The 60,687-nt window shown below is 31.8% G+C and overlaps 1 protein-coding gene and 3 long non-coding RNA genes across 4 annotated transcripts; 3 read left to right on the forward strand and 1 right to left on the reverse strand.

Moving 5' to 3' along the window:
- The first annotated feature begins 20,558 nt into the window (after positions 1-20,558).
- Positions 20,559-21,381, forward strand: LOC139906873 (uncharacterized). The gene is made up of 3 exons (XR_011782979.1): positions 20,559-21,015; positions 21,068-21,207; positions 21,271-21,381. It is a non-coding gene; the product is annotated as an uncharacterized lncRNA (long non-coding RNA).
- A 1,076-nt stretch (positions 21,382-22,457) lies between these two features.
- spen (split ends) lies at positions 22,458-35,433 on the forward strand. The gene is made up of 7 exons (XM_040721969.2): positions 22,458-23,626; positions 23,968-24,878; positions 24,942-25,164; positions 25,221-25,656; positions 25,722-25,879; positions 28,238-28,306; positions 28,362-35,433. Exons 1-7 carry the CDS (start codon positions 23,544-23,546, stop codon positions 35,269-35,271), a joined length of 8,790 nt encoding a protein of 2,929 aa, XP_040577903.1. The 5' UTR covers positions 22,458-23,543; the 3' UTR covers positions 35,272-35,433.
- Positions 35,434-46,143: 10,710 nt separating this feature from the next.
- On the reverse strand, positions 46,144-54,203 carry LOC121126595 (uncharacterized). The gene is made up of 3 exons (XR_005866994.2): positions 53,306-54,203; positions 46,521-47,948; positions 46,144-46,457 (listed from the first exon to the last, which is right to left on the reverse strand). It is a non-coding gene; the product is annotated as an uncharacterized lncRNA (long non-coding RNA).
- Positions 54,204-54,644: 441 nt separating this feature from the next.
- Positions 54,645-55,886, forward strand: LOC139906817 (uncharacterized). Its single transcript, XR_011782797.1, has 3 exons — positions 54,645-55,317; positions 55,371-55,510; positions 55,573-55,886. It is a non-coding gene; the product is annotated as an uncharacterized lncRNA (long non-coding RNA).
- Positions 55,887-60,687: the final 4,801 nt, after the last annotated feature.

The following is a 60,687-nucleotide window of genomic DNA, read 5'->3' on the forward strand; positions in this document are numbered from 1 at the left end:
TTTTGACAATCTTTGCAAGATAAGGTTCGATGAATATATTAATTTATATAACCGATTGCCGTATAAAGTTACCGAGTATAATAAACCAAGTATATATTTAAGTTCTTCTCTATCAATTTTTTTTTTTAATTTTCTATTAAATCTCTTTCTTCTCCAGAAAAATCAACAACGAAAATTATTGGTTTTTCCTAGATTAAATAATTGTTACAATCACAGTTATTTATTTTAAGTACTTTTATAATTGATGAGGCTATATGACCAGAAACAAAATATAATAAATTAGCCTGATGCTGATCTAATAAGAAATTTGAAGTTGAAAAACGAAATAAATCGAGTTGATATTCTATATTATTAATTTCATCTTCGAAACATTCTTCTTCTTTTTTTAAAATGACGAAAGCATCGGAAAGTCCATCTTGCATGACTTTACTAATACAATTAACCTTATTTTTTTCCTGCTTTAGAAATTGACGGCAGCTCAGAAAGTAATATGACGACGTTTTATTCGCAAGAGAAATGTACAATAGATTTTTTACGTCCAGAAGATATTCGCAAATTTCAAATTGGGGCAGATATTGTTTGAATGTCAAATACAACGGTATATTTTCTATCTTATGTAGCAATAGATTTCAACCTTGCTTTGAGATACGAAATTGTAGAAGACGGTATTCAAATATCGATACTCACTTCTCCATACAATCTTCGAAGATGTGAAATATTTGGGAGACATAAGCGATCTTTAGATACAATTTCTTTGTAAAGGGAAGGTCTGCAATTTTGCCATAGCATACACATTGCTAGTGTTGTGTCGGTCCTTATCTATTTTGTCCAGTCCAGTCAAGTCTTAGGACTGGTCTTATTGGTCCTTAGGACTGTCTATCATTGGGGTCGGTCCTTGGAATTTTTCATAAAAATATTCATGGATTATTAATCCAAGCAAGATATATCAAATATATACTAACATTATTGCAAATATCTTGCAAAAAAAAATAATTTTTTCATTATAATACGAACATATTATACTGTTACTTGGTTATATAATTTATTCTATTAAATAACAGAATAATTTAAAAAAAGGAAAAATAACCTCATTAACGTCACGAGGGATCAATTTTACCTTCTTTAAGAACCGACAAGTGATCCTGGACTTGATAAGACTAGACTGGACCGCAGTCCTCAGTCCTAAATAAGGACAGTCACAACACTGCACATCGATAATAGTTCCATAGAGTATCGTCTTCAATTTTTGGGTTTTGACAATAGTTCAAGCTGTTCCGAAATAAAAATAAGTTTTCTCTCAAGTTCCTCATCATCACTGTCAACGCTCCTTAAATTAGAGATGCAAAGTTCAATTCTAGATTTTACAATGCCCTGAGATATAAGAGATCTAGTAAAAGCAAGAAAGTTTCAAATTTGGGAAACAGTTTGAATTCAAATTGTTGATCATTTATTCTTAAAATTATCTTGACTGATGTTTTTTCTATCATGATGCATATTAAACGATTAATCTGAAATAATATTGAATTTGGGGAACTTCACTGGCAATAGAACAAAATAGTAAATTATATTTTTGCTGAGTTACCAACCTACGAATGTTTATACTATTAGATTATTCTATTAATATTGATATAAATACATCCTATAGAAAAGTACATTCTAATACTATATACATACAGGTCTTAATCTTTCAATACGATACCTCACATCTTCCCCAATACGACAAATCATAATATATTAACATTATTAATACATAATATTAAAACACTTAACAAAATTTTAATATACAACACCTACGAATAATTATATAATACTAATGTTACGTTAGTCGTTTTTAAGGACATTCAGATTGATATGCTTTTAGGAAGCGTCTATTTCGTATAATCTATTTTCCTTTTACATCAACAAAGTAGGATCTTCTATCTTTCTAAGTGTTGATAATTATTCCACGTGTGTCCAACATCTTTGTCTTTGTATTTTGGATCCTAACAGGATCTCCAGGAATCAAAGGGTTTCGATTTGTAGAAGAGCTATCATAATATGTTTTGGATGACAAGTCTTTCTCTGTCTTCTTTTACTCTGCCCCCTCTCAAAGTCAGAAGCGGCATGCTAGTGTAAACAATGGGCAATGGTAGGACTTCGTGAGTAGCCAAATACCCGTTTGGCTGGACTGAGTCTGACAGATCTTGGTATATCTCTCAATTCCAGGAGTGATGAGCGAAATTAAGCCCTCCTAATACAATTTTGAGGATCACCCTCATGGATTTGACTGCAGCCTCTCCATGCTTGTTGGATTGGGGTGAGTATGGGGATGCAAACTCATACTTAATTTCTAAATCTATGCAGAAGTCCTTGAATTCTGTTTCGAATTGTGGTCCACAGATGGTTCCAATATGCATTGGAAGCCCCCAATCTTCCAACCACGTCAACATTATATCAGTGATGGACTTAGTAAAAGTTAAGGATTTATATTTTTCATAAGAGCTGATTTAACCACTGGATATGATAGAGGCTTATCTTTGCAAGCATAAATTAAATTTTAAGTATTAAAACTTTTGGTCATGAAACACTTTATGTACTTAACATATATATGTGGCGATAACATAAAAGTAAGCTGGGATTTTTTTTTGATAAAACACAAAAAAAAACGTATTATAAGTTTTTTACTTCAATGAAAAACCGAAGAAAATTTTTAAAGAGTCAAATACAATATGGAATCACTGAAAAACTGTCTAACAAATTATTAATATGATTGATATTTGTTTAAATTTTTACATCAATATATTATATACAAGTTCAGTCAATTCGATTGTGCGGTATCTGAAGTTTAAATCGAATTTTGAAATTTTCAATATATTCAATTTCAGTTGGTCTTAATCTCTTTCTTATCATCATGTCACAGTAGCTTTTATGATCACTGTTACCAAATATCCTATTCCGTTAACCTTGAAAACCGCGGCTCCTAAGGACTTTATCACTTTTTTGAATTAATATAAATTATAGTACTCATATCAACTGATACATTTATCATACTGTTTGCAATATTGAGTATCCCAGCAATCATCATTTTTAGGATTAATTATTGTCACACGTGATAAGGAATCAGCTATTTGGTGCTCCTTTCCTGGTACCCATTCAATTTCAAAACAATACCCTGCCAGCTTCTGCAAATACGTTGGATCCTTGAAACTTTCTATTAAGTATATATTAGAGTCAGAAAGCATTCCTATGAGGGGTTTATGTTCTGTTTTTGTTGTTATCTTTGTCGATCTTTCTAAGTAAAAAGAACTACAATATTTGCTGGTTTTTCATCTTTAATTTTTTCCTCCATAGATGATTATTTTTTTAAATACATAAAACTTTTTTATATACATTTTGCTCCATTTTGCTGGTTTGTCCCATCTTATTATTTATTAAAATATCTGATCTCTTTTAAAAATTATATTTGTGTTGCTATTAGTATGAATCCAGTTACTTAAGATTAACGATGAGCTGCGAGCTAAATTTTGATGCATAAGTATTTTCGAGTTTCTAAAAAAAACCACTAGAGGAATTAAGAGCTTTACTCGTTACTCCCTTGAATACTCAATACTCAATTGGATACTCGATACTCGCCTGAATACTCGTTACTTACTGTAACACTTTTTGCTTGCTAAAAGCTTGTCACTCAAAAAATCCTATTTTTTAAATAATTATTGAAAAATCGATAACTTTTTTAGATCTTTGATCGGAATCATAGCTGCCTTTCAATTAAGCATTTCATTTTGAAAGCCCGTCAACTATTTTTTTCCGGACATAATCATAGACTGATAGTTGTGAAGTATTATTATTCATAATATAATTTAAAGCAACTTAATGGATTTTTGCAAGTGGCGTTTGATTGAGGTCATGCAGTTGACACAAATTTATTTTTTGGTTTTTTGTTGCATAGAATGTAAATCCCACTTATTTTTATCTTTCTTAGATCCAGTAAATAATTTTTAATCAATTTTATTTTCATCCTTTCTCTTTTTCTTACTGGATAGAGTATGGGAAGATGAGAGGAAGGATTTCCAGAATTTGAATTTAAACCTGGTATAACTGGTATAAGATATGAAAAGTTGACTATTTTCCAATCCTTTTAGGAAACCTTTCCGATGAGTATCATTCAAGTTCAAGTAGAGATTCGAAAAGATAAACAGGGCTGTTAGAGTCATATAGATCATCAACTTCAAAATTACTTCCCTCATCATTAAAATTCTTAATGGCCTATTTATTATTATTATTTATCAAATACGTATACATAATAAAATTTAAACCAATAAATTCATTTCAAGATATAACTGTTATTTAAAAAAAAAAGATAATAATGGTTACAAAATTAACACCGTAATAGGCTAATACTGAAGAGGAATGGAGATTATTTTTAAACATAAATTTCAAGGGATACGAACTTGAAGCTAGTAGAGTGAAAATCAGATTTAAACATTCGAATTTATGTTTAATAGCGGACCCTTCCTCATGCATTTAGAAATATAAATTAATCTATATTAATACAGACAATTTTGTCATATGTCTATTGGTATGAGAAGGACTTTTGAGTGTGTGCTTAATAAACTGCGTAATTCGAAGCAATGTCGATTACTCTTGTTAGACTTAAAACATTGAAACAAAGATTACTTTTAAAACAAACTGGGATTAGTAGCACACATTTCAAAAAAGTCAACTTAGAGTTGCCTCTGGTAAGATATAAATTATAAATTAAATAGAGAAGGGAAGTCCGTGTAGGAAAATTTACATGTTAGAATGGGCACGAAAAAGAAAAACAGAGAATCTCAAGTTTTGACGAGTTCCGAGTAATACTCTGGTTTTTATGCCCACGTGCCGAGTTTTTGTGTCTTTCTTTTATTTTCTTCATAAAACTCGAGTACCAATTTACGAGTTTACTTCTATTAACTGATGATAAAATACATGTTGATTTGGTCAATCTCAAGTCATACCCCTCCTCTAGACATTACTGTTCTAATTCAATAAAATCAAAACTAGGTATGGCGTACGTAAATATAATAATGTTAGAAATTAAGCAATATTTGAACATTAATGTAGCAACCCGTATCTTCAAACGAGTTCATGCTAATGAACAAGTTTTATTATTCTCATATTATGTCAATTTAGATTGGAAATATATTCAGTCTTTAGTTAGAAATCATATTGTGTATTTCCGTTATTTGTGACCATTGACAACAAATATAATGCCTTCTACCACCCGTTCACAGGATCCCAAAAATCCTGATCTTGAGATGACCGTACTTCAGCAGTCAAATAATTCCTCTGGAGTAAATTCAACAAGGCACAAACCTTCCTGTGACTGAACCGGGTGTTCAGAATTTCGCCTTCCAAAGTTTAACGAAGAAGACCCTCAAAGATGGTCTTGAAAACAGATTTCATGTTCAAAGGACAAGACATCACAAATGATTTTAACAAGCTGAAATACCTCCTAACATCATGAGAAATGTTCCAAAGGAGGAGTTAACGTTGTTGTTTTTTTAACCCTGAAGAAAAAAGTTTTAGTAGATTTAGTCTCTATGTTATGTCACCTCAAAAACGCAAGAAAAGGGGCCTTGATCTTTTGAAACAGGAATAATTTTCGGCTACGGAAATTATAGCTACAGTGTCCTCGACCTTGACTTTGTACCGGACCTCAAAGCCATTCTACCGAAATAGTAAATAATCAAATGTGTCTCAAGTTCACTCAGAGCCATTCTCCGATTGCAAACAGGAATAAGTAAGGAAATGCTTGCGAAGCATTGTGATGGCCTTAAACAATCATCGGCACTCGCCTAATCCTTAAAGCTAAATAATGGTCAAGTACTTTCCTATCCTCATCCCCCTCCTTCAGAGAAGCTCATTTAATCTTTGTCGTTCTCTCGTCGTCCTGCTTCCCAATACCCTAATGAGCCCCTACTGTTCTTATTAAAGAAAAAACAAAATACCATCGTAACCAGGCTCAAGGTAACACAGGACTTATTTGTAGGCAACACTTGACCTACAGTATGTCTGCAAGGACCAGTTCAGGTTCTGCCTGCCCTTTCAATGGACTCCTGTCAAAAAACTAATTAGTCCTCAGCTCTTCAGCTGAGGTAACTAACAGAGATATTGATCTAATTTACGGGAAAGACAGTCTCAGGAATATATTATTTCTTGTTAACTCAGGAGCTAAAGTCTCCATTTTACCAACAGCTTTAGCCAAATATATCAAAAGAGAATCCAATCATACCCCTCTTATTACTTTTTGGGGGCAGTGAGTATTCCCGATCCGTTCTGTGTCGGTTGATTTTCCATTGGAGGGAATAAGATATTCTGGGAAATTATATATTTTTGACAACACCATCCCTGTCCTGGATATGGATTTTTTGAAAAAAATATTTTTTGCATCGATCTGACAAATAAATCACTTTTCATACGATCACAAACGAACATCATACCCCTAGTTAATTGTAACTTGAGTCACCCAACCTCATCATCTGTTTAGTCAGCAGATTATAACGTGACTTTCCTCATCTCTTCTCAAAGATTGACTCTCGTATTCCACTTAAACACCTAGTGACACACTCCAACGTCACAACTGGTGCCCCCACGTTTTGCCCTATGTGGGCCAAAGCTAGCCTTCTTCAAATCCGAAGTCAAAATCTTGCTTGACACCGGAGTAAAGTGGTATCTCTCTTCTCCTTATTCTTCTGCAGTGCACATAGAAGAGAAGTCAAACAGATGGTTTTGTTTGTGTGGGGATTTTCGTTGACCAGAGCTTGATTGTTACCCACTCCTGAATATGAGATACTTTTCCCAAAACCTTGGGGGCTCCACAGTACTTTCAAAGCTCCACATTTTCAAGTCTTATCATCAGATCCCAGTCGAGGACGAATACATCTAAAAGACGACCATCATCTCACCAATCGGCCTTTTCCAATATGTGCGGATACCTTTTGGGTTCAAAAACGCTGCCCAAACGTTCTAGCTTTTTATGAACGCATTATTTCTCAATATGGAGGGAGTATTTATATATTTGGAAGGCCTGCTATTGGTGTCTAAAGGTCTTGATGAACATCACTATACCTTATTTCACGTTTTCTCTAGATCACAAGAGGCTTTGCTAGATTTGTGCCCAAATTAGCTCAACATACAGGCAAACTACACCCTTTGCTACGCAAACATGCGAAGGTTAATTGGGGATGTCAGCAACAGAGAACATTTCAGCAAATCAAATTGACTTTACCAAAGCGAACCTTCCTAGCCTTCCGCCTCGAACATACACCCATAGCCCTCACAACCAATGATTCGTTGCACAGAATGGGTGCTTCTCTGGAGCAATGTACTGGGAGTTAATACACGCCATTGGCGTTCTGATCTACAGCTCTCAACTCAGCCCAACAAAAATATTCCGTGTTCGACCGTGAGCTCCTTGTAGTTAAAGAAGCAATATCACACTTTAGATGGTTACTAGAAGGTGTCCATTTCGCGGGGTTTTATGACCATAACTCGTTAACTACTGTACTGGAATCGAGTAACCCCTCTTGGACTACAAGACAAAACAGGGCCTTTTCCTTTCTTGCTGAGTTTCATTAAAGTACTGGGCACAAATCCGGAAAGTGGCTGAAACAATACCTATACTCCTAGATCTGCTAGAATGGAAAACTAACCCCTTTTTAAAGACGTGGTTCAAGATCAAGAGGCAATTGATCCTCGAAACAGTCAAGACATTTCACAATCAAAACTTTTGTAGCACATACACCGGTGGGTTTTGGAAGTGAACATAATTTTGCAGCGATCGTTTTTTCTGTAAAACTACGTAACAAGATATTGTAATTAGTCATGGCTTTTCTCGCCCTGTATTTAAAGCGACACTGAGAGAGATAGAACAGCCTTTTGCTTGGCCGAACATTACGGCAGATGTAAAAGAATGAGCACGAGCTTGCTTAGCTTGTCCAAAAAAAAAACGAAAAAAAAAACAGCCATAATCTTAGAGCTGCCGGGCCAACTCCTTTCCTACAAGAACCCAACAGATTATGCTGCATACATGTTGACTTAGTTGGGCCACTTCCACCCTCCAATAGGCTTAGGTACCTGCGGACGATCGGAATAGATCAAATCGATGGACTGAAGTCCTTCTCGTTCAAGACATAAAGGCAGATACTGTGGTCAAGGCTTTTTTCACCAGATGAATTCCTAGATTTGGAGTGCCTACCTCAATCCATTCAGATGGAGGAACCTAATTTACTGGATCTCTATGGACAAGATTGGGACAGCTCCTAGGATATAAAAAACAATTCATGACATACTGAGTCAAACGGTATCTTTGAAAGATTCTGCCGCCGTACTCTGAGTGCTCCGTCTTCTACAATGTATGAAGAAAGAGAATCTTAGATCAAGGCCCTTCCCTTTATCCTACTTGGCCTCCATTCTTCTATACCAAGTGTTCCAGGGAGTGCATTTTCTCCCCTTCATCACTTAATGCTTCCACTCTCGCTGACAGAGGAGTCTGAGACTCCTATGTAGAAAAACTTGTTGAAGAGGCTCCAAGATATTAAACACGTCCCACCGAGAGTAATTCCAGAACTTACTGTTAGAATTCAGTCTGCAATCTTTGTATTTTTTTATGTTAAATTTTATGTAAATTTATTTTCTAATTAGACGCAGAGTCTGGTGAGAGCATTGTAGTAGCCCGTATCTTCAGACGAACTCATGCTAATGAACAAGCTTTATTATTCTAATATTATGTATTTTCAAATAGGAAATATATTTATTCTTTATTTAGAAATAATATTGTGTAGTTCCTTTATGAATTTTATTCATAAGAACTATTCATAAAGTTTAAAATAATATAAACAAAAATATTTGAGTGAATGGAGAGACTAATTTTAAATCTAATTATGCTTGTCATTTGCAAAAATTGATCTTCATTCATTAAAGACGGAAAGACTTCTATCTTTTTTAAGAATTAAGACAAAAGAAGAGATACGAAATACTTTATCCTCAACAAGAAATGCTCGATTTCTAAAATATATGGAGATGATGATGAGATGGAAATTTACCCTAAGAATAGGACTAACAAAGTGAGGCTTCATACAAGAGAAGTGTTCCTTGGGTAAGAATCTATCCATCTATATCGAGCTTGGACACTGAACGAAGAAACGACGAACGAAATGTCAATGTAATACAAAATATAAAGTTGAACTATGTACAAAATGAAAACTGTAGAAAAGTGTTAAACAATAAATTTCAAACATTAGATATATTGTTCATATGCTCTCATTATTGTCATTGAAGAAATGCAGTTCTTAACTGGTGGGAGTAGTACATTCAGGTTGGGTTAAAAAAAAATATAAGCAAGTGACTCAGGACTAAATTTGTCATCTCATACGGTAAGCAACCCCCACCCCCAAAGGCTTGAGCTAATGTATCTAACAAAAATAAACGGAACCACCTGTCTGGAGAAATTAATACTATAGACATACTCAGACCACTTTGGGTATATGGGAGATGAGCTCACAGGAGGAATTTACAGCATTTTGAAGAAATCAGCAAAGCCATTAAAAGCCAATCCAAAAATAATCAGGCAAAACAATAGAAAAATAAAACCCGACTGGGCCTAACTATTAAAAATTAAAGCCCGACAGGGACCAAGTGTTATGAGTCAAACTAGCATATTGAAAAAATTAAGCCCGACCCCGAAGTTGGGAGGGCTCGCCTATTTCTTTGCGCCAATTATACTAGCTACTGAATGAACGGCACCCGTAGCATTTGCCTTCCTTTGTAGTAAATACGGTTACTCTGAAAAATTTGTATGTTCGGCTGGCTTTTTAAAAGGAGGAAGGATGTTGAAAATAAATTGGAAGTTGTCTTTAATAAAAGTACTGCCTCTATACACTTTTTGAGGCTGCTCTAAAAGCTATTTTGAGTCTGTAAAAAAAAAGCTTTTTAATAAATTGGATACCATTTTATAAAAATAGAGAGTATCTTTTTTACCAGAATATTTAGTATACCTGTACAATTCAGAACCACCGGGATTGTCTGTTTTCCTTATATTAAGCTACGCCATAAAGCTCATTTTTATGTATTGAGAAACAAAAAGGGCTTTATATATTAATTAATATTTTATAGGTAGGACTTTTTTTAGTAGATCACTATTGAATGAAGAAATAAATAATTCAAAAATGATCGATTGAACGGAGAGAAAAAATGAAGAAATAAACGGAGAACAGAACGTTTTTGATAAATGAACGATTGAACGGGAAAAGGGTGATCGATAACAAGCTTGATCTATATATAACAATGAATATATTCAAGGCTTGAAACTATGATGGGACCCATTCGCTTTCAGACTCAGATATAAGGCTATGGATGTGAAATATAAAATAAGATATGTTAATTACAAAAATGGGGTACAACAGTTAGAAATTATTATCATAAAACTAAAATATACAGTTGAGCCAAAAAATATTCGTACCCTTTCAATATTTGCCATATCTATATCGGAAATCTTAAATAATTTTTTTTACTAATATTTTTGATAATAATTACCAGTTATTGACTAAAGATATCAACTTCTTAAATCAAATATTTTTTATGCCTCTAAAAGAATTTTTGCTTGTTTCTAAAGTTTTCATACACCTCCAAAAAGCTTAAATTAACAAACACATTTTCTTGTGTTTTTATAATGGTGAAGTCTGGAGAGATTAAGAGACTTCTATAAAGTAGTTGAGAGATCAAGAATGTTCTTTAATTATTCTCTGAGTCATAAATGTCTATTAGCTAATGTTTTGCTTCATTGTTATTCAACAATCGTCATGACCAATACCAAAGAGTACAGTGAGGGCATTTGCCAGCTTGTAGTCAATTGCCATAATCAAGGTGACAGTTACAATCACATTTCCATCAATTATTCCCTCCCAAAATACACTGTCCAAAGCATCATCACCTAATTCAAAAGAACTGCCCATGGCCAGACTCTTCCTCGACATTGTAGGAAGTCCAAGCAGAGCTCAACACAAGTGAGATATGCAGTCGGAGAGGTTACCAAGAATCCAACCACAGCTCTCAAATCCATCCATCAATGGTTAAAAGCCACTGGAACTTGGACGATCAACTATGCAAAGGGTTCTGGAAAGAATGGGTTCCGGAGTTGTGTGCAAAGAAAGTATCAAATCCTCGAAAGTAGGCACATAAAGGCCAGGCTGAAGTATGCCAATGACCACAAAGATGATGAACTCAACTTCTGGCGCACTGTGCTTTGGTCAGATGAGACAAAGGCGAAGTTGTTTGTCCACAACCAGCATCGGCACATTTGGAACCAGAAAGGCCAAGCCTTCAACCGAAAAACACTATTACAATAGTTAAACACGGTGATGATTTGAGCTAGCCAATAGAACTGGAGAAATTCACAAAATTGATGGGCCATGAAAAATGGAAGACTACATTGTGATCTTTGAAATGCATCTGCAACAATCAGCAAAGTTTCTTAGGCTTGGAGAGCATTTGTAGTTCCTGCCGGACAATAGCCTAATGAACACATCCAAAATACTTCATGAATGGCTCAATAAGTATAAGGTTAGGGTCATAGACTGGTCAGTTAAAAATCCTGACCTTAATCCTATTGAGAATCTCTGGACTACATTAAAAAAAGCAATGTGGAAATGGCATATAATAAATCTTGATGACCTTTCAAGAATCTGTCAAGAAGAGTGGGCCAAAATCGATCCACGTATTTCCTTAATTTGGTAAGGACATATCCCAAGTGTATTCAATATTTGAAGAAAACTAGAGGCCTCGTTACAAAATATAAAGTTATTTTGCAGAATGGGTATTAATACTTATGAAACGCTAAAAAGGATATTGTGTTGATTTACTCGAAAAATAGAATAAATTATTATATTTTATTTTAGTTGAGAGTAGTTTTTGATTGACTAGGGATATACTTAATGAGATTATAGATCCACCATGAATGTCTAATTATGTGTTCTTGCTATTTTTATCAGGATACTGATAGTTTTGAGCTCAACTGTATATTTAAAAAACATATTAAAATGGTATCATTCCAACAGACAAATTTGGTATTTAGATGTTCTTTTAATTTGACAGTTACTAAGGTCTACAATGATTAAGACCTGAAGAAGTGGACTTCTATGTTCTCCAATAGTTAATAACTAATTTACCCAAAACTAGAGCGGGGATGTCCGCAGGAAAGGATTTTATTATTAATACAATTTTTGCTCAACAGCATAATTTGATCGAAAGACCTTTTTTTAAGAAAAAAAAAATATTATTCCATGTTTTCTCCCGATATATATATTCTCTTTTTTTTTCTTTTTTTCACATGAGTAATTTTCAAAACTCCTCCCTACACTAGACGCCGACCCTGTACTACAATGATGTTATATTTCATTTAACACTAGGAAATAAAAGTCCTTCTTTACTGCATAGAAATAACATCCTACTACACCAAATTTTTTCTAAATGACCTAATTTGGGGTATTTACACTGTTCTAACTTAATCATCCATCTCATGAGATGTTGGAATTCGGATTCCGAATTCTACGAGGGGCAATAGGATGAAAATTAATCCAAGGAGAACTACCAGACCTCATAAGGGAGTAGAGTAGACTCCTTCCTTGGGAAAGAGATACTAGGATCAAAAAAGTTAAGAGATCCATTCACGATGATTAGATAATTTTAGTATTTCAAATTTAATTATTAATTATTTTGTTTTAATTTGTAAAAAGTGTGGTATTATATATATAATGAGATCAAGGTTAGACCCTCATATAATTGGGCTATATAGATTTTTTTAATTTAAGTACCGTACCAAACTCATCGACAATATGGACAGATTTGACATCATAGAGATTAATAACAGCATATAATATTAGAAATTATATGATTAATAGTAACAGAATATACACTTTGATGTTACTATTAAAAAGCGGTGTGGGATTCAAACATCAGTCGGAAAAGTGTTATGGTATAACCTAATATTTCTATTAACAGTGGATGATATCACTTACTATTATTTGTTACGGGGCATTACGTCATAACAATTTACATTGAAATTGTAAACAATATTATGATAATTTTTCCTATTTGCTAGTAAACCCCTATAAAAAATTGCATCCCTTAAAATATACAAAATTTAACAAACATCTTTGGAAATGCATATTTTTTTTAATAGATCTTTATTAATAATTGAATATTTTTCTATTATATCAACTATGATATTCATAATAATTTTTTTCTGATGAATAAGTTATAAGAATCTAAATAGGAGTGTCGTTTTTCTTCATTTTCACCATTAAAAAGAAAATATATCAAGTTCAAAACAAGATACAGAATCAATGAAAACACTTGTAAATAAATTTTATTAATCGTACTTTTAGTTTGGTGATTGTCTTAGGGGTTAAAAAGGATGCTGAACGATAATAGTCCCGAATTACTATAATCTCAGATAATTCCGAAGATTAAGAGACAAATTGGGATCAATTCTTGAGTCTGCAGTTCCAGATACATTCATTTTTTACCTTGAATTAATTTGCACAAAATTCATGTTCCCCAGTGTTATTAATTGATAAAAGAATTATAAAAACGAAAATATGGACTGAATTGTCTTTTTTCTCTTATTTTTTTAGTTGTTTTGGTGTTGGTTTGTTTCTTGCTGTTTTTTTGTTAAGTATGTTAAGATTTAAATATATTTATTTTAACTGAGTAAAAATGATCATTCCTTTATTCGAAAATGAAAAGAAAAAAGTATACAAGGTACTATGATGAATATTTAATATCATCTAAAGAAGTCGAACTCCTACACTATTCCCCCTAGATGGTAAAGTGAGTAAAGAGATCGACTAGTTAGTAAAACACAATAAAAGGCATCATAAAAACATTGATAAATAAACAAATAGATCATTTTCCAGTTGTAGATCTTGTGCATCTTATAGTCAGACACGCTGGAAGGATACTTGGAACTACAAATACAGGTCGAAGTCTATCTATCGAGATATTGTCAGTTCTTGGTCCAAAGTCCAATTTATAGTAACGATCGTGCCTCTCAATCGCCTTCAACGGACTCAAGAATGTTGGAGAAAGAGACTTCTTTATAGGTTTATTTTTAACAAAAACGAATTTTTTTTTTTAATTGTTTGTTAATGGGTTCTTTATTAAAGTGTCTCGGAGGAACGTGTGTTATTTTCTCAATTGTTTTAAAGAAACTTTCGACGTCGAGGTTGCCAGAAGTAAAGGTTGACTTGTTAAAGAAATTAAAGGCTATGGATCCTGAGCGGCCTGTTAGTAATTGAAAAGGTGAATATTTAGAACCCGAGTATATTGGTACTGAATTCCTCAATCCCCATAAAACTACAGGTTGTGCATTGATCCAGTCTTCTTTTTCTTCCAGCATTCGTACTACTAGCCCGGTCTTAAATGATCTGTGGAAACGTTCTATGAGTACATTGGACTCTAGATGATACGAGGTTGTGTTCTTGCTTACAATCCCAAGTGTCCTGCAAACACCTACCCATAATGAACTTGTGAACTGCGTTCCTCGGTTAGACACAATGGTTTCTGGAACTTCAAACCTCGAAATCAAACCACTCAAAAAATTATTGACTATTGTCTTGGAGGTTATATCTGGAATAAGTATCACTTCTGGCCACCTTGTGAAACGATCCATAATAGTTAGGGAAAAGCACTGTCCCTGAATTAGTGGAAATGGCCCGATTATGTCTACGTGAATAAAGGAATGTCTTTCAGATGGAGGATCAAAAGACGACATTGTTTTTGATGTCCTGACAGGTTTGGTTTTCTGACACGCTAAACACTCTCTAGCAGAGTTTCTCACGTCTTCTCGCAAATTAGGGCAAGTATAAAAAAGTGAAACCCTCCTTAGCATTTCTTGGAATCCCGGATGATTGTCCTTGTGTACAGAATGCACGATTCTTTGACGCAATTCTGGAGATGACACAGCCACACGGAATGCGTCAGCATTGTCAAAACCAACAAGTAAGGTTCCTGCAATGTATTTAAAAGAAGGTGTAATTTTAAACTTAAGTAAATTAGGATCATGTTTCTTTTGATCCTCAATTATATCTTCGATGAAGGTTGGGCCTATTGTGATGTTATTTATACTTCTAGAAATAATGTCCGCAGTATGATTTAATTTTCCAGGAACATGTTCGATATCACAATTGAATTCTGCTATGAATGCAAAAGTACAGAACTGTCTTGTTGACCAAGAAGGATTGCAAATGTCTGTAAAACTATAAAAACTTGTCCATCCAAAGCCCATAGAAAATGTTTGATGCTTTCCTTAACACTTAATAATTCCCCATCAAACGTAGAATATTTCTGTTGTGTTGGTGAAAGAGCTCGAGACCAAAAAGCTAGAGGTTGCCAGTGTCCATTTAGCTTTTGCTCAAGAACAGCTTCCCTCCTTGTATCAGATGCATCAGTCGTCAGGGCTAAAGGAACTATCTATGAACTATCTCTGAATGAAAGTTGAATACTTTTAGACAAACTATTTTTAATACTTTGAAAGCGTGTTCATATTCTGTATTGCAATTAAACTTTACATTCTTCCTTAACAGGAAGTACAAATGAACTGTCCATTGAGACAATCTTTCGATGAACTGAGAGTAATATTGTGCCTTGCCCAAAAATCTATGCAGTTCATATTTTGATTTTGGAGTTGGTACTTTTGGATTGCCATTACCTTACATTCTAGAGACCTAAAACCTTTCGATGAAATAGAATGTCCAAGGAAGTATTTCATACTTTTTTTTCTTCTTTTAATTTAAAGATTATAATCCGCCTTTTGGCCTCCAATGATAAGATTTTTTAGATTTTCCACTATACTTTTCCATAAAGCCTATAAAAATGGATTGTTCCACCATAGAAAATGGGATATTACAGGACACAAGCATGTTTGTCAAGTCTGAGCTGAAATCTGATATTGGGTTGTCATGGATTAAATTATCATTAGACAAACTAAGATTTTATTATAAAGTCGGGGTTGTGCGTGTTTCACAATCCGACTCAATTTCATTAAATGAATTCCTTGATGAGATATAACGACAAATCAAGAACTTTGTAACTTCATCGTAGTTCCAGACACAACGTCTCTGTTGTCTCCCATCTAGGATTTTATTCCTAGTACGAATGTCATTTTTAATACTTAATTGGATTTTATGTGGAGAAAACAGCTAGGAAAAAAAAGTAAAAGTGACAAATTAGAGAGAGTGGCACAATTTCATTAAACTGACATATCTATTAACAATATCATATATAATAGGTAGAGGTGTAGGTTTTTTTTTAAGAGCGCGAGACATATGGTACGCACGTTAATATCAGCTGATGGTATCTGATTTTGAAGGGAGAAAATGAAATACTGCTATAAAAGGAAAGCCTTCTACATTTAAAATAGCATTAGTACAGGGAAAATAATATTCTTATATAAAAATTATATATCATTTATATTATCTATTATACATTTTAAATCAATTTACACCATAGATAGGCGAGAATTCTTCTTTAAGAGGGAGATGTTAACGCTCCATGACTTATTAAATAATTAACAAAAAAGATAAAAGAGCACACGTATCAACCATTTTTCTAGTCTCTATCCTTAGTTTTTTTCTTTATACACTTCCCTTCTCTAATAATAAATTAGTATTGTAGTTGTCCAAAAAAACTAAAAGGATTACAGTCTTATCAGTCCCATTCTGATAAATATTGTCAGTTCTAGCAACGGTCCTTATCGTTCATTTATGGTAACTACAACAGCTTGAATAACCTAGTTACTAATTACTTTATTTCAGCTGATAAAGTTTTTATCATAACCTCTTTCAACCAGACAAAATAAGTGAAGTTTATGGTTCTAATTATTTTCTTTGTATTAATGTTCTTCAATTTTATATAAAAGTGAAGAAAATAAAAAGATAACTAGGAACTTGAGACTAAAGGACCGACTTATTAGTCATTAGGATTGTTGAATCTAGAAAAAGACCGGACTGATTTTTAAAAAAAGGCCAAAATAGGGATAAAAAAAGACTGATTAGGGAAGTATTCCTGGACCAATCCAACGCTGATAATAAGATAAAAGAAAAATAAACAAACATTCGTCTAGAAGTCTCGGTGTTGTATATATAGGACCATGAATTGATATCTCTGGATCTCCAAACAAGTTATGATAGCCATAATAAGTGACTTATAGGCTCTTTCAACGAGTTTTTAATGTATTTTTCTAGTATGATACAATGCCATTTGACTTTGTTTTGTTTTGTGTGGTATTTATCAAGTAATATACATAATACAACTATATATATTCATTCAATCTAATTTAGAAAGAGATCTAACTACAGTTTCATTAATTTATACAACAAATTATAATGTAAATTTGTTAGTCATTGTTTAATTTCATCTATCAAGTTATTTACAGAATAAGTACGAAGACATATTTAATGATGATACAATTCTTAATGGCTCTTAAAAAAACTATTAGACACTTCATGTAATTATTGTTGAGATTTTAGTAGTTTACTAAACAATTAAAATGTTGCGCTCTCTAGCACTAGGTACTGGACAGGAGATTATAATTAATATGGGATTTACCATGAAGTTGTATATTTAATGTATTGATTATTAGTTAGTGATATAATATAACATAGTTATGTAAATAATATAGTAATCAGTCGTCATCATTATTGGAACATTAGGATAAGGATAATGAAGATAGAGTTAACGGAAAAATTCAAAAATGCCTACGCAGGGTGAATTACAAGAAGAAAGTCGAGGTTTGATAGAAAAAATCAAAATGTTAGAAAGAAATCTAACATCAGTCGATGAAAATAAGAATAATGATGATCTTGAGGGAAAAGCAAATGGGAGCTCTTGAAGAGTCCATCAGAAGAGATGAAGAACACCTTGAAATGGTGGAAAGAATATTTAAGGCACTTAATTGCAAAAATTCTGATAAAATAGAAGAACGACCTTTGGAGGAAGAAAGTGTCATAAAAATAAGTCAAGAAATGAAAATACTTCAATTCCACCTCAACGTGAAGAAAACTTAGAATATAAAGAATTTATAAATTTGAAGACTTTAGTTTATGGGATAATTATGTGTTAGCTCTTGGATTTGGGAAGAATGAAACAAAGAAAAAGGCAGTTTTACTTCATTGTATTGTCCGGAAATGCTGGATAAGATATAACATGTGATGTCAATCGAAATGGATGGAGAAAATTATTAAAAAGAAATCAATGATTTCATTGAAATTACCTTAAGAAAGAAATTAATGTGGCATTGGAACGACTCATTGGGAAGAAGATTCCTAGATTACAACAATGAAGAGATCCATTCACGATGAGTAGGGAATTTCTATATTTCAGATATAATTAGTAATTACTTTATTTGAATTTGTACGAAGCAAGGTATTATATTGACATTGTCTGATTGTAATATTTTTACTAATTATTATTATTTATTACTGATATGACGTCCCTATCGTTACATTGAAATAGTTAACATTATCAAATTAATGTTGCATATTTACTTGTATACTCCAATAAAAAATAGGATCACTAAAATACTACAAAATCGAACAAAAATCCTTGGATATGCATATTTTTTTAAATAGGTATTTTTTCTTAAATAAAATATGAAATATTTTTCTGATATTCCTTATCACAATGAATGATAAATAAGTTATAGGTATAGTTGATAATGTTGTAGAGAAAAACGCGTGCAAGGAGAAGGGGAAAAAAAAGACATATGGTATCATTGTTTAAAATACTGATGTGATTATCATCTGCCTGCTTTATTATGATTTTTGAGGGTATAACGAATGTATTTATTAGCAAAATGTTTAATGAAGATATACTACGTATAATTGACTTCGTCGTTTTTTATCCATTACATTAGATTTGAAAACGTCACACTCCATAAAATTGTAATTCATTATGAACCTTATTCTCAGAATAATAGCTAATGAAACGACAAAGTAGAGTATTTGAAATATATTTGAAGCTCAAATTTTAAAAAAGAAGGCTTTAATTAAATATAATCTACATACTAAAAAATAAACCATTAAACATTTAAGTTAAATATACAAAATTAAACAATTAAAATCATATAACTATTAATAATAATAAATTATAAATACAGAATATTGAAATAAAAGATTGATCCAGACAATTTTTTCTTGTTCTAACATCGGAATTCAGTTAAATATGTCATAACTTTAGGTTGCAATACACAAGCGAGACGTGGAGTTTAATCAAAAAGATAATCACCCCTCTTCTTCATGTGGAAGTTGCTATATACAATTGTGCACAGGATAGATATATCTCTACCGATGAGATCTAACTAATTATTAATAATAAAGTAAATGTCAAAATCATAAAATTAGACAATAAATATACTAATAAAAAAATGTTAGAAATAAATTCATCGTAAAGATTTAGAGCAAAAGCTAATTATGTAGTAATATCCGGCGATATTACTCCCTATTAAGAGCATCAAAAAAGATTTTTTCCCGTTATTTAGGTATGCTTATATAACAACATACTATTATCATGATGGATATACACAATTGTTAATTATAATGCAACACCCAATGTAACTACCCTCGTTGTTGTGACCATTTAAACAGTTGTTTTTGCCTTTTATGAGTTTTCTGAACACCATTTCTTGTAGCCCATCAACCATAGCTAAGCCTTTAGTGATAAAAAAGTAATATTTATTGACTATGTAATTTTGGAAAACCTAATTATCATACCCAAGTCTTAAAGCGAAGAAGTAGTCTCAGACAAACTAGTTGCAAACCATCCAAAGCTACTACCCCCGTTGTTGTGACCATTTAAGCAGTTGTTTTTGCCCTTTACTGAGTTGTGTATCATAATTCTTGATATGTTTAGCTAAAATAGAATCATATTTTATGGTTATATTTAAAAAAAAATTGAATACTTACTGTGAGATAGTACAAAATTCAGAGTTCCATTTCGATATTCGTAAATAATTTTTACTGATAACTTGATCGTCATTTGGTGTGGATGACTCAAAACATTTTTATATGTATTTCTATATATGACATCAGTACCAACATCCTCCATTAATTTAATGATGGTTCCTCGGGAAGGGATATGTTTACCCTTGTATTTCTCCATAAATTTTTTGAACGTAGATGATTAGCAATGGATAAGGTTATATTACATGCAATAAGCATCGTTGTGAGATCAAAGTTAAAGTCTGACTTGATGTATTCATCGTCAAATTGATTTTATAGATGAATATCCATACTCTTGTTATAAGATGAGGATAATGAGTGGCGTGTAATTCTAGACAGGGGACTAAAGGCACATTAATATCGACAAACCATTTGTTTCTCATCCGGTAAGTATTTTCCAAATTCCTGGGCCTCCGTTTTCATAAATCCAGACAGAAGGCGACGTCATTTTGGGGATTTTATTCAGTTCTCTATCGACTATTACCATCTCATATTATATTAATATTGAATAATAAAGGCGGGAATGATAACGTTCAGGGCCAGGAATTTGGAGAATACTTACCGGATGAGAAACAGATGGTTTGTCGGATTTGTCGATATAAATGTGCCTTTAGTCCCCTGTCTAGAATTACACGCCACTCATTATCCTCATCTCATATCAAGAGCATGGATATTCATCTAAAAAATCAAATTAATGATGAATACATCAAGTCAAACTTTAACTCTGATCTCACAAGGATGCTTATTGTATGTAATATAACCTTATCCATTGCTAATCATCTATGTTCAAAAAATTTATGGAGAAGTACAAGGGTAAACATATCCCTTCCCGAGGAACCATCATTAAATTAATGGAGGATGTTGGTACTGATGTTATTTATAGAAATACATATAAAAATGTTTTGAATCATCCATACCAAATGACGATCAAGTTATGAATAAAAAGTATAAAATATTTACTAATTTCGAAATGGAACTCTGAATTTTGTACTATCTCACAGTAAGTATTCAATTTTTTTTAAATCTAACCCTAAAATATGATTTTATTTTAGCTAAACATATCTAGAATTATGATACACAACTCATTAAATAGCAAAAACAACTGCTTAAATGGTCAAAACAACGGGGGTAGTAGCTTTGGATGGTTCGCAACTAGTTTGTCTGAGACTAGTTTCTTCACTTAAAGACTTGGGTATGATAATTAGGTTTTCCAATATTACATAGTCAATAAATATTACTTTTTTTATCACTTAAGGCTTAGCTATGGTTGATAGGCTCCAAGAAATGGTGTTCAGAAAACTCATAAAAGGCAAAAACAACTGCTTCAATGGTCACAACAACGGGGGTAGTTACATTGGGTGTAGCATTATAATTAGCAACTGTGTATATCCTTCATGATAATAGTATGTTGTTATATGAGCATAAATAACGGGGAAAATATCTTTTTTGATGCTCTTAATAAGGAGTAATATCGCCGGACATTACTAGATAATTAGCTTTTTGTAACATTTTTTTTATTAGTATATTTATTGTCTAATTTTATGATTTTGACATTTACTTTATTATTAATAATTAGTTAGATCTCATCGGTAGAAATATATATCTATCCTGTGCACAATTGTATATAGCAACTTCCACATGAAAAAGAGGGGTGATTATCTTTTTGATTAAACTCCACGTCTCGCTTGTGTTTTGCAACCTAAAGTTATGACATATTTAACTGGATTCCGATGTCAGAGCAAGAAACTATTATTTGGATCATTCTATTATTTCAATATTCTGTATAGATAATTTATTGTTATTAGTTATATGATTCCAATTGTTTAATTTTGTATATTTAACATAAATTTATGATTGTATATTTTTTTAGTATGTAGATTATATTTAATTAAAGCCTTTTTTTTAAACTTGGAACTTCAAATATATTTTGAAATACTCTACTCTGTCGTTTCATTAGCTATTATTCTGAGAATAAGGTTCATAGTGAATTACAATTTCATAGATTGTGACGTTTTCAAATCTACTGTAACGGATCAAAAACGTCTAAGTCAATTGATATACGTAGAAATCTTCATTAAACATTTTGCTAATAAATACTTTCGTTATACCCTCAAAAATCATAATAAAGCAGGCAGATGATAATCACATCAGTATTTTAAACAATGATACCATATGCATTTTTCCCCCCTTCTCCTTGCACCCGTTTTTCTCTACAATATTATGAACGTTAGTTATAGGTGTCTAAATTAGAGTATTGGGAGTGTTTTTCATCATTTTTCACCCTAAAAATAGAAATATCTCGAGTTCAGAAGAAGATACAGAATCAATAAAAACACTTATAATCATAAAATACCTTTTTACATCAGTTTTATTCATCGTACTTCAATTTGGGGATTGTCTTAATGATGAAAAATGTATCTGAACGATAATAATTACTATAATCTCAAATATTTCTGAAACCTGACGCACAGAAAAAAAAATTATATCAATTTTGGATTTTGGGCTGAAAGATAAATTTTATTCTTGCCTTGATTTCATTGGTAGAAATTTGGTGTTCCCCTGTGCAATACAACTCTACCACTGCGTATTTGTTATCTCCTAAAAAATGAAATAATAATGAAAACAGCTTAAGAAAATAAAAAAATATATGTTCAAGAAAACTACGTCGCTCAATCTGGGAGTTACCTTGTTAACAGAAAAATATTGTATATTTTATTGTCAGCTGTCGAAGTTTACTTTCTTCTAAGTTTTCTGAGCGTTGATTGGTTAAATTAGATCATTTTAAGCTGTTAACAATTCTCAACAATTCATGAATAATATTAATAGTTCGATAGTGCGGAAGAAAAGGCATCTAAAAACTGATTATGATCCCTTTTTGGGCTTTTTCGTAGGAAAGGTTGCACAATACAATAGAGGTAAATACGTGTTATATAATATCTATGAGGATAATAGATTAGGGTAAATATAATCAATAATATATTATTAATAAAGACTATGAGTGAAATGCAATAAAATAAGTCATTCCACGTGTTAATCTGCCTGTATCATTAATAATGATTAGAGAAAGAAGTGGTCAAAAGAAATCTAAATGGGAAAGATGTTTCTATGAGGATAACTGCGCAGCATTTATAATTTACCTTAGGATGTTTTCTACGTAAGAAAACATAAACTTGGAATATCTCTCAAAGTTAAACAAAAATAACTATGCCGCAGCATGCCCTCAGTTAAAGCGCGAGAGAAGCGTCGCACTGCATTTCTTTTCTTTTCTTTCCTTTTTGTTCTTCTTCTTCTTTCGTTTTTCTCTTTCTTTCCATATCCACTCAGATGAGAAAAATTTTCTTCCACTTCGCTTCATCTGACTTCATTTACCTCGAAATACCCTGTGTTTGGAATCTTTTAGAAGAGTGTTATATTAGATAGTAGTGAAGTGATTTACTGAGAAGTGAGAATAAATACACGACTAGGAATAAAAATTGATGGAGGAGATTGAGTTATGTGAGTGTGGTGTTATAGAGTAGAAATGAAGAAATGGTACGAGAGACGCGTCATTTGTGGGTCGGGAACCTTCCTGAGAATATACGAGAAGAGACAATCCTGGATCATTTTCAAAGGTATGTTGAATTGCCAGATCGGAGAATGTGAAAGCCGACGAAGTGGAAGCGGAGGGGTCCCTGGGAGGGTTGCTTGTCTTGCCTCCCTCTCCCCTCCTTCCCCTGCCTTCCCTTGCCTCGCCAGGTCCTTTTCTCTTTCTCTCTCTGTCTTTCTGTGTCCCAGTGTCTCTCTTTTCCCCTCTCCTTCTCTTCACTCTTGGACTCTTCTCCCTTCACAAGTCTTTGTTTGTTTGTTGGGTGCTTGCTTGGTTGTTTGTTGGGTTGGTTGTTGTTGGGGGCGAGGGGCATGCGTCACGCAAGGGCAGATATTTGACCTTGACCTTGTTTGTTTTTCTTTTCAGATTTGGACCGGTGCAGAGTGTGAAGATCCTTTGGAGCAAGAAGGATGGGATTGAGAAGGGTGATGTGGGAGTTGTCGGGTGCCCTGCAGGTGCTGGAGGAGTGGGCGCTGCAACGGTGGCTTTCATGGACATAAAGAGTGCGGGGAATGCAGTGCGGTCGGAGCACTCTTTGGAGGGTCGTCTGCTACGCACAGACTACTACGACCCCTCGTGCGGGCAGCGTGGGAGTGTGCCCGTGCGCTTGCACTCATTGGCGGGAGAGGAAGTATATGAGAGTGGAGCGGGCTCTGTGTTGGGCTCCAGTACTGGGAGTGTAGGAGCCGGTGGCAGCTCCGGAGTGGGAGTATTGAGCCGGACTAGTCATGGCTTCATGCTGCGTGAGTTTTACTCCGGTAGCCGTCGCTATGGAGAAGATTACATTCGTGGACGTCGTAGTCTTACTTATGGAGCTCGCTTAAGTACAGTTTCCAGCTCTGGTTCCTCCAGCTCCACTTCTTGTTCCTACGGAGATCGACATTATTGGACTAGTGGGTCAGCGGGAGGATGTGGTCCAGGGCCAGGCCCTTCTTCGTCAACTTGCTCTTCTCAATATTTGAAAGAGGAAAAGAGATTGCTGGGTAGCCATGTCAACACTCGGCGCCCACCTCCACCACCCCCACCTCCAACTCCTCCTCCACCTCCTCCACCAAAAAAAAAATATTGTAGAAAGTCTCGCTCATCGGAATCATCTGATACTTCAGACTCTGGTTCACGAGATAGTTCAACATCATCCTCTTCAAGGTCATCGTCATCTTCTTCATCGCGATCTTCTTCGCGGTCTTCTTTATGTCGACAGCCAGGAGGGGGATCATCATCAGATGATATAACGTGCTTTGCTATTCTTCTTCGTAATCTTCCCAACAGATTGAGTGGTAATTGCACTTAATATATTCTATAACTAATTTTACAAGTTAATTTCCTATTTTAATTTATAGATTTAACACTTCAAGATTCACTATTTCATGAATACAACAAAATATCCAATGTAAAAGCAGTAAGAGTGTCACCTAGTGGTCGAATTAGCCGTTATGCTGTTATATATTTTGCTTCATACTCTGACATTTCAGAAGCTTTAAATGAAACTAGAAATAGGCATTTTTTCAACGCAAATTTGGAGGCTGAAATATTTCTTGCAGGAGATGAGCTCATAGAAGATAAGTGAGTTATTTGCATTTATTATTTTTTTCTTTTAAAAAGCAATATTTAATTAATAGACGTATATATCATCGACCACCAGATGGCGAGCTTGATGAATTTCATCCTAAAGCTACTCGTGTTCTTTATATTGGAAATCTCTCAAGATCGGAAGTTACATTGTCCAATATACATCATAAATTCAAAGACTATGGCACTGTATTGGATATTGATCTTAAGAAACCTGGATATGCCTATGTCCAGTATATGGAGTCATCATCGGTTGTAAGAGCTATAAGAGAACTCGATGGAGCCAACTGGTGCTTGGATTCTTCTGTTAATATAAGATTGAAGTTAGGATTTGGAAGATCTGCACCAACTAAATGTGTATGGCTGTGCAATTTGGCCGAGTGTGTCACTGAAAAGCTTTTATTATCGGAATTCGGTAAATTTGGGAAAATACAAGACATATTAATAGACAAAACTAGGAAAACAGCCTTAGTGTACTATGATCAGGTATCCCCCCTTCCCACTTTATTTTATTTTTTAAATATGTTTTTATGGAAACCTATGTTCCTTAGGCGGTTAAAGCTCACAGAGGGTTACTTGAGATGCGCGGAAAAGTTCTCAAAGGAAAACCTATTCAAACAGATTATGCTTCACATGAATGTAGAACTGCATTTTTTGAACAGTGTAAAGACGTCCGCATGAGAACCAGAACATGGGAAGAGGAAGAAAGGTTTGTTTTTTCATAAATATCCTACAACATTTGTTTTAATATTTTTATAAATTTGTCCATACATTAGTTACACCAATAGGGAGATAGTTTAACTCTCAGTCTCCAATGTCTATTTCATATTTTACATGAAATAAAATAACAGATAATTCTTGCCTCAATTTAAATTTATCAGTGAAATACTTTTTAAGAGTCCAACTGATTAAATAATATTTAATAAAAGTACCCAGCGTTTCCTTATACACCTGCAAATATAAAGTTTTGTTAAAGTCAGAAATTCAGTGAAAAAATTAATTCAAATTGCGTCTAAATATTTTAGGTCTAGAAATACTACTTCACGCATTATTCATTCCTTTTTTAGAATATTAATTAATTATAAGAAAAAATTAAATTAAGATATCAAAACATAACTTTTATACTTAGCTCCCGACGAGGAGCAAAAAAAATAATTCAAAACAGTTGCATTTATGTCCGTAGTACTGTATGTACTAACATTCACGTCAATAATTCTTGTATTTTTTTCCATATTTTTATCACTTTTACACATTATTTCATTGTTTTTTCCTTTTTTCATTTCATTGTAGGAAATATTAACAACTTTTGTCGTAGTGCAACATATATTTGACCAACATAAAAAAAAAATATGAAGAATATTGATTTAAATCTTTCTCATAAATACATGTTAAAATATTATAAACAGAAGTCAAATATTCCTTATATCTGTGTAATTTTTTATTTATTTCAATTGAATCCATCTTTACTTTAATTTTTTTTCAATTATTGATGTCTTATAATTTGCAAAACTTCGTTCCTTAGTAATAACTTTCTGGTTTCAGAGCAATAATTATGTCCGAACTCTCAATGTTTATAGTGCCCCCTTAAGTAAAAGGGGAGTGATAAACTATATTTGAAACAAATAATATTCACAAATTTAATCCATTTTCTATAAAAATGTTTTATTACTTTAAGTTAAACTAAATTTATATTAGATAATCTTCATTTTCAGAAATAATCTTCATTAATCAATTATATGCTTTTGTCACACATTAGTTTTTTCATATTATTTGTATTAACAAATATATAATCAAAATGAAGGTTTAAAAAAAAACATCATTTTTTTAATGAAACCCATTAGAACTATTTTTAGAGTTTGAAGCATTTTAATTGCTATAAATTAATTGTATATATGGGGCATTCTACAAGAAAACATATTTGACTCAAATTTGATAAGTGGTATAATTGAATGTAGTCTCATAAATTATGTGTTGGATTCATACCCCAATCCAACTCAAAGGTCTTACAAATGAAGATATTCTAATTTCGATGAATTTTTGAGAAGTTATAAATCATAAACCCACACAATGATAGACATATATAATATATCGTTAAAAAGCTGTCAAATAACTAAACAAAACTTCAGTAATATATTTTTTTTAAAGTTAACTATGACTTTAGTTTTTGAAAATAAAAATCTCAAGGTTGGCGTTAGATTTTTTTTGGAAATTAAAACCATCTTAAATTAGGACTCTTTATAAAAATAATGTAGTATGATATAGTCATGGAATTAGGATTGGTAGTATAATTTATGAAAATCGTAGCTTAATTAATATAGTCAAAAGATAGATTTCATACAATACTTGTTAAATAATGTACTATTAAATATATTATTTTTACTATGAGGGAAAATAATAGTAAGAAATGCTTAATATATTGAAAGAATAAAATGTTTATACAAACTATATTTTAAAATACATAATCTTATATGCATAAGTTTTAAAATCTAATTTATCATTTAAAAAATTAAATCTTAAAAAAATCGATATTAAATAATATATGTATCTTTATAGAACTGTTTAATTACTTTTCGACAGAGTATTGCTATATCTATGCATTTTGTCATTCTATTGCATTACATCAATTTATAATATTTAGTCATTTCCCTTGTGTCGTGTGTAACTTCTTTTTTTTTTTTTTTCCTTTCCAAGAATTGATCCTATTGATTCAGTTAAAAAGGTGAATTCAAGGAGGCTGTGTAGTTAGCTATGACTTATGGAGTAATATTTCGGTACAACTACTATGTTGTACTAAGATTGATCAGGTGGTCTTCGTTTCTCTAATTTATTTTAAGGCATTAATTTATTCTATTTTACTATACAAGGGTATGTACGATTAACTATGATTTAAGTTGAGATAAATTAAGTTATGATTTTTTAAATCACGCCATTACTCATAATTCTATATTTTTACTACTGCACTTCTTTTATTGATTGAGTTACCGATCCAACATTCTATATATATATAATATTCGGCATATCTTATGTTATTAATGTATATTTGTTTTCAAATTTCCTGTTTTTACAGAGTTGATGGAAAGTTTGGACGGAAAATAGAGTATCGTTCTATGGATGCGCCTACATGTAGAACTAAAAGGTTGATAATATTAATTTTTTACGAGTGTGTATTTATTTATTTTAAATATTGATAGGTATGAAGACTATACTCCAAGAACGAATGATTATGAGGAAGAGTTAAAACGTTTCCAAAATGACAGAGTTAATAATTACGAATTTGAAAAACAACGTAATTATCAACGAAATTATTCAGAGAACAAGTCCCTTAGTAATATAGATTCTTCAGCAATCACAACAAAACGATATAAACCTCTTACTACGGCAATATCACCTCCGAGGTTAATTGATGAAAGAGATTTACGCGATTCCCTTAATCGTAAAACTCGTCATCGTTGTGATGTATCATCTAAACGATTGCTAGACCCTCGACGTAATAAACTCACTTCTGACGATGAAAAGGAGAAGAAAAAATGTGATTTTAGTATTTCTGAAGACTTATGTTCTATTGATAGTTCATCCTCCAACATTCTTGTTGAACCTTCAAATCGTAGAATTAAACTAGCAGAACTAAGAAGGCTATCATCTGATTCAACTCGAAGCCTAGACCTATCTGTTTTTAATATAGATAAGAAAACGTCTCTGAATAGTAGAAGGTTAAGTTCTTCTGCTGACTCGTCTTCTATCAAGAATGAAAATGATTCTGATTTAGGAGATTCTTCTCGTCCAGGAACTCCTTTATGCGATGAAAAACCAGAAAACTTGAACAATGAAGCTCCTGTTAGATTGTCATCTCATCTACGTAGTGCTGAGCCCATGCATCTCCCGCTTCCACGCTTTGCCCATGATGTACTGAGTCCAAAGAGTACTGGTAGTAACAGTAATTCCATTATTCATATCTGCGGTAATCAATCTACGACAACGTCAGAAACGTCTGAGCGTGATCTACGACTGAAATCCCTGTCGCCAAAAATGGTTATCTGTAACAGCAATCTAGCTCTTGATAAGCCATCAGATCCACGTCTAATACCTGCTATTAAATCTCCCAATGTTGACTCAGACCTCGACTCTGAGAAGGAGGTTGGTACTGACTTACGGTCATTGGAAGAAAGAATAAGAGATCTTGATGAGAAATATCAAAAATGGAGTGGATCTACTAAAGGGGCCGTATCCCCGTCTAATGTTAGTATTATAGGCTCTCAAGCTTTATCGCCTTTAATTTCTCAGTCATTACCAAACCATCCTACTGTTATTAATTCATCTAATAAATATAATTTGGATCTCAAACCTGCTCAGCCCTCTGCTATCGTTCAGATACTCTTATCTAGAAAAAGTGTATTTGACGAAGACTCCAAAAGGCTGGAATGTCGAAAAACTCACGAAGAAATAGTTTCAACCTGTGATTCCTCTTATACTAATTCTATAGCTGGTGGTCACACCAGTAATTTTGTTGGTAATTCTTTTTCCAGGAGCACCAAGTATGTAAATAATTATAATAATATTTCCACGTTGCCTGATAAGCCTGTAATAACTTCAGTAGCGTCGTCAGACTTTTCTTCCTTGCTACCGAGGGAAATACCTACTATGCCAGCTAATAGTGGTGTACCAATTGTGACAATAATGCAGACACCTTCTATTCCTCCCTTACCTTCTGTTGCCGGGACATCCACTACAACCAATCCGATTAAACCACTCGTCGATAAAAGACAAATGATCTCAACTAAACCCTCAGCCACCGTTACACCTACTTTTAAAAGTTCTTCTGTTGTCACTATTCCGGTTATTGTGCCTTCACAAGTAAAGCAACAATTAAATTCCGTGGCAGTTAACTGTAACAAAATTGAAAAAGGCGAAGCTAGTTCAACCACGTCTTCGCCGAAGTGTGAGTCTAGTAGTAATATCCTTTCACATCAAGTAAATTCTTTATCTAGTGAATCTCATGTGAGTACAAGTGTACCGGAAATATCATCTACTGTATCCCCTGAGGAGTCTGTTGATGAATCGGGCACTGTGTCTTCAACTACTTACTTGGATAAAAACAATGGTAAAAATTACAAGATTATCGACAATGTTACAATGTTTTCTCCTATGTGTAAATTTTCATCAAGTAAGCAAAAAGAAAGACTTAAATCGTCTTTGAAGGATGATATAATTCGTAAGAACAACCTTTCTAAAGATGTTGCCAAAAAATTTAAAGAAAAGCAGCAAAGAATATCTGAGTGGAAGGATGTGTTAACAGCATCAGACACTGTGTTTAAAAAAGAAGTTTTAAAAAAAGAGATTGCAATTGTTTCGGATAGAAAATCTGATTCTATATCTTCTAAGAAAAGAAGACTTTCGTCGTCAAATTATGACGAAATATCATCTATCTCCAAAGTTTCAAAACCTGACCATGAAAAGAAAAGTGACGTGAATATAACACCATCTAATGAATCATTAAGCATAGTAAAGCTAGGTCGGATTCCAAGAATACCCAAGAAGGAAAGGAAAACAGCTGAAATTATTGGAAAACATTCTTCAGATAATAAGTTATGTGAATTTGAAAAAATGAAGAGTCCGTTAAAATCGTTCAAATATGAATGTAAAAAGCGCAAAAAAGACAAAAACCAAGAGTCTGTCATTTCTAAAGATAAATTGGTATGCAGTTCAATTAATGATTATCACTTAAAACCGAAAAAAAGGCCTCATGAAAAATATTCTGATTCTTCCTCAAAGATTCGAAAGCATTCATCTCATATTAAAAATAAAATGAAAATTAAGTCGTCTTGTAATTCCTCTAAAAAGAATGATCCAGTGTCATCTGTAAATTCAATTAAAAAGGATAAAAAGCGTCATACTTCAAGCGAGGGATTAGTTTCTGACGATGAGCAAGACAATGATAATGAGCCCAAAAAATTTTCAATTTTTGATGACCCTGTCATAGATCTGAATAATCCAGTTTATTTTTCAATGTATGATAAAGTGAAAGCCCGAAGAAGTTGTGTTGTTAAAAGAAATGACGCCGAGGAGACCAGAAAACAGCAAGAAGCTCTCCTGGCCAAATTTAGTAAATTGAAAAAGAAACGGATTCAGAAGATTAAAAAACAGTCTGATGATGAGACAGACCAAAGTGAAGGGGCGAATTCTGACTCAGACGATGATCAGCAAAAAATTAAAAAAAAAGTCTCTGTCATCTTATCTAGTTCATCTGACGATCTGCATATCTTATGTGCTGTGTCTAGCGAGGAAGAGCTTAAAGATAATCGTAGGGAGTCTGATTCCGGTAACGTAAAAGAAATCCTCTCATTTAAGAAGAAGAAAAAGAGAAAGAAGAGAATTCCTGCTTCTCTAGATTCCGATTCCGATGAAAGTAATTCTGAAAGGTGTATTCAAAATTTATATCCTCCTTTCAACCAAGATAATAAAATAAACAAGAAGAGGACATTGAAAAAAAATACCTCAATTGATTCCTCGGATTCTGATGTATTCGGGAAAGAAGAGACTGTAAAAAAAAATTCATCTGCTAAATTTTCCACTTATAGCAAATCGATCAAAAAAATAACTCGGGCCTCAATGTCCGGTGGCTGTCAGAGGGAAAGTGACGTTTTTTCAGGATCTGAAAACGAAACACTTAAACAAGAAGCAAATAACTCGTCTAACAATTCGAATGAGACAGTTAGTAAAAAGAGGTTTAAAAAAATTGAATCATCTATTGAGATAGAAACTTCCCTATCAAGGAGGTCTACAGATTTCAAGAAAGATAAAAAAGATAGTCACATTAAAACCCACACATTTAAGACAGTTAAGACTGAAAAAGGTCGCACAGAACTGGATAAGAAGATGATAAAAATATTTGGGAGCTCTGAGGATGATGAAAAACATAACAATAAAATCATCAGCAAAGATAATAAGAATTATTCAGAAACAAAACTTTCTGAAAGTGACTGCGATCAATTGTTAAGCATTTCAAAAAAGTCTAAGCGAAGTGAAGCATTACTTAGTTCTTCAGTTTTATCTTCGCATAAAAAGAAGAAAAGAAAAGAAAAGAAACATCGCAGTCTGTATGAATTGTCATCTCAGAGGTCAAGTATCAAATCGGAAAATTTATTAAAAGGAGAATCTTCCCAGTCGAAAAAAGATGGATTGCTGTCAGATATCAACAAAGAGTCTCATCTCCTAATTGTTGATAAATCAACATCTTTATCTTCTAGTGTTTCTATTGAAAAACATGTTGAGTTATTGGGTAAGAATAAAAATAAATTGTCTAATGAAGACAGTGTTTTAGAAAGGTCTGAACAAGATGAGCTGATTATATCTAAGGAGCGTTCTACTCCACCAACTGAACCTGACTCAATTAATAATAAAAGGTCTATTATATCTGTTGAAGAGACGGATCAAGCTGTCAAAGCTCTGTTGGGGGAATCTTTTGAAGATGAAAATATATTTGATGAAGATAAGGGAGTACATGCAACAGAGTCTTCGACTAATCAAAATAATCATGAACAGACTAATGAAATTGAAACTCGTTCGGCGGTGGCGGGTATTTTCGATGAAGAAATCGATGAAGCTGCTATAGCTGTAGCTGACCTTACTGCATCTGAAGAAAATCATAACGTTCCTTCTGCACAACGAATTACCCAACAAGAGGAGAGTAATGAGAAGTTCGGCTTAGTTCAAACAAATGATGTAAAAGATCCTTCTTTGCCTTACGTTTCACCGCAACTTTCAGATTTAAAAGTTTCTGAGTATTTAATTGGTGATAAAGGTGATTGGCGTTGCATCAACAACAACAGCAACTCGGATAATAAATCATTCTCACTACTTCCCAAGTTTGGAGATCGATCAAAATTCAACGAGTGTACTATCAGTTCGGAAAAATTGACCTCAGAATTGGATATAGGAAACTCAAAGGTTTCTGTAGAAATAGGCATAGACAAGGCTTCTGAAATTGGATTGAATGAAACTGTGCCAGTGCCTCCTGATAAGTCTATCATATCCTCAGAGTTTCAAATGGAAAGCTCATTAAAAGCTAGAGAATCTAGTTTCCTTACATCTCATGAAAATCATGATATTAGTGTTGAGGTTAAGAAGATAAATCAATGTAGTACTTCACCTAAAAGTCATGGTTCTAAAGGCGGTTACTCTAAAAAGTTCGGGTGTAAAAAATCTACTTTAGAAGGCGCTGAAAATATTTCTCCTCAACCTGTTACATCTAAAGCTTCATTAGACATATTTGACTGGCCTGATGATGAAGAAACACTTTCTATTCTGGAGACTGACTTATGCAATAGTAAAACGGCGCCTGTTATTAATACGCCACCGTCCCTTACAATTACACCTACTACTGCAACTGGACTTTGTAAAAAACAATCTCAAAAAACCAACTTGTGTATCACTCAATCATCCGATAAGTTAAATACTTCTTGTTCTTCATCGCTTGTAATTATGCCAACGATGTTAAGAAACGATGAAGATAAAATTGACTGCAGTAGTTGTGGAAATATTAAAGATGACAGTATTAAAGTTAAAAATGGTTTGGATGAGATCCAACATAAAGAGGAAAGTATCAGAAACATTCCTTCTGGGAAGGATTTCCTTGAACTTAAGAAAGATAATATTAACTTAGTTGATCCCGAAACTGGTTACTTACATGTCATGAAACAGTCTGATGAGGGCAAATACATACCAGTTCAAATTGCCAATAGACCAACTGCTATAAATTCATCTTCGAATATGATACCTGGAGTTCCAACTGTTCTGACTCCAAGGCTCTTTCCTAAGGTTTCTCCTTCCATTCAGATTCATCCTGTTTTATCACCGACTAATAATATAAATCATTCGTTTAATCCGATTCCACATTTGGAAGCAAATAACGTTAAACTTACGGGCTCCTCGAGTTCTAATGTACCATCGTCAGTTGTTTCACTTCTACCCAATCAACCCTTACCTCTGAATACAGATACCCATTGTATAACTGATAAAAGAACGCTTCCTTTGCCAAGGTTACCTCAAGTTCCAGTTCCTTTCAAGTTGCCCGAAACTAGTGACAATGTACATGTCGTCTCGCTAAAGCCTAGGGAAGTAGAGTTGGACAAGAAAGAAAGAATTGCCGTGGAAGCTCTTTCTTCCATTCCTCGATATTCCAAACCACAATCAAAAGAGGAATTTGATCAGATCATCCGCGTTCAACAAGAAGCTGTTATAAATCAAGAGTTGAACTTGATTTATCAGCATATGATGTCAAAAGGTCATCCGGAACACGTCGCAATGAGCTTAGCGTCTACGGTATTGCAAGATAGAATGAAGTCTGTAAGACAACAAACCTCAACAAATGATGTGATACTCACTGAGCACGTTCAACATCGATCTTCTCTGTCTCTTCCATCTGAAAGTTTTGTCTCAAATTCAAGTTGTGATTCCCCTGTTGTACTTCCAGTGCTTAATCGTTTAAACTCCACAAATCCATATTTGTACCCACCTGGGTACATTACTTCTCAGTCTGATAATCCAAAAACATCATTACCTATTCCTGAGTTTACATTCCCTAATTTAGAAGATTACCCTGTCGTTTGGCAGGGCTTTCTTGGGTTAAAAAATGACAGTGCCACAGTTCAATTTCATTACGTATCTGGATGTAAGGATTTAGCTCGTTCATCACTTCCTCCACCTCCTATCAAGGATGGCGAGTTGCAAATGCCTTTACTACGAATAGGACAAAGAATGCGTCTCGAAGCATCTCAACTTGATGGTGTTTCGAGAAAAATGTGTTTACCTCAAGAACATTGTATTCTACTGGCTCTTCCGTGTGGAAAAGATGCACATGATGTTGAACTACAATCCAGGCAGTTACGCAATCATCTCATTACCTATTTGCAGCTCAAATCTGCGGCTGGTATAGTTAATATATCTAATGATGGTGAAACGCAATCTGCCTATGTGGTTCATGTGTTTCCATCTTGTGATTTTGCGAACAAAACTATGGGAGGAATTGCACCAGACTTATTAGCTCGTGTGGCAGAAATAGAACACATGGTTATTATTATCGCAACCGTCTTCGACAATAAGTGATGTTATTTTTATAAACACTGTTCTATTATTTTTGCTTTCTTTGGTTCTTATTTGTTTCGCATCTTAGCATGATTTATTGTTTTATATATATTTATTTATATATATCTGGCTGTGTGATAAAATTATTTATGTATTATGAACTTCTATAAATCATCAAATCAATGTTTTGTTCGTTATTTTGTAAAAAAACAAAAACAAAAACAAAAAACACTTGCTTTCTAATGTAATATTCAATTTTGAAATTATACATGTCTCTATACTCCAAACATTAGTGCTTTAAATTGGTGACGGTTTATTCGGTAAATCATAACTAAAAATGGGATTTTGTAAAAGTGCAAGTAGAAGGCGGGAATGAGACAAGGTATTAATGAATTAAGACTACTGTTAATATGAGCTGCCTGTTTAATGATTTTGGGTCGATAAAAAGAAATACTGCAATAAAGAGGAGACCCTACTCTTAAAATAGTGCAGGGAAAATTTTGCATTTAAATTCATTTACATCAATTTTGTTATGAATTTTAAATAAATTTACACTTAAAGTTCGTGTGAATTAATTTTTTGAGGCAGGTATAATTACCCCTACGACTTATTAAATAATTTACAAAAACGAAAGGGCACACCGATCAATCGTTTTTCCTATTCGAATCGATATACTCAAGGTTAAACCATAATGTGTATACGACTGATGTTTGACTACCACCACGTTTTTTAATAATGATGTCATAAAATTGAAAATTCTTGAAAGCCCGATTACACGATAGTCTAATTTTGGGTATACTTAGTTTTTTCTTCACACATTCTTAAATCGTAATTAAAGCATTAATCAGTAATGAAAATCCGGTGTATTTTTTAGTTGTAATGGTAATGAAACTTTTTGAATTTGGCTTTTGAAATCTTCCCCTTCTCGGTTCTGTCATCTTTAAAGCTAACCGCTTGACTCTTATTAATGCATTAATTGTTTTATTCCAATTACTGGAATCTGATATTGATATGTCAAAAGGTGCGTTCACTGAAGTGCATACTCACAATTTAGTACGCATTTATTCTTCCTTTTTTGTATAATTATCATTCAATCCATTTTTATTGGAATAGCTCCTTCTATATTTGGAGGATCTTTTGACAAAACCTCTCTTTTTTTAAATAACTTAAGTATTTGCTTCATCTTCAAGAAAAAAAAAACAACGTTAGGAAATTATATAAGGATTAAGGATAGATTAGACAATAAATGTACTAATCAAAAAAGGTTAGAATTAAATCCATCGTAAAGATTCTAGTGCAAAAATTAAGCATGTAGTAATGTCCGGTGATATTACTCCTTATTAAGGGCATCAAAAAGATCACCCCCCGTTATTTATGCTTGTATAACATCATAATATTATCATGAAAGATACTTACAATTGCTAATTATAATGCTACACCCAATGTAACTACCTCCGTTGTTGTGAACATTTAAGCAGTTGTTTTTGCCTTTTATGAGTTTCCTGAACACCATTTCTTGGAGCTTATGGACCATAGCTAATTATTAAGTGATAAAAAGAAATATTTATTGATTTTGTAATATTGGAAAACCTAATGATCATACCCGTGTCTTTATGTGAAGAAACTCGTGTGAGACAAACTAGTTGCGAACCATCCAAAATTATCAACCCCATTGTTGTTACCATTTAAGCACTTGTTTTGGCCATTTAATAAGTTGTGTATCATAATTCTTGATAATTTTAGCTAAAATAGGATCATATTTTATGATTAGATAATAAAAAAATCCTTACTGTTAGATGGTACAAAATTCAAGAGTTTCATTTCGTAATTTGGTGTGGATGACTCTAAACATTCTGAAAATTATCCTAACTTCACAATTTACAATGGGGGTATTTCTATAAATGACATCATTACCAACATCCTCCATTAATTAATGATGGCTCCTCGGGAAGGGAAGAATTTACCCATGTATTTCTCCATCATTGAACGTAGATGATTAGCAATGGATAAGGTTATATTACATGCAATAAGCATCTTTGTGAGATCAGAGTTAAAGTTTGACTTGATGTATTCATCATTAACTTGATTTTTTAGGTGAATATCCATGCTCTTGATATGAGATGAGGATAATGAGTGGCGTGTAATTCTAGACAGGGAACAAAATGCACATTTATATCGACAAATCCAACAAGTCATTTGTTTCTCATCCGGAAAGTATTTTCCAAATTCCCAGGCCTCTATTTCCAGAAATCCAGACAGAAGGCAACGTTATTTTAGGCATTTTATTCAGTTCTCTATCGACTATCAGCATCTAATATTATATTAATATTGAATAATAAAGGCGGGAATGATATTGTTCTTGATAGAAGAAGTTTTATATTATTTAATCAATGATGCTATAAGTATTTCTTCCCTTCACACGCTTTTGTATTTTTAGCAAAATTATCAACCTTATCTATGAGTAGAGTTGTTGGAACTGTTGAAAAAGAACGAATTTGATTGGTTGGAAGAGATTATACAAAAAAAGGAATACAATACTTTGGTACCCTTGCATCTTCTAAACAAATTATCCTCAGTATTGTACTAATCATTAGCAATGCAATTTCCCCTTACTGCTCCGTCACGTGCATCATCATCATGCTGAAGAAAATGTGCCTTTTTTCTGGATTTCTATAAACGGAGGTACTGATGTGTGGAATTAGGATTTTGAAAATAAAAGTATATCTTACCATTTTTGCAGTTTCTCGTGCCCTTTTTGTTCTTTATGGCAAGTAATCCGCCTCTCCAAAAACCTCCCATCACATCAACAACTTAAAAGTTTTCAAGAAACACAATACTCAAGGAGACAAAGTAGAATTCAGCAGTTCATCATTCAATTTGGACGTGGCAAAGTTATTTGTGTCGTTCAACCTCCCTTTAAATGTTCTGGATCATCCCAATTTCTCCAAGTTTATTGAAAAGTATACTGGAAAAACTTCTACAAGTCGTTGGCTCGTTAACAACTTTGTTGGGGAAGTATGTTGTCAAGGAGTTTTTAATAGAATAAAAGAAGAAGTGGAAGAAAAGGATATTCGTATTTTGACTGGCCCTTTGGACGGAAATTTATCTGGGAGACCTTACTTTATTGACTTGATTTATATTAAGATTGCAAACGCAAACAAGTTAAAGAACATCGTCATGAGCTCTGTTTATAAGTTATTGGGAGAACTGATGCCTCGTATTGTCTCAAAGTAGGAGAATATCTTCGAGAAAAAAATCCCGGAATTGATTCACATTACATATATTGCTCATAGATTACATAGAGTTGCAGATATGGTTCAACAAAAGTTTCCTCTAACGAATGAACTTATTTCCAATGTGAAGAATATGTTTTTGAATTCTGGAAGAAGAAAGAGAGTATTAACTGCTTCGTACGAAATTCCCCTCTCTCCATCACCAATTATAAAAAAATAGGGAACTTGGTTAAAAGCAGTGGACGTCACTTCGACGATGAAGATTTGGCAGCAACCAGAAGAGCAAAAGAAGTAATTAATAATGATTCCTTAAAAGAAGAAGTCGTATTTATACAGGAAATTTTTTGTCAAATACCTTTGGCAATAACTGCGCTTAAGGAAAAATTGCTTCTTCTTAGCAGCCTAACCATAGTACAAAATCAAACTCAAGATTGGAAGGAAGAGTAATTCAAGACCAAGTTAAAAGAAGTGCTTCAAAGAATCCATTCTACACAAAACTAAAGGAACTTTCAACAAGTGAAAATCTTGTATACAAAAATACTCCAATTGTGAATTGTGATGCTGAGAGAATCTTTAGTATGATGAATATTATCAATACGAAAAGGAGGTCCAAACTAAGTACTAAGAAATTGAGGGAATTGTTGATCACCAAATGGAATGAATGTTCCGTTATCATTTAATTGTCAAACCGAAAAAAATAGCAATATTTTTTAAATAATTTGTTACTTAATTACCTCATTTCTATTCTTTATATTTCGTACCAAAGTTATCTATTCATCCCTTATGGTCAGTGGTCACAAAGAAGTTACGGGTACACTTCCTGTAATGATGGGTTTGATGTTCTCTAACTAACAATATATTTTGTCTTGCATAAATTTAAAGAGTATAATATAGATTTATCATGTTATTTATAGGGAAGTTATATATTAATAATATACAACAATCCCTCTTCCTTCATGAGTAAATAAATAAATAATTCAAGTTAAAGATATATTTTAAACGATACTGTTTAAATTGGGTTGAAATCGATATTTACTTTGAACTCTTGATCCAGCGACAGATACAATTGCACCAGTGTCATATGTAGCTACTATATTTTTGAAGTAATTTCCATGGACATTCAATGCATCGATGGGTAATTTATTCAGTTCAAAATTTTGAATAGAGTTGATGATCGAAATAGAGTTTTCTTTTAGACACCTGCATACTCTTGCATAGTGGCCTCTCTTACCACATCTTGTGCATTGGATGCTTTTTGTAATCAAACTTTCCCATTCCTATGAGGAAATTGGAAACCATACTGTTTACATAATCTTTCTTGGCTCTTGTTCCACAATCTCTTACAGCTTTGACTTCTTCGATATATATTGAATCCACATGACTTTGTATTTGCGTTGCTACCCTTTGATACTAAATCATTTAAATTATTTCGATTATTCTTTGCCGTTTCTACTATTCTCCATTAATATGTACTTCACATATTGTATTTGCATCATCAACTAATCTTAATTGTGCTTCTCTATACTTCTGGACTTAGGTCAGTTTTTTAGACGCCACCCTTGAATGTTCTTTCAAATAGAAGCTATATTCTTGTATTTCAGTTCTAACGATGATTAGGTCCACCTTATATGTTGATATTCGTAACCAAAATTTTATATTATGAAATTGGGATTTATGTATATCCTTCATGATAATAGTACGTTGTTATACAAGCATAAATAACGGGGGAAAAATCTTTTTTGATACTCTTAATAAAGAGTAATATCGCCGGAGGTTACTACATAATTAGCTTTTGCTCTAAATTTTTACGCTGGATCTAATTCTAATGTCATGTTAGAAAACTACATTAAGTCAAAAATGGATCCCTTAACTGTCTTATCAGTTATAAATGAGTCTTATTTTTATATCTAAGATAAGTAGTTAAGGTTTAAAATTTGACTGTATGGATTAACTTTTCTTTTTTCAAATAAACATGAAATAAATGAAAGTAGGATTCTAAAAGCTATTTGTACTAAAATTGCAAGAAGAGATGGATTTAATTCTAACATTTTTTTTTTTTTTTGTATATTTATTGTCTAATTTTATGATTTTGAGATTTACTTTATTATTAATCATTATTTAGATCTCATCGGTAGAGATATATCTATCTTATGTACAATGTTATATAGCAACTTCCACATTTAATCAAAAAGGAGTGATGCTCTTTTTGATTCAATTCTACGTCTGGCTTGTGTTTTGCAACCTAAAGTTATGACATATTTAACTGAATTCCGATGTCAGAACCACAAAATACTACTTATATCAATCTATTATTTCAATATTCTGTATACATAATTTATTTTTATTAGTTATATGATTCCTATTGTTTAATTTTGTATATTTACCATAAATTTATGATGGTTTATTTTTTAGTATGTAGATTATATTTAATTTAAGCCTTCTTTTTTAAACTTGGAACTTCAATTTCGAAATACTATACGCAGTCGTTTCATTAGTTATTATTCTGAAAATATGGTTCATAATAAATTACAATTTCATGGAGTGTGACGTTTTCAAATCTACTGTAACGATAAAAAACGTCAAGTCAATTATACGTGGTATATCTTTATTATACATTTGCTAATAAATACTTTCGTTATACCCTAAAAAATCATAATAAAGCAGGCAGATGATAATCACATCAGTATTTTAAACAATGATACCATAAGTATCCCTCCCTCCCCCCTTCTCCTTGCACGCGTTTTTCTCTACGGGATTATCAACTTTGGTTCTATAATTCATATTATTGAAGTACAATTGTAAAGTTCGAATCGATAATAGAACAATATAAAAGGGCGGAGAAGTTGTCATGCGAGAAAATGTCATGGAGAAACAATTACCAACGGAAAAAATGACGCGGAAAAAATTTAGGGGGTAATAATGTTAAGGACAAAATTACCTAGAACCGTCATAGCCAAATAAACAAAAACAATAACATTGAATTAAAACGCATAGAAATGAAGTCGGAATTCCCAATCGAAAACCATACAATTACTCCGTTCCTATTGAATTTATATTCAAAATACTGGTATCGTTGAAATTAGGAGAAAAAGGTACATCAAATAAGATTAATTATCTACTTCAAATCTAATTTTGTTGAAATCCTTTAACATAACTAGTAACAAGGAATGTGAATCGACACGAAACCTTGTAAGGTAATGTTTTGAATATGAGAGAGAAGAGTTTTAATTGTGTTACTGGGTAGTTCTGGTCTATATTTTTACTTTATTTCGATGTATATTTTTGACGAAACATTCGTACATATGGATCTCATTCCACCCATTGTTCCAATGAATTAATACATTTTCATTAAGTTGAATAGAATATCCTAGCAGCAAGCCACTCATTTTTAACTTGATGTTCAGGATATCCTCCTTTTGAGGAGTACCATTAGATCCCTCATTAGCTATCATCTTCATAAATGGAAGCATAACTAATTGTGGAGATACACGTCAACATAAAGGTCCCCAATAGTTAGTTCTAATCTTGTAGATCATCGACTCAAGAATGTATTAGCCGCTCCCGATCTTATATGGAATCGTTGTATACTCCTGAAGAGTGATGTATTCGAAATAGTGGAAGAATAATCATATAAACCCATTGAGAAATAGAGGGAGTTCTCATCTTCTAGCTACTTCATTGAAATTCCTGAATCTATTCCTCCTAAAGTCAACTATATTTTGTATTCTACACAAGGAAAACTATTTGATCGATTAGAGTCCTTCAGTGTCCTTGATATTCAGAAAAAATCAAATTACTCATCTCAAACACATTAATAAGTGGTATCAATTCTATTGGTAAGGCTGAATTCGTGCTATTCGGTTTTTATACATCCAGTACACATCAATTCCCTAACAGTTATTTATTCGATTTGTGAGTCTCTTTTGTCATTGAAAAAAGAGCAAGACGATATTAGACTCTCAAGGTAATTACTAAGGAAATGGATGGAAAGTAGGACTATTTTTCGTATTAAAGAAGTTGACCATTGTATTTTCATGATTATTCTATTAAAACTTTCTTATAGATTTTTCAGATGAATTGAGAACATTTTAATGTAGAATTGGATTTATTCCTATTCTATAGACACTCCAGCCAACAATAAAGGTATGAAACATCGGAATCATATATAAATTGTGTTAAAAAAATTTAAGTTTACGACTCCTGAGATTAAAGATGATAATATTAATTTTTATAGAATGGTACAAATAATGCAAAGATAGGACTCAAAAAGTTACATTAGTATGAGTATTTAACTAAATAAGTTATTTAATTTTACTTATATGCTTATTACTTCATATATAAGACTACAATTACAATAATTTAAATAAATATACTCATGTAATATGTTTTTAAAATTAGTCAATTTCATATTTTAGGAGGCTAAAAGTTGTATAAAATAAATTACGCAGGGAGTACTTTAGTACTGGAGTCTGCATTATATTTTAAACGCCCTAATATTTAATAAGTTGTATCACAAATTTTATTTGTGTCCAATCTCCGATGTGGGGAAGTTGTCACCTCCCTTTTGTAGAGAAACTCTCCCAAAACAAAAAGTTTCCCCCCACATGCTTGACAGTTGGGATTTTTCTTCCTCCAAAAACTATACTTTTGTTCATATAATCAAATGCCCCTCACTGTTAAAATAAACCTACTATTAAAATTATAAACTGTTTTTTTATTTATTAGTGGGTAAACTTAAAAAGTTGGCAAGTCATCAAATATTTATTTTCTCTTCCGTAGGTCGTTTTTCAATTATTATCATAATTTATAATTATTTATTAAATATAATACTTAATAGAAACGTATTAACGTCAATGCCATAGTATTTAACTTTCAAATGTCATTGGATCATGTTTGAGCTGCGTCCAGGTTATGAATATGTATCAATAACAATGTCAGTATATGTGCTTTGTATTACTTTTAGTATTACTCTATATTAATATACTAATCTAATTAAATATTGTTGTGATTCAATCATCAATCGATATTATGCTATGTTAAGGGAATATTTATAATAGTTACATGATTAATGAATTTGTATGATTTATTTGTAACTTGTATAAAAGAATTAAGGAAAAAATTAGATTATTTACAACTTTACCACACTATTTGGAGCTAAGACCCCCTTCGAGATCATTCAGGCAGTTGTTCTTCGTTGTTCGTAAGCCCAGATAAAACTTAACTTATAACTGCGAAAATCAGGGCTTGTATTTTTGATGTGACAAAAATACAATAACTCTTCAGATATATTATCTGAAAGAGATGACCAAGGTCAGAAAGATACTTTTAACTCGATCATCCATCTCAAGAGAATAGATTCAACACCTTCTTTACGAAGGAGAACAAAAGATTGCTAAATTGAAGAGATCCATTCACGATGAGTAGGGAATTTCAATATCTCTAATACAATTAGTATTTGCTTTATTTGAATTTCTACGAAGCACGGTATTATTTAGAAATATTACGTATTATTATTTACTACGAATTATGATGTATTTATCGTTGTTCAAAGATGAACATTATTTTCTTTTGTTGCTGAGAGTTTATATCCGATGATTAATTTTGAAGAAGTATTTGAAGAAATTATTTCTTGCATTGATGGAGAGCCTAGCGATTTCATATAGGCCAGTATAATTTGAAGCTTGTTTATTGTTATGGTCCGGTATCCTCAGATATTTGAATATGCATAGGATCATGAATGTGAGTGATTGATGCTCATAGTTTTCCTGCCAAGAAGTAAACCGGTTATTCTATCGTTCTTCTTTCTTTAAGGTAAATTTTTTTCGTCCCATACTTCACCTGGAGGTTTTTTCCTTTTGTTTACCTACCTAACGTAGTAGGACTTTTTACACACATGCTTTTTAAGGGAAACATAAGTTTCACCTTTTTTTATATATTCATTTGAAATACTATTAACAATACCTTTTATTTTACGCATATTTATTTATTTGTAAGTTATACAATCCATTATTATTTATTAATCTTTGAGGTAATTGAGAGAGGCCTTAATAACTTACATGGTCCTTCGAGCAACCTTGAACTTTATCTGTAAAAATTCTCAAATAACTCAAGGAATTTTTTACTATTTTAATATCTTTGTGTTCCTCTGAGGAAACTCATTGAAAGATCTTGTGGAGGCTCAGTCTGTTTTACGGAACACACACGGTTACGGCTCACCTCATAGGTAAATCTTGACTGTGAGATCCTTCTCCTACAGATTTCTTACTTAAAAGTAGTGAGTCACGTATTCCATTGAGAAAACTCATTGGAAGATCTTATGGAGGCTCCGTGCTGTTTTACCAAAGAAAGAGGTTTTTTTATCGTTACAGTAGATTTGAAAACGTCACACTCCCTGAAATTGTAATTCATTATGAACTATATTCTCAGAATAATAACATATGAAACAACAGCGTATAGTATTTCAAAATTGAAGTTCCAAGTTTAAAAAAGAAGGCTTAAATTAAATATAATCTACATACTAAAAAACAAAACATCATAAATTTATGTTAAATATACAAAATTAAACAATTAGAATCATATAACTAATAATAACAATAAATTATAAATATAGAATATTGAAATAATAGATTGATTTAAGTAATATTTTCTGGTTCTGACCTCGGAATTCAGTTAAATATCTCATATATCAATTCTATCTAAACAGTGGATTAAAGGCACATTTATATCAACAAATCCGACAAACCATCTGTTTCTCATCCGGTAAGTATTTTCCAAATTCCTGGGCCTCCATTTTCTATCGACTATCACCATCTAATATAATATTAATATTGAATAATAAAGGCGGGAATGATAACGTTCTTGATTGATAGAAGAAGATGTATATTATTTAATCAATGATGCCATAAGTATTTCTTCTCTTCTCCTCGCACGCTTTTCTATTCTTACCAAAATTATCACCCTGAGTTGTTTATAACTAAAGTTGATAATATTGTAGAGAAAAACGCGTACAATGAGAAGGGGGAAAGAAACACATATGGTATCATTGTTCTAAAATACTTATGTGATTATCATCTGCCTGCTTTATTATAATTTTTGAGGGTATAACGAAAGTATTTATTAGCAAAATGTTTAATGAAGATTTATTACGTATAATTGACTTAGACGTTTTTTATCCGTTAAAGTAGATTTTATAAAGTCACACTCCATGAAATTGTAATTCATTATTAACATTATTCTGAGAATAATAGCTAATGAAACGACAAAGTAGAGTATTTCAAAATATATTTGAAGTTCCAAGTTTAAAAAAGAAGGCTTTAATTAAATATAATCTACATAATAAAAAATTTACCATCATATATTTATGTTAAACATACTAAATGAAACAATTGGAATCATATAACTAATAACAATAAATTATATTTATAGAATATTGAAATAATAGATTGATCCAAATAATATTTTCTTGTTCTGACACCGGAATACAGTTAAATTTGTCATAACTTTAGGCTGCAAAACACAAGCGAGACGTGGAGTTTAATGAAAAAGATAATCCCTCCTCTTCTTCATGTGGAAGTTACTATATACAATTGTGCACAGGATAGATATATCTCTACCGATGAGATCGAACTAATTGTTAATAATAAAGTAAATGTCAAAATCATAAAATTAGAGAATAAATATACTAATAAAAAAAATGTTAGAAATTAATCCATCTTAAAGATTTAGAGCAAAAGCTAATTATGTAGTAATTTCCGGCGATATTACTCCTTCTTAAGAGCATCAAAAAAGATATTTTCCCCGTTATTTATGCTTATATAACAACATACTACTATCATGAAGGATATACACAATTGCTAATTATAATGTTACACCCAATGTAACTACCCCCGTTGTTGTGACCATTTAAGCAATTGTTTTTGGCTTTTATGAGTTTTCTGAACACCATTTCTTGGAGCCTATCAACCATAGCTAAGCCTTAAGTGATAAAAAAAGTAATATTTATTGACTATGTAATATTGGAAAACCTAGTTATCATACCCAAGTCTTTAAGTGAAGAAACTAGTCTCAGACAAACTAGCTGCGAACCATCCAAAGCTACTACCCCCGTTGTCTATCGACTATCACCGTCTAATATTATATTAATATTGAATAATAAAGGCGGAAATGATAACGTTCTTGATTGATAGAAGAAGATGTATATTTTTTAATCAATGATGCCATAAGTATTTGTTCTCTTCTCCCCGCACGCTTTTCTATTCTTACCAAAATTATCACCCTTGTATATAACTAAGGGAGAAGAAGAATAAAACGAAAATAGTGATGAAATAATTAATCAATAATAAAAAAGTAATATGTAATATTGTACTGCTTATACTTTATTATTTATTAGGAGTAAGGAATCACGAATCTGAAATGATTAGTCTATTTCGAAAGGACTCATTGACTTGTAGCACGTTAATTAATCATAGTTATGGTCTTAGTTGGGGCTTGACAAAATGGAAGAATCTTAATCGATAGACTTTATTTGTGAATATATCTCATTTTTTCATGAACAATGATTATGGAATGTTACGAGAAGGGGAAAGAACAGAACAAACATTACCATTGAACAATGGGTTTCACAACGCATTACAAAGTTTAATCACAAGCATGCATCCTAATATAAAGAAAGTAATAAATTGTTTAAAAAAAGAAGAGGTAGTTGCCAAAAAGAAAAAAGTGGATATTAAAAGAAGGAATGGCACCTTTAGAAAAAAAATTTATAAAAGACATAAGTGAAAGACTCCAACGACAAGTATTAAATTACAATCCAATCGAAAAACTAAAATATATGAGAAGCTTGGAATCTCAATCCATTTTAGAATTTTACCATCAATTATGTATTTTATGTGTCTTCTTATTTTATTAATTAAAACAATGTATGTAATCGTTATTATAGAAAATGAAGGATATAAAATCATCTTATTAAAATATTTAATTTATATGAAATATAACTTATGACTTGAGTTTATACATTAAAAAATAGACATAAGACAAACTATCGGCTTTTCCAGAGCTGATCTATAAATAGATGGCATAAAAATAAAAAAGGCAAAATCACGATAAATAAAAAGTAATAAATTTAATATTAAGAGATAAAAAGTCGTACTCCACAACGTAAGAGGAATGAAAACATGGTATCCTCCAGGGCTGATGTTTTTCAAATGAAAAATGATCCAAACAAGGTTGACAAGATAACCCTCTTGATTGAGCATGATCGAGAAAGACAGAGTTCCAAGGGGAAAAAATAGGCTTCTGAAGAATGATAAGAGTAAATTCAAGATATATACATGGGAGATCATTGATCAAGAAAGAGTCCAGCATGATTATTTTACCGACCGTCTGGGATAGATGTTAGTTTAAAGTAGTTTGTCCTGATAAGATTCTTTGGTGATTTCCAGCTTGAGAAGGAAGTCGAGGAGGAGTCTACAAAGAATGAAAGAATTTCGAACATACTTATAGAGATATATCAATTATGATTTTTTTAGTATTACAATTTATCTGAAAGGTTACTATATATAGAGCCTTTCCTTCACCAAAATAAAGCTTTACTTTGTAATATTTAATCAAAATAATATTATCAAGAAAATGTCTTAATGTTAGTTATAATTTATTGTATGATACAAATAGTATTAAATATTAATTTTCATACTATAAAATATTGGTTACGAATATCAATATATAAGGTGGATCTAATCATCGTTAGACCTTAGATACAAGTATATAAATTATATTTGAAAGAACATTCAAGGATGACGTCAAAAAAATTAACCGGAGTCCGGAAGTATAGAGAAACACAATTAAGATTAGTTGATGATGCAAATACAATATGTGAAGTATATATTAATGGAGAATAGTAGAAACGGAAAAGAATAATCGAAATAGTTTAAATGATTTAGTATCAAAGGGTAGTAACGCAAATACAAAGTCATGTGGATTCAATATATATCGAAGAAGTCAAAGCTGTAAGAGATTGTGGAACAAGAGCCAAGAAAGATTATGTAAACAGTATGGTTTCCAATTTCCTCATAGGAATGGGAAAGTTTGATTACAAAAAGCATCCAATGCACAAGATGTGGTAAGAGAGGCCACTATGCAAGAGTATGCAGGTGTCTAAAAGAAAACTCTATTTCGATCATCAACTCTATTCAAAATTTTGAACTGAATAAATTACCCATCGATGCATTGAATGTCCATGGAAATTACTTCAAAAATATAATAGCTACATATGACACTGGTGCAATTGTATCTGTCGCTGGATCATGTGTTCAAAGTAAATATCGATTCCAACCCAATTAAAACAGTATCGTTTAGAATATATCTTTAACTTGAATTATTTGTTTATTTACTCATGAAGGAAGAGGGATTGTTGTATATTATTAATATACAAGTTAACAATTAAATGATAACAGAACATTCATTCCATTTGGTGATCAACAATTCCCTCAATTTCTTAGTACTTAGTTTGGACCTCCTTTTCGTATTGATAATATTCATCATACTAAAGACTCTCTCAGCATCACAATTGACAATTGGAGTATTTTTGTATAAAAGGTTTTCACTTGTTGAGAGTGGATTTAGTTTTGTGTAGCCAGGATTCTTTTGAAGCACTTCTTTTAACTTGGTCTTGAATGGATCCTTCTTCAAAACTGGAGTCAGATTTTCTACTATGGTTAGGTTGGTAAAAAGGGAATCTTTTCTCAAGCACAGTTATTGCCAAAGGTATTTGACGAAAAATTTCCTGTATAAATACAACTTATTCTCTTAAGGAATCATTATTAATTACTTCTTGTGCTCTTCTGGTTGCTGCAAATCTTCATCAAGGCTGTTTAAATATTCCCTGAAGACGTCGAAGTCACGGTAATAGTACTCCACAGCTTTTAACCAAGTTCTCTATCTTGTTATAATTGGTGATGAAGGGAGGGGAATTTCGTACGAAGCAGTAAATACTCTCTTTTTTCTTCCAGAATTCAAAAACATCTTCACATTGGAAATAAGTTCGTTCGTTAGGACACTTTTGACGAACCATATCTGCAACTCTATGTAATCCATGAGCAATACATGTAATGTGAATCAATTCCGGGATTTCTTTTCGTAAATATTTTCCTGCTTTGAGACAATACGAGGCGGCATCAGTGATGAAAACTTTAAGTCTACACAGGACAAAAGCTTCTCCCAATAACGTATAAACTGAGCTTATGTGGATGTTGTTTACATTGTTTACGTTGACAATCTCCATATCAATCAAGTCAATAAGGTAAGCTCTCCCACAGAAATGTCTGTCCAATGCGCCAATCAAAATTGCCATCATTGACCTCTCTCGATAATCTCTTGTCTCATCTAGTGCAACGAAAATATCTTTTTTCTTCCACCTCTTCAAAACTCCTTGACATACTTCTTCAACCAAGTTGTTAACTACCCATAGACCTGGATAAGTTTTTCCAGTATACTTTTCAATAATCTTGGAGAAATTGGGATGATTCAGAACAATTAAAGGGATGTTACACGACACAAATAACTGTGCTACGTCCAAATTGAATGATGAACCGTTTAATTCTCCTTCGTCTCCTTGAATCTTATGTTTATTGAAGACTTTTAAGTTGTTGATGTGATGGGAGGTTTTGGAGTGGCGGATTACTTGACATAAAGAACGAGATAGGCACGAGAAACCCCAAAAACGCCAAGATATACTATTACTTTCCAAATCATAATTTCACACATCAGTACATCCGTTGTTAGAAACCCATGAAAATAGGCACGTTTTTTCTTCGGTATGATGATGATGTACCTGAGAGACTAGTGAGGAGAAGTTTCTTTGCCGATGATTAGTACACTACTGAGGAAAAGTTGTTTAAAAGATACAAGCGTACCCACGTGTTTTTTTTCTCTTTTTTTATATAATCTCTTTCAACCAATCAAATTCGTTCTTTTTCAACGATTTCAACAACCCCTAGCTATGACGTATGTCTTATGTTTATTTTATGTTGTCACGTAATGAGAAGAGAAGAAAAGAAGAATCAAAGTCTATATGATTAATATTTTTTTAAGTATGAGATGCGAAGAGGACAATTTGGTGTAAATAATATAATTATAAAATATTTCATACATATTTGATAATATAATTATTAATTAATTTGAATTAATATAATATTTTATACATACTGATATAAGATTATTAATTAATGAAAATTGTTTATTATATTATTATGTATTAACATTTTACATTAGTTAAATTGTTCATATTAAAAGTTCAAACATTTTATAAATTAATAAAGGATATTTTATTTTAATTAAAATGATAATTTATTTTAATTAAAATGATAATTTATTTTAATTAAAATGATAATTTATTTTAATTAAAATGATAATTTATTTTAATTAAAATGATAATTTATTTTAATTAAAATGATAATTTTAAATGGTCATTAAAAATATGAAAATTTTAAGACTGAAGCTAGCAAGAAATATTTGGATATCTTCAAGGTTAAAAGTCTAGCTCATCAATAAATTTAGAAAGTTTAAGAAAATAAGTATATAAGTAAAGAGATATATTATATTTAATATTTATTATAAGATGTTCTTCATTAAATAATAACAATTATAAACGTATTATTAAAACTTCACATACATATTATCTAAAATATCTCAATAAATAAATCTAGAAGTACCATTACTTATTCTTGGAAATCAAATAATGCCTTGAAAAAAATAATACTTAATTAATATACATTAACCACATAGATTAAACTACATAATATATTTACAACAAAAATAAATTGTTTTCTTCCAAAAATTAGAATTAATTTGAATTATAAAAATTAATATTGCTCTGATTATGTATGTCAACAAAAAATCAAAACAGCATATTTTTGTATTTTTAATATAATATCAATTATGTAACTTTAGCTGTATAATGCAGTGATACCAAAATTAAGTTAATTGGTGAGATATATCCCGATTAATTGCAATTTTTCGGGATAAAAAATTAAATCGTTTTTCTTGTAATCCTCTCCCTTTGTTTAAGAGCAATTTGTATATGTTTCATCTATTTGAACACTAGTTGAAGCTGCAAATTTGAAAATGACGTCACAAATCATAATAAACATGACGCATACTTATTATTAATAATAATAAATAAACTAATAAACTTAATACAAGAACCTATAAAAATTTTGAAATTTATATTAATTTATTATTTGTGTAGTTTAAAAATTATTAATTCAGTAATAATCTTTATTTACAAAGAAGTAAATACTAATTTATGGCATAACTATCAAATATTTATATCATTCTGCAAATTATAATAATAAAAATATTGTAAGATCAAGTTAATCAAAAAATTTTAAATCTCCTAATAAAATATCAGCTCCTAAAGGAAACGCTGACATTTCACTTTTCTTCTGAAGTGGCATTATTTTCGGTTTGAGATCAATATCAAATATTAAAACACATTTTATCTAAATTCAAATCTTCCACTTTGGCATTAAAGGCTTTAAGTTGTGAATCTACAAACCATAAGTGGTATGCATTTTTTCCAATAACTTTTTCTTTTAAAATGTCTAAAACCTCATTTTTAGTCCATTCTTCTATATTTTTAAAATAATTAAATGCTGTTTATAAATCGCCCTTTTTTAATTTTTATTCTATTTTGTTCCTTAAACTATCTCCCTTCGATGTTTCATTCCAAAATTTTCTATTCACTAGTTCCTTACCAACATCTTCACGGTATATATATATTTTTTTTTCCTAAAATCCTTGCAAATTTTACACTTTTGTTATGATGTCTTCTCTAGGTAGAGTATCCATCTTTTCTAAATAATATATAGTACCATTCTTTGAAGCTTTTAATCGACATGATATGTACTCCATCATAGTAGAACTTAAAATTTATTTTTTATTGCTGAAAAAGTAATAATAAGTTCTTTAGCGTCCATGTTGTGGCACCTCGCCGACGTAATTTCTTTGTTATCAATGTCTAATTCAAAATTGTGGAAGAAATACAAGCTTTCTTCATATCATTGATTGAATAATGAATTTTAATTCTTTGAAGTTTACAAAAGGTGCTCTCCATAATTAATAGTTCTCCAAAGAAATAATTATTTGATTTAGAAATCGATTCCAGTCTTTCGAATAGCACTTTCAGGCATTTTCCTCTTCTTAGAAGGAGACATCGTTCAATTATATCAAAACCGTTATAATAAACGGAAAAAAATCAAATTAATTCAACTGCAATCATTATGATCCTAGTTTGCGGACGATCTGAGGGTTAATAACCAGTATAAAGTATGCTAACATTCGGACAGAAAATGGATAAAACCTTACTACTTACATAGGATGTATTAAAAAAACCCTACAAGTTAACTGGAGAGACTCAGGATTCAAAACATAAAAGCTATCCGTGACAAAACTTAGAAGGCACTACTTTAAATGAAGAAATAATATAGTTATATCTCACGAAATTGAATAGTTTTTTGGGTAGTGATGTGGCTGGGATCTTTATGTAAACGTTAAACGCAATAAATATAATACACTTTTGCGAAACTTTCCCAAAATACAGTATTCAAATCAAATAATGTATAATCATTCAATAACCAAACATTTGTTGAAGAACCAGTTCTAAAATTAATCTTATGTTAGATTTACATTATTCCCTTGAAAAAAAACTCGGTGGCGCCCTCTACTTTGTTAACATACCTACGATGATTCTAAATATAATAACCCTACAGTAGGTATGTTAGAAAGTCTGAAAAAGTTAAAATATGAATTTGAAAAGGGGCTCTTACTTAGCGTATGGAGTGCCTCTTCCCATAAATACTTCAATTATTACAATCCAATGACTATTCACAGAGAAATCCGTAGATTCGTTGTCCAAAATTTAATCCATCTTCTCCTTGAATTGCACGTACTAAGGACTGGTTTCTTAAGACTGGTGTATTAAATATGACGTACATAGTTTGTTATTATTGTCTCACTGAATCACAAAACCTACCCTTACCTAGATGTGAATTGTACGAGGTCCAGTTACCGGAAAAGATTGAGTATAACACAAAAATGAAACTCCTCTCATAATTTATTAGCGCCTACGATCTATTTCAATAAATAAAAACAGATGCTCTCAATCATTTTTTATATTTTTTTTCACTAATGAACATAAAAATGTTCAAGCTTCCTTTACGTTTAAAAAAAATAAATTACTTATTACTTAGAAGGGTTATTTTTGTCCCAAAACGTCGAAGCCAATTTAAAGATAAAGAAATAGTCCTATCATTTGTTAGTGACAACAAACAGATTCCGTCAATAAATTTTTAAATTGTTTTAACGAATGAATAGATAAATATTCAAGCTTCGTTAGACGTTTTAAAATTTTTTCTCTTTCAACTGGAAGGGGTGATTTTTTCCCCCAAACTGCCAAGCAAATCTGCAGTTCATTACATCCTCTATTCATTAGAAACTACAAACTAGTTCATCTCATAAAACTGATGCTATCAAACGATTTTCATATTTATTTCACTAATGAATAAAAAAAAATGTTCAAGTTTAGCTTAAGTTTTAAAAAAATTATCTATAAATTAGAAGGGTCATTATTGGCCCAAAACATCGAAGCCAATTCGGAAGTCATTTTAAGTTATGTTATTAAATGAAGCTGTATGTTGCTACTTTTTCTTGAATTTTTGCAATGCCAATATAGTTTAAAACCTTTTAAACATTATGGGGGTAAATTTTTTGTATCGTCTTAAAGAAAAAGTCTTCTAATTTATGACTTAAAGGATGCTCATATTTATGGCGTTTTATGCGTCAGGAAACTTCTTATAGATCAACTGTTCGACCTACTTAATACGTGGGGAGAAAACAGATAAGAGCACTCTCTCTTTTCTAACATACCTACCTATAGTCTTAAATTTCTCAAATATGGCAAGTGAAATTTTTTCAGGTTATACATGAGAGTTTCAATTTATTAGATTAAACTGGAAAATGGATTAAAAACTAATATCCGTGATTTGAATTAATATTACTATTTGTATTACATAAAAATTTGGGATTTATTCCTTTCTCCTTTCTTGTGTGTTCAAAGCCCCCCACAATTTTTTTTATCATACCTACTAGTTATTATTAAGGGTGATAATTTTGGTAAGAATAGAAAAGCGTGCGAGCAGAAGAGAAGAAATACTTATGGCATGATTGATTAAATAATATACATCTTCTTCTATCAATTATGAACGTTATCATTCCCGCCTTTATTATTCAATATTAATATAATATGAGATGGTGATAGTCGATAGAGAACTGAATAAAATCCCCAAAATGACGTCGCCTTCTGTATGGATTTATGAAAATGGAGGCCGAGGAATTTGGAAAATACTTACCGGATGAGAAACAGATGGTTTGTCGGATTTGTCGATATAAATGTGCCTTTAGTCCCCTGTCCAGAATTACACGCCACTCATTATCCTCATCTCATAACAAGAGTATGGATATTCATCTATAAAATCAATTTGACGATGAATACATCAAGTCAGACTTTAACTTTGATCTCACAACGATGCTTATTGCATGTAATATAACCTTATCCATTGCTAATCATCTAAGTTCAAAAAATTTATGGAGAAATACACGAGTAAACCTATCCCTTCCCGAGGAACCATCATTAAATTAATGGAGGATGTTGGTACTGATGTCATTTATAGAAATACATATAAAAATGTTTTGAGTCATCCACACCAAATGATGATCAAGTTATCAGTAAAAAGTATTTACGAATATCGAAATGGAACTCTGAATTTTGTACTATCTCACAGTAAGTATTCAATTTTTTTTTAAATCTAACCATAAAATATGATTCTATTTTAGCTAAACATATCAAGAATTATGATACACAACTCAGTAAAGGGCAAAAACAACTGCTTAAATGGTCACAACAACGGGGGTAGTAGCTTTGGATGGTTTGCAACTAGTTTGTCTGAGACTACTTACTTCGCTTTAAGACTTGGGTATGATAATTAGGTTTTCCAATATTACATAGTCAATAAATATTACTTTTTTATCACTAAAGGCTTAGTTATGGTTGATGGGCTCCAAGAAATGGTGTTCAGAAAACTCATAAAAGGCAAAAACAACTGTTTAAATGGTCACAACAACGAGGGTAGTTACATTGGGTGTAACATTATAATTAGCAATTGTGTATATCCTTCATGATAGTAGTATGTTGTTATATAAGCATAAATAACGGGGAAAATATCTTTTTTGATGCTCTTAAGAAGGAGTAATATCGCCGGACATTACTACATAATTAGCTTTTGCTCTAAATCTTTAAGATGGATTAATTTCTAACATTTTTTTTATTAGTATATTTATTCTCTAATTTTATGATTTTGACATTTACTTTATTATTAACAATTAGTTCGATCTCATCGGTAGAGATATATCTATCCTGTGCACAATTGTATATAGTAACTTCCACATGAAGAAGAGGAGTGATTATCTTTTTCATTAAACTCCACGTCTCGCTTGTGTTTTGCAGCCTAAAGTTATGACAAATTTAACTGTATTCCGGTGTCAGAACAAGAAAATATTATTTGGATCAATCTATTATTTCAATATTCTATAAATATAATTTATTGTTATAAGTTATATGATTCCAATTGTTTCATTTAGTATATTTAACATAAATATATGATGGCAAATTTTTTATTATGTAGATTATATTTAATTAAAGCCTTCTTTTTTTAAACTTGGAACTTCAAATATATTTTGAAAACTCTACTTTGTCGTTCCATTAGCTATTATTCTCAGAATAATGTTAATAATGAATTACAATTTCATGGAGTGTGACTTTATAAAATCTACTGTAACGGATAAAAAACGTCGAAGTCAATTATACGTAGTATATCTTCATTAAACATTTTGCTAATAAATACATTCGTTATACCCTCAAAAATCATAATAAAGCAGGCAGATGATAATCACATCAGTATTTTAAACAATGATACCATATGTCTTTTTTTCCCCCTCCTCCTTGCACGCGTTTTTCTCTACAATATATCAACTATAGTTATTATAGAAAAATTGAAGATAAAATATCCCTACGTAGGAATTATTTTCCTTCAATATAATTTATTCCTACGAGTGGCCGCACTGCAGTGAACCCACCTTAACTTTGATGAGTTAAAAACAGTGATGAAAATCCAGTGTAGAATGGGCATCTTAAAAAAAAGAAAAATCAACATGGAAACATTGACAATATGAAGATTGTTTTGAAGGGGAGAAATAATAATGCTCATGACTTTTCATAAGATCAGCTGTGACAAGGGAAGAAGGAGAAAATGATATACACTAGGACATTTGCTAGAAATACTCTGACGTCGATCCCCGATTCTACTCTGAGTCCAACAAGGACTTACAATTATAACTCAGGAACAAACCCTCATGATTAAACTCCGTCTTTTATGAGTACACAGGAATGCTGGATCAGGTTTTGAATGTAATTGAATATATTTAGGAAAGGATGTTCACTAAGGTGTCTCATAAAGTTAAAAGTAATATTTCAAAAATGCATACCCCGTATTTTTTTTATTTATTTGATCTCAGCTACTCGAATATGATTTTTTTTCTTTTAGATAACGATAACAGGTGCTGAGGACAGCTTAAACTCAATTCGATGACTTGATGGTAGGGTCAACCAGAAAATTTACATTCAAATGAAGATTACACCAAAAGTACTTATCATAAATGTACATTAACTCGTTGACATTAGAAAATATATGAATGTATGTTCTGTAAAACTTTGGTTTGTCTAATTTGAAGTATCTCCAAGTAATTCAATAATGCGTATTTCAACTTACGCAGACCACCGTGTTCTATATACAGTGATAATGGTGAGGTTATCTTTCATAATTGATAAATAATAGTACTCCATTTCAAATAGTAGGATTATTTTTATTTAATAACGCAATAAATTAATGTTTTTGGATATATTTTCTTTTAAGTGTATTATTTTACATTCAGGATATATCTGCTTCTGTTCATGAACGCAACGTAGTAGAAATTGCTTATGTTCCTCATCTGCTGTAATTAAACCATGGAAGTATTTCGTTAACTTTCTAAGTATATCTCAGCCGTAAAATTAACTGCTCTAAGTATTGAAAATTTTTTTGAGGTTCAATTCATGCAGAATTACTATCCCATAAAGATGGAGCTTCACAAAGAAAATAATCTTCAATTATGAAACGGGAAAACAGTGTCATGCTTTTGACCGATAAAAGTTCCTTTTTTTTATCTGCAATCTAATTTCATATAATGATGGACGAGTTGTTAATGAAACAATAAATAAACTTATTACTATATTTAAAAACATTCACGTACTAAACCAAGAACCATCATATCCTCCATTTGACGTAACATTTATTTTTCCATGTCCCGAGATATTTCCATCCTTCAAATTTACGACCATTTTTTCTTTAGCTTCTTGATCGACATCATCATTAATGAGTGAAAGGGATACTTCTTCATTAGTCAAATACCATATTTGATGACTAAGTTTCAGTAGGGAGCTTTTGATATTGTTTCGTCTATTTATTCAAAAGCTTTAAATTATTTTAACAATCATAAATCATTATATGGTGCTGTGACTGCTAAAATACATTCCAAGCAAGGCTTAACGTATATTTATTACAATCAATAAACGTATATCTAATAACGCTATTTTATCGTCTTTATTTTTTTTAAGCTTGTAACTTAATAAGGATATTTTCAGAAAGTATAATTGCTCAGGCCATCCAACAAGCATGGCGCATAGCACGGGGGGTCTTTTTAATCATTGTCTCCTCCTAAAAATATAATACATAGCTTTATGAGCTCCATGTAATCATCTCCCCGCTATTTCTTTCGATAGGTCACTGCAATAATATTCTAATAAATCTTCAATTTCCGAAAGTGATAGGTTACTTTGTACTAATGATTGTAAGCAGTCTATTTTGAAAGAATCTATATTTTTCCAATAATATTTTAATTTTTGAAAGAAAGGAATATTTGGACTTGTCGTTACATTTTTGAATTTCACTTCGAAAACACTTTTTCAAATCAATTCATGAAGATGATGACAAGTAAATAAAAGCATTTCTCAATTTTTTTTCTCCAGCAGCATAACGGTAACATTAAGAAGACTAGTATTTGAAGCTGTGGTATCACATCAGATAACTAGCACATTTTCTTTGACCTCTCAGTCTAGGATTGCTTTCCATATGTAAACACAATCGGCAAACTTTCTTTTTTCATCTTCCAGTTATTTAAAGCAGGTTAGTGATTTTCCATCCCAAAGTAAAGCTACAACATCTGGTATTTTGTCTTCAAAATCAAATTTTATGGCGTTCCCCGATCTTTTCTTCGATCACTTTGTATTCTTTGGATAGAAGACTTACTAATAGGAAATTCATAAATATTCAACTCCAATGGATCAATAATTGCTTCAAGAATAAAGACTAAATTTCTTATATTTAATTGACACCACCTATATAATTCAGCTACTAAGTTTTGAGTAATCAAATCTTTCTTTGTCATTTATCGGGTTTTTATTTCATGTGAAATTAGTTTGAACTTGTTTAGATAAAAATTAGAAAAAATGGCAACAGATTGTATATTATTTTTGAGCTTCTACTCTGTAATTACCTTTTGAAGTGAAAATCAAACAAAGGCACAACATTTATCCAATTTAAAATGTAATATGTAAAACCTCACTGTCATCAAAATATACTAAAACTTAATAGAATACTATTATGGGGAATAAAAAATGTATTATTTATCCATTCTGAAAGATAAACTCAAAATCATCACTATTTGTTGAGTAGGGTGGACGGTGAAACACGTCTTACTGAATTACTTGGATATATTTAACATTAAGCAGACCAAAGTTTTAAACAACAGACATACATCTATATACAAGTAGTCAATTGAGTTAAAATGCACTTATGATAAGTTCTTTTGGTGCAATCTTCATTTGAATGTAAATTTTCCAGTCCATTCTACGATCAAGTCATCGAATCAACTTAAAGCTCTCGTCGGCACCTGTTATCGTTGTCATAGATATTTTTTTTTAAATATTTGAGTAGCTGAGATCAAATAGAAGAAAATATTAAATTATAAATTTTTGAGGAAAAAAAAATTATGATATATGTATTGGGACACCCTAAGGTTCACTGCTCAGAAATTATAATAATAATGACAAATGTTAAGGAAAAGAAAATTCATTCTTCAGATTACCAATTCCGAAAAAGCGGCCACCTAAAAAATACACAGTATGTTTATTACTGGTTATAAGTTTATAGTCTTGTAGGACTGAGTTGAATTGAGGATCGAAAACGGAATAATTCCTGCAAATGTCTTAACCTAATACAGTGTGGGAATTATGTTTATTTCCCTCATCTCATAACTAAGGTAATGAAACATCATGAACACTCAGCTTCATCCTCTTAAAACTCTTCAAATTATGATGGTTGCCATGTAAATTTTCGTTGTTTTTACATATCGAAAATGATTACGATTTACAACCCCCATAAATATGTCCGACTTTACGAAGAAAAAATTAGCAATAATACCAACCGTTTTCTTTTTTAATCGGTTGTATTTTCCACTAAAAAAACAATTCCTTCCTCGTGGGAAACAGTTCTCGTTGGTACAAAAAGAAGCATAAACTTTTTTTTGTCAGTGATCGATAAGAGGTGGAAGTTTGGTGTATCGGTCAGAAATATCCAGATCCATTGTATTGAAATTTATGCATTTTTTGATTGTGTTAAATCTGTCTCGCCTCTGCGTATTAGGAGCAGCTTGATTAAAAACATCCATAGACTTAGATCAGAACATATGAATTGGAAGAGGATTATGGCCGCTCAATATCAATATAGCAATGAAAACTTTTAATTCAGATATTTCGACTACCAACCTCTCTTGATTGAGTATTTACTCATTTCAATTTTCATATGTTCAAGAATATCTTTACTAAAAAACAACTGAAACAATTGCACGGGAGATAAATTTCGAAAATGAGACTAATTGCCCATAGGAAATTTTTTAGAATTTGCAGTATTAGAGGTTTTGATATATGTGAATTGCTTTTTTATTCGTTTATTAGTAGTTCAAGACTTTTGATACGTTGCCGCTGAACTGGAACTGACAA

The sequence above is a fragment of the Lepeophtheirus salmonis genome, chromosome 12, assembly GCF_016086655.4.
Source record: "Lepeophtheirus salmonis chromosome 12, UVic_Lsal_1.4, whole genome shotgun sequence".
Classification (NCBI taxonomy): Eukaryota; Metazoa; Arthropoda; class Copepoda; order Siphonostomatoida; family Caligidae; genus Lepeophtheirus; species Lepeophtheirus salmonis.

What these genes read in the sequence shown, in the direction of transcription:
- spen (XM_040721969.2), top strand. Translation starts at nt 23,544, where the DNA reads ATGGTACGAGAGACGCGTCATTTGTGGGTCGGGAACCTTCCTGAGAAT. An exon ending in ATCCTGGATCATTTTCAAAG is followed by an intron (nt 23,627 to 23,967) that starts GTATGTTGAATT and finishes TTTTCTTTTCAG; the next exon opens with ATTTGGACCGGTGCAGAGTG. An exon ending in ACATGGGAAGAGGAAGAAAG is followed by an intron (nt 25,880 to 28,237) that starts GTTTGTTTTTTC and finishes CTGTTTTTACAG; the next exon opens with AGTTGATGGAAAGTTTGGAC.